This window comes from Leptodactylus fuscus, chromosome 4 (genome assembly GCF_031893055.1).
Source record: "Leptodactylus fuscus isolate aLepFus1 chromosome 4, aLepFus1.hap2, whole genome shotgun sequence".
In the NCBI taxonomy this organism is placed as follows: Eukaryota; Metazoa; Chordata; class Amphibia; order Anura; family Leptodactylidae; genus Leptodactylus; species Leptodactylus fuscus.
Genome location: NC_134268.1, coordinates 15,860,552 through 15,921,499, shown reverse-complemented (window position 1 = coordinate 15,921,499; position 60,948 = coordinate 15,860,552). Strand labels below are relative to the sequence as shown.

General features: G+C 41.1%; 1 protein-coding gene across 1 annotated transcript; it reads right to left on the bottom strand.

Annotated features, from left to right (window-relative positions):
* Window positions 1-530: 530 nt before the first annotated feature.
* Window positions 531-32,102, bottom strand: OC90 (otoconin 90). The gene is made up of 18 exons (XM_075271947.1): window positions 31,886-32,102; window positions 29,619-29,693; window positions 27,601-27,657; window positions 27,153-27,327; window positions 26,762-26,874; window positions 23,941-24,069; window positions 23,039-23,089; window positions 21,956-22,003; window positions 20,822-20,902; window positions 20,253-20,324; window positions 17,083-17,127; window positions 14,788-14,826; window positions 13,277-13,312; window positions 12,973-13,005; window positions 12,605-12,694; window positions 6,381-6,555; window positions 2,017-2,123; window positions 531-847 (listed from the first exon to the last, which is right to left on the bottom strand). The coding sequence occupies exons 1-18, from the start codon at window positions 32,100-32,102 to the stop codon at window positions 531-533; spliced, it is 1,860 nt and encodes a 619-aa protein (XP_075128048.1).
* Window positions 32,103-60,948: the final 28,846 nt, after the last annotated feature.

Sequence of the window (60,948 nt, the reverse complement as noted above, 5' to 3'; positions counted from 1 at the left end):
GGTCACCTGAATCTAACTGCGTTTCCCCTCCAATCGTTGCCTAGGTATTGATGTTTTTGTCAAGGGTGTTGCTATTTCTCCAAATTTCCCCTTGTCAGGATATCACCATTTTTGGTGAAAAACACAGCTAAATTAGGTGACCCTACTCTATTTGCAGGTCTGGGGTGATATAGTGGGCGCTGGTAACAGACTCCCCCCAAAGGGGAATTCCAAATCCTATTGACCCATCATAAAATGGCACCCATGGGCATTTGTACAGTCATCTAAGACAATCAAGGGACCAAAGACTATGGGATTGTGGAATGGATTAGGCTAAGTTCTAGCCAAAGCCCAACACCGCGCTATCAAGCGTTGAACTATTTTTTCTTAATGTGATCGGCATCGGAGGGTTTGAGTGCTCTACCAAACCCAACATAAATGAGCCCATCTCACCATAGCATCTTCTGCCCTGCGTCTATGACATTAGATGATGCACCATGGTGAAATTCCTCTACAACATGCCTAAGGTGTGTATTTTTATATTCCCCGCACTAATTCCCAAAAAATATGGAGCGTGTCCGTCTTCCTCCTCTTGGCACTAGCGATCCAGACTCCTCCGCTCTTACTATGTCCTTCATAGGACTGCGCTCCTCACTGCTGTCTTCTGAGCTTGAGCTGTCTGATTTTTGCCCCATGGCCCGTTCTTGTGTTTCGTCATTGCCTGGATTCCTGCAAGGTTGTGCGCCCCCCTGGCATTGCCTCTTGTTCAGGGATCTCATGGTGCTGTTGAACGGTGCCGTCGCCATACATTCAGCAGCCGCTTGCTCGCAGACGCATATCAGCTTGTCACAAATGCTCCATCCCACACCTGGAGACATACAGAAGTCATAGTTACATTTCCTAAACCCATGGCCATAATACCGTCTTAGGAGATAAGGTTATTGTAGGAGAACCAATAGAAAGAGCTTCTACTGTTCTAGTGGTGGCCAAATCACCCAAACTCAAAGCCAGGTCAGGTTTGATTCAGACTGAATAAATTTGGTCCAAAGTGAACCTAGCATGATTGGACTTTTTGGATATATGGTTTTATAGGACACCTATGTAAACCAGCCCATAATGACTATAATCATGTGGTCCATGAGGTTACTTTTAGGTCAATGACCGGCTTTTAGTAGCCAAGAGCAAACTTTCTCCTTCAACTTATAGTTGGTTTAGATGTGGTCCTGAAGAAAACTCTTGGTCCTTGACCTAGTTTCATGGTCCAAGAGAGACCTCATGATCGAAAGCAACTCTAATCTGTTTACAACTGTTCTTCTTGGTCACTGACCTAGTTTAACAATTGCACCACCATTTTAAGGAAATCATCCAAAACAAATGACAAATTTTTATCAAAAAATGTTGTGAATTTTAAACCAAATTTGATTTGTGCTTACTCAATTTGCTTATCTCTAGCGACCACTGGAAGAAAAATGTGAAGCTACGTAAGGCTTCCCCAATAGAGGACGCTCACTAGCGTCTGCCAAGTCGAAACAAGAAAAGGCTGGTTATATATACATGCTGTCGCTACAGTGGGAAGTCGGATGGAGTCCCATACAGTTAAAAGGGATTATCCAGCATTTGTATGGAATCGGCGCCCCTTCAGTCCATGGGCTGCATCCCCACCGAAATTTTTATTTTATTTTTATTTATTTTTTTGCTTGACTCGAGTATAAGCCAAGGGGACTTTTTCAGCACAAAAAGGTGCTGAAAAACTAGGCTTATACTCGAGTATATACAGTAAGTTTTGATTAATTTTGTCTAGAAGAATTTTTGGGCACCCTTGGAAGCAGTAAAATCTGGATGTTCCCTATAGATCGGAGAAGATTGTGCACACCCAACTTTAAAGGGATCTTCGCCGTAAGGGAGTTTGAAACTGCACCCCCAATGTGCCCCCACTTCATGGACTGGGGATATCTCCGTGTATTCTTTTTATTTCCCCACAGTAACCCTTTCCACAAAAAAAAATCCACTCAATATTAAGAGAAAGTGTCTTCTTACATGTTGGCTTGTGTTCCACGCACACGATCTCTGACCTGACATTTCTGTCCGGGGCGCAGCCGATTTTCTTCAGATGCTCAATACAGCATTGGTGGGAGAAACAGCAGCTGAGGGCAGGAGCAGAAAAGGTGTAAGGTGGCGGAACGTACCGTATTGTATGCGTCTGGTATGGTACGTAGTCATTTGCCTTAAAAGGTTATAACAAGTTATTAAAGGAGTCTCCAGTATTATGTATATAAAGCTTAAAGGGGTTGTCTACGCTAGAAAAACTCTTGTCATAATTGACTTTTGTGTTAATAGAGGGGGGTCCTCTGCTCCTAATATTATGGCCAGGGTGCAGACTGGTTGCCAAAAGTCTCTCTGTCCTGTATTGTGTTGCACAGACAACCTATTGATATTGTGTAATGCTTAGTTTCCCCTGTGGTGGCGCTGCAGTTTACTGCACACTTCCTGCCAGGCTTTGCTACAGATTAACTGTACAGTCGTGACATTTGTGTCCTTCTCGGCACAGAGAATCTGTCTGTATTCTGTCCATATCTTACTCTCCAGTCATATCCAGAGCTGCATTTAGACTTCTGCTGGCAGGAGTTCATCACTTTGCTGCCTTAGCTGCAGGGTTGCTTATTGCCTCAGGCAGTTCAATTTTCTGTCTGCAGGGGGCAGACTCTTTGCAGTGATATGTATGGCACCTGGTGCATTAAAGGGGTAAAGAGCAGATAAATCTAATCTACTCCACTATGGCTCCTGATGCTGAGTCAATTTATGTTCCTGGCAGCCCAAAGACCCAAATCTCGTCCTGGTGCTGGAGTGCGCGGGTGTAATAGAGCTGTTTATTCCAATAGCTGACTATTAATATATTGCCTGGTGTGAACAGTATTGTATACAGACGCTGAACCAGATCAAACATTTAACCTCTAATGGCAGCAGGTTGCCGCCTTTCTCCACACAGTCTGTTCCCAGCTCCGCCACGCTGCCAGGCGCAGGCATTTCATGATGGTGTCGGTCTGACCATAGGGCACGTCCGCGCTTCCTTCCTGCTTCTACAAGTCAGCAAACTTGTCAGTAAATCTTGCCTAGCCTATCTTTGTCCCTCTGCAGGTATAAAACTCTGCTTCATCTGCCACACCTTGTCTGAGCAATGGTTACTGGTTTACTAGTGACCTGCCTAGGTGTTATTGCTTTCTCATTGTTTAGGTTCTGACCTCAGCCTCTTAGCTGACTTTGTCTCTGCCTACTATTTATGCGCCGCTGAATGTCCTGTCACTGCTGTACCTTTCTGTTACCACGACCTTCTGATCTTTTGGTACTAACCGTGGCCTGTTCCTGACAATTGAATTTGTGCTTCCAATCCTGACCCTCCTGCCTGTTTACTCTCTTCATGTTTTGTGCCAGACCTGACCTCTAGCCTGTTTCCCCTCTGTATATACAGTCCTATGAAAAAGTTTGTGCCCCCCTATTAATCTTAATCATTTTTAGTTGTAAATATTTTGGTGTTTGCAGCAGCCATTTCAGTTTGATCTATCTAATAACTGATGGACACAGTAATATTTCAGGATTGAAATGAGGTTTATTGTACTAACAGAAAATGTACAATATGCATTAAACCAAAATGTGACCGGTGCAAAAGTATGGGCACCTCAACAGAAAAGTGGCAGTAATATTTTTATTCGATCCTCCTTTTGCCTCTAGTCGCTTCCCGTAGCTGTTAATCAGTTCCTAGATCCTGGATGAAGGTATTTTGGACCATTTCTCTTTACAAAACAATTCAAGTTCAGTTAAGTTTGATGGTCGCCGAGCATGGACAGCCCGCTTCCAATCATCCCACAAATGTTCAATGATATTCAGGTCTGGGGACTGGGATGGCCATTCCAGAACATTGTAATTGTTCCTCTGCATGAATGCCTGAGTCGATTTGGAGCAGTGTTTTGGATCATTGTCTTGCTGAAATATCCATCCCCGGCGTAACTTCAACTTCGTCACTGATTCTTGAACATTATTCTCAAGAATCTGCTGATACTGAGTGGAATCCATGCGACCCTCAACTTTAACAAGATTCCCGGTGCCGGCATTGGCCACACAGCCCCAAAGCATGATGGAACCTCCACCGAATTTTACAGTAGGTAGCAAGTGCTTTTCTTGGAATGCTGTTTTTTTTGGACGCCATGCATAACGCCTTTTTGTATGACCAAACAACTCAATCTTTGTTTCATCAGTCCACAGGACCTTTTTCCAAAATGAAGCTGGCTTGTCCAAATGTGCTTTTGCATACCTCAGGCGACTCTGTTTGTGGCATGCTTGCAGAAACGGCTTCTTTCTCATCACTCTCCCATACAGCTTCTCCTTGTGCAAAGTGCGCTGTATTGTTGACCGATGCACAGTGACACCATCTGCAGCAAGATGATGCTGCAGCTCTTTGGAGGTGGTCTGTGGATTGTCCTTGACTGTTCTCACCATTCTTCTTCTCTGCTTTTCTGATATTTTTCTTGGCCTGCCACTTCTGGGCTTAACAAGAACTGTCCCTGTGGTCTTCCATTTCCTTACTATGTTCCTCACAGTGGAAACTGACAGGTTAAATCTCTGAGACAACTTTTTGTATCCTTCCCCTGAACAACTATGGTGAACAATCTTTGTTTTCAGATCATTTGAGAGTTGTTTTGAGTAGCCCATGATGCCACTCTTCAGAGGAGATTCAAATAGGAGAACAACTTGCAATTGGCCACCTTAAATACCTTTTCTCATGATTGGATACACCTGGCTATGAAGTTCAAAGCTCAGTGAGGTTACAAAACCAATTTTGTGCTTCAGTAAGTCAATAAAAAGAAGTTAGGAGTATTCAGATCAATAAAATAAGGGTACCAAAATTTTTGCACCGGTCAAATTTTGGTTTAATGCATATTGCACATTTTCTGTTAGTACAATAAACCTCATTTCAATCCTGAAATATTACTGTGTCCATCAGTTATTAGATATATCAAACTGAAATGGCTGCTGCAAACACCAAAATATTTAGAACTAAAAATGATTAATAGGGGGGCACAAACTTTTTCATAAGACTGTATACTCTGCCAGCCCTGACCTCCTGCCTGTTTACTCTCTGTATATATACTCTGCCAGCCCTGACCTCCTGCCTGTTTACTCTCTGTATATATACTCTGCCAGCCCTGACCTCTAGCCTGTTTCCCCTCTGTATATATACTCTGCCAGCCCTGAACTCCTTCCTGTTTACACTTTGTATATATACTCTGTCAGCCCTGACTTCTAGCATGTTTCCCCTCTGTATATATACTCTGCCAGCTCTGACCTCCTGCCTGTTTCCCCTCTGTATATGTACTCTTCTAGCCCTCATATCTAGCCTGTTTCCCCTCTGTATATATACTCTGCCAGCCCTGACCTCTTGATTGTTTTCTCTCTGTACATATACTCTGCCAGCCCTGACCTCCTGCTGGTTTACTCTCTGTATATATACTCTGCCAGCCCTGACCTCCTGCCTGTTTACTCTCTGTACATATTCTCTGCCAGCCCTGACCTCCTGCTGCTTTACTCTCTGTATATATACTCTGCCAGCCCTGACCTCCTGCCTGTTTACTCTCTGTACATATTCTCTGCCAGCCCTGACCTCCTGCTGCTTTACTCTCTGTATATATACTCTGCCAGCCCTGACCTCCTGCCTGTTTACTCTGTTCATGTACACTACCAACCCTGAACATGGCCTGTTTTCACGCTCTGCTTTTGCCTGATGTCTTGGTGCTCTGCACCACACTCCTTTCCCTGGCTGGTCAGCGGGTCTCCAACACCAGGATCGCAGGTAGTGAGTGACCTGGTGGTCTCCCTGCAGCAAAATCCCTGTATGGAGTGTTAAGGGTGAAGACAAGAGTAGGGGTGGACATGGACATTGCCCATAAGAGTGGCCCTAAGCCAAACTAGTTTTGTGACACAATGAGTGTACAACTCCGTGCCTGTTATGTAAGCAACAGAATTCTGAACACTGCGTAAAGGTGATGTAACCCCGGGTTCTCTGTGTGTAAAGCTGAATGGTAGATGGTGGGGATAAGGGGCCGATGCAGCTGCAGTTCTCTGTGTTTTAAATGGAAGGAGTTCTAATACCTTATTAGCTCAGACTAAGGACCTGTCCATATAATGTTTTTAAGCATCGGAGAGCTATCCGTTCTTCTCCTGACTGCTTTACTTGGCTTTCTACAGAGGTCACATGGTAGATCCATTATAGTCAATGCATGCCCATGTGATTGGGATTGGTAGGGATCACAGTGGTTGTATCCTTGACAATGAGACATTGGTAACCTATCCCAAGGCAACCCCTTTAAGATTCATACAAGAAAGATGCCATGTCTGCCTAAACATTGTACCTGTCCAGTATATCTTTGGGGTTCCCACTCCCCTGTTGTCCGCAGTAGCAGCCATATGACTCGAACTCCTCCGGGCAGCGGCCTGTCAGGCAGTACAGCATCTCGCCGAGCAGCGGTAAGTCGCTCATGACGTTCCCATTCTCCATAACACGTTGGAAGTGAAATCTGTCACAGACTTGGAGAAAAAGATACATTTCCTTTTATTTTAAGTAAACCTAGAATCCTGAAATCTTCCCGGGAACACAGGGATCCATTTCTGTGGCGTATCCAGCACCAGGCACCCATGGCCGATACTTGTGGATTATTAGCAGCCCCATTCAATTGTACCCATATCCTTAGGGCATCTACTCTATGACTGATCATTCACTAAGGCCTGAAGCCCAAGATGCCAGGGCCACGTGTAAGCCATCACTGGCCCAGTTTAGGGTCAGGGGATAATCATACACATTAGAGAGAGTGTGTGCCTACATAGGCATACGGAGACTTACAAGTCTTTCTGCTCCGCTAGGGATTCTGGGTAAAAAATATGCAAATCTATTCTCCAGGATGTAATTAGGAGAACAGTGCCTCTGTATGCCGCCCTCTAGGGACATTCCCCTTAACATCATGCATGATTCAGTTAAAAAGCTTACTGACATTATCAGAGTTTATTGGCAAATTAGTATTTCTATTCCAAAAGGAACAGATTCCCAGCTATGGACAGCGCTGTTTTGGTCTTTTAGACCTCCTCAGCATAGCGCAGGGATACTGATTTGGCAGAGTGAGAGACTATAGACCAGGGTCAGGGGATAATATGTATAATATGATAATATGTATGATTATCTCCTGACTCTGGTCTGTAGTCTCTCACTCTGCCAAATCAGTATCCCTGCGCTATGCTGAGGAGGTCCAAAAGACCAAAACAGCGTTGTCCATAGCTGGGAATCTGTTCCTTTTGGAATAGAAATACTAATTTGCCAATAAACCTCGCATCATGTCAGTAGGTTTTTTAACTGGCTCATACATGATGTTAAGGGGGCTGCCCCTAGAGGGCGGCATACAGAGGCACTGTTCTCCTAATTACATCCTGGAGAATAGATTTGCATATTTTTGCCCCAGTTTAGGCATCACAATGTGGCAACGTCAGTGCGATGCTTGGACCGAGTCTGCTACGAGGAACTTGAGCCACTCCACTAACTATGGAAACTGGGCTAGGCGGATCAAGTACTACTCTATTAGGGAGTATGTTATATAGAGGGACACAAAGCAGGAAAACTTGGGAGACAACAGGAGGTCATGGAAGAAATCATCATGGTGGTCTGGGCTCGGATGGAGAAGAAAAGGAAAAGTTGACAATTACATTGAGAGAAGACGTCACCAGTGGTCATTGAAGGTAAGTGCACTGTAATCACTTTTTACTGTCAGGTGTCAAAAGTTTAGGCTTATCGAGGTTCAGTAATAGTGTGGGAGGGAGTCTGATATCTGTGAATGATACTTGTGTATGCCTGAATAAATTGAAGGTCAAGAGAGATCCAACACACTGCGAGGTGGATGCCATGTAGGCAATTTTTGAAAAAGAGACAGCTCGTGCCCCATTTCTTCCTGACCCTTTTGACTTTCAGCTGGAAGATGGTTGTGCGTATAGAGCGGTTTTTAGTAAAAGGACCTTAAAGGGATTATCCAGGATGAGAAAACCTGACTCTTCTCTTCATCTCAGGAAGTGACATCACATCTGTTGACCACATGGTCATGCTAAAGGTAAATCTCATTCAAGCAAATGGGACTGAGGTGCGACATGGCCATGTGATCAATGGAATTTTTGGCTTGGAATTTTCCGCAACAATTTTTGCAGAGAAACTTCATTTTCTGCTAGGTGAAAAAAAAAAAAATCAGCTCTTGGGGGGGAAGAATCGTTCCAGCAAATTCCACTGCAACCTGCCATTGAAGTAAATGGGAGCAGAAAATATTTCTGGGGTAAATTTGCAACCAAAAAGGAGGCCCAGGAATGATCAAATGCAGTCACCACTAGGGGGAGCTCATAGCACAGTAATTCTACAGACCCTTGCTGCATTATACCATATGCATGTGGCCCCCTCTAGTGGTCAGGGCATACATCCAGATTGTAACCATTTAGCAAGTCAGAAAAGCCTTTGTCTCAGTTCTCGTGGGACATTCCGATTTCTTTGTAACCAGTAAATATCGTATATAGGTTAAACCCCTTTAAATTAACCTCTTGCTATCCTCCGGTTATCGTTGCCTTGTCTGGTTTTACCTTTCACAACATTTCCTCTCTATTCTAGCTAAATCTTCTCCTGTGGGAGGCGGCGCTGGTGCTGAGGGCGATGCTGTGACCTGATAACATCCTGGATTACCAGTCATTGTCACAGTGTGGATACAATGTATCCCAGGAGACGCTGTGATGTATCTCATCTGTCCTCCAGTATGGCCGCTCACACCACTGCCTGTCACTTCCAATAGACCCCTGAGACCTGCACAAGTTCCTGGAATGACTCTGAGCTCTAAGTCGTACATTCCTTCATCTGAATTAGAGCGTTTAGATCTTTACAGCAATTAGAAGCCCAATTACTGTAGTCAGCGAAGTCTCCGAGAGATTCCCGGGCACAGTCTAATCAGCGGCCTATAAGACACCATGTCCTGAGGGGAGACGCTCTGCCAGGGACTGGAATCTCCTTGTCCTCAGTCACCTTGACAGCGCTCTGACTATTCTTCCCTCTGGATAAACTTAGTCACCGAGGAACATGCAAAAGACTGTCCTGTGCTGGAGGAATCTTATGTAGTGATGCATATATCTGCCGATCCCTGAGGACACCATCAGTACAGTAGGTTAGTAACTCCACGAAGAGAAGTAGGACGTGTATTTATGTATAGACTATAGATACCGTATATACTCGAGTATAAGCCGAATTTTTCAGCCCAGTTTTTGTGCTGAAAAAGCCCCCCTCGGCTTATACTCGAGTCAAAAAAAAAATTATTTTTTTTTTAAGGAGGGGGGGGGGTCTATGACCAGCCGCAATATCAATGTATAGAATCTCCCATAAAACAGTGCAAAAAAAAAAGATTTAAAAAAAAAGAAATAAGAGTTCTAAATCACTCTCACTTTCCCTAGAATACATCAGTCCTCAAGCTCAGGGAAGGGGCAGACAGACAACCAAAAGACCCCCTCCCCTTTCCCAACATCTACTGCACCCAAAAACTCCGACCATTTTAATTTTTGAAATTTTCCAGTAGCTGCTGCATCCCCCCCCCTCGGCTTATACTCGAGTCGATAAGTTTTCCCAGTTTTCTGTGGTAAAATTAGGGGGGTCGGCTATAGTAGTTATATTCTTGTACATAGGAGTAGTATTATAGTAGTTATATTCTTGTACATAGGAGTAGTATTATAGTAGTTATATTCTTGTACATAGGAGCAGTATTATAGTAGTTATATTCTTGTACATAGGAGTAGTATTATAGTAGTTATATTCCTGTACATAGGAGAAGTATTATAGTAGTTATATTCTTGTACATCGGAGTAGTATTATAGTAGTTATATTCTTGTACATAGGAGTAGTATTATAGTAGTTATATTCTTGTACATAGGAGTAGTATTATAGTAGTTATATTCTTGTACATAGGAGTAGTATTATAGTAGTTATATTCTTGTACATAGGAGTAGTATTATAGTAGTTATATTCTTGTACATAGGAGCAGTATTATAGTAGTTATATTCTTGTACATAGGAGTAGTATTATAGTAGTTATATTCTTGTACATAGGAGCAGTATTATAGTAGTTATATTCTTGTACATAGGAGTAGTATTATAGTAGTTATATTCTTGTCAAGTTAAGCAGGGACACGCACACATATATTTATATATGTGACCTGATGAAGGTCCTAGAGAGACTGGTCCTGACACACCTACGCCCCCTAGTGAGCTCCGCTCTGGACCCCCTCCAGTTTGCCTACCGGCCAGGCATTGAGGTAGATGACGCCATCATCCACCTTCTTCATAGAGCTCTCTCTCACCTGGAGAAACCCGGGAACACTGTGAGAATAATGTTCTGTGATTTCTCCAGTGCGTTCAACACCATTCAGCCAGGGCTACTGAGGGAGAAGCTGAACCTTGGTGGAGGGACCATCACCTGTCCAACTGGACCCTAGACTACCTGACAAACCGCCCTCAGTATGTGAGAGCCCAGGACTGTGTGTCTGACACTGTGATCTGTAGTACGGGGGCACCTCCAGTTCTTGCCCCATTTCTCTTCACACTGTACACTGCTGACTTTAGGCACAACTCCTCCAGCTGTTACTTACAGAAGTCCTCCGATGACTCTGCTATAGTCGGCCTTATCACTGATGGCGACGATAGGGAATACAGATACTGGGATTTTGTTGAATGGTGCCAGCAGAACCAGCTCAGGATTAATGCTGGGAAGACCAAGGAGATGGTGGTGGACTTTAGTAAACGGAGAAGTGCTCCGACCCGGTGGAGATCCAAGGGACATGTATTGAGATAGTCAGGACCTATAAGTATCTGGGCGTGATCCTCAATAATAAACTAATGGAAGAACAAAAGGACGGCGCTCTCAGGTCCAAAGGAATTTATTCAAAAAGAAGATTGCACTAAAATAAAATACCATCTTGATTGTACTTCGTCATTTGTAATATATTTATTGGAATGCCCGTGTGGCCTCCAATATATAGGCAGAACATCTAGACAATTAAGCGAGCGTATCAACAAGCATCGCTCGAATGTCACAAACGGTTACATGAAACATAGTGTGTCGCGACATGCAGATGAACATCACAACAAAAGCTTCAGCGGATTTTTGGTAACACCAATTGACTGGGTTCCCCCGGGTAATAGTGATAGACTGAGTAAGCTAAATAAAAAAGAGATGTATTAAATTTAAACATCCAGAACATTACATCCAGCGGGCCTAAATATCGCAACTGAGGATGTAAACAGATGAGTTACCTTGTATAATCCTTTTGGTCATTCTTAATGTATACTGTTAACTAAAAGGTGTATTTTTAGGGAAGGGCCTATATAATTGGTTGAAATGCATGTTTTAAACTATTTAAATTATTCAATTTATTTTTCATTTTTAATTTGTATAATAGTCAGATAGAAATTTAATGTACCAATATCGAGTATATCATGAACATGGTGGGCTATATTTATATATATATATTTTTAGGAATGTAATCATATAGATTTTTATGTTTTCTAATTAGAATCATTTAAAAAAAAAAAAAAAAAAAGTGCAATCTTCTTTTTGAATAAATTACTTTGGACCTGAGAGCGCCGTCCTTTTGTTCTTCCATTGGTGCATCCTCCTGGTTTTTGACCAGTGTTATAGAGACGTGCTGCCACTCTCACTCTGACGAAGCCTAATATTGCTGAAAACGGAGTTGTGAACGGAGTCACAACCCGATCAGGTGAGAGGCCACCAGGTCCTGAGTTCTTTTCATAAACACCAGATAATTCATCTATATATTTATAATAGACCATCTACACTATAAGTGTGCTCGGTATCTCTCTATTCTCTATATCAATAATAAACTAGACTGGGCTGATCACCTGGAGGCGCTGCACAGAAAGGGCCACAGCAGACTCTACCTGCTCAGGAGGCTGAGGGCCTTCGGAGTCCAGGGGCCACTTCTTAGGGCCTTCTTAAACTCTGTGGTTGCTTCAGCCATCTTTTTCGGTGTGGCCTGCTGGGGGAGCAGTATATCAACCAGGGACAGAAATAGACTTGACAGGCTGATCAGAAGGGCCAGCTCTGTCCTGGGGAGCCCCCTGGACCCAGTACAGGTGGTGGGTGACAGAAGGATACTGTCTGTGGTGACCTCCATGCAGGAGAACAAATCCCACCCCATGTATGGGACCCTGATGGGACTTGGCAGCACTGTAAGTGACCGTCTGCTTCACCCCAAGTGTGAGAAGGAGCTATCGCAGGTCCTTCCTTCCAACCGCGACCAGGCTGTATAATCTACATCAGTCCAAGCGAAGATCACTCCGCACAGAGAACTAATGATTATGACGATGAAGTCTTCCTTCTTCCTTTTCTTCCTTAGCTGCTATGGACTCCTAGTATATCTTCTCTTCTCAGCATATGTGTGTCTACGTCTGTAATATATTACTGTGTATTCTCCTGTATCTGTATTACTAGGCTGCTGTAACATGCTGAAATCTCCCCACATTGGGACTATTAAAGGATTATCTTATCTTCTCTACTCACCTTGTTCCACTGATTCACTGTCCGTCACAGCAGAGATCGGTGACACGGCTGATCTTTGGGTACTTTCTTCTACAAACTTGAATCCTGACTCTGTAAGTTACACGTTATGTTATAACACAAAATTATGTTCAATCACAAACTGAAATAAAATCGTTCTCAATGTTTCTTGCCTTCAACATAAAATAGTGGGAAAATAAGTCTTCCTATTCTTCTTGCCCCTGCTTGTTCTCTGTACACAATACTAAGTCCTTTCTAACGTTCCTACTATTGTTACAGACGGTCTAATGTTACACACAATATTCATTCCACCAAATCTATCTACCGATCAACTTTTCTTGGCTTTAGACTAGTTATATGGGGACACTTACTTGTGGGGGTTACATTGGAGGGTCGAGAGGTGCCTGAAATACAGAGTTATGTTAGTTGGATCACGTACTATAATACGCTGGAATTGTTTAACAGTGTTGATATAAATAAAGCTTATTGACATGACCCCCGCCTGCGCGCTCACCTTGTGATACTTACCCGCTGGTGATTTCTCTCTCCGCCCTCTTTATTTACATACATCGAGATCAAAGATCTTACCAGAATTACGACAAAGTAGTGGTCACGTCAACAAGCTTTATTCATATCAACACATTTTATACTGTGAACAAAGGTTACAAGATTTACCTGCTGGCCTTAAGTTATTGAGGATATCACTGGGACCTGAAACGAGAACAAAGATCACGAAATCCCGAGTGTGTTACATGGTTACTGAGCATGGGAGATCAAGGAAATTCAGCAACTTGTTTTTCATTACCAAAAATGCAGCCTAAAAGTGGGTGGTATTTGCAGCCGCACCCCTATGGATCACTGGGGTCAGCCACTACGTTCAATAGAGCAAACCAGATTCGTCCCAAATTTTGGGTTTGACCTGAAGTTGGACCTTTTAGGATTTACCAATCACTATTATACTCTGAGGTTTCTTCAGACCCCACAATATAATAAGTGGAGGTGCGGATACACAATAACACGGTCAATAACCTTCTCTCCTGGGCTACCTAATGGTCCTCCTCAGTCGTCTGGCCTCCTGGATGATGTCATAAAAATATTACTTCTCATTTTGGCCAAACAATCTCAGCCTGAAACGAAACAAGTGGACGAACTTCTCAAAAAGTCACAAAACAAATCCAATTTTTTTGTGACTTTGTGCAGGTTGGGGAATTTTTATCTACACTCTTTTGGATTCTATACATATGTATCAAAAAAAATGGAACTTCCTGTAGAAACCCCCGTCATGAAGTCACATACGGTAGGTAGATAGGTACGTCCTTATTGCAAAAACAGCACCTTGGGTTATGCCTGGTGTTGCACCTCAGACTATCTCACTTCCATCCGCTCCAATACCAGACGCAAGTTGTTTTAGGGTGGTCTACCCAAGTACCAGCAGATCCACCAGTGGGACCAGGCAGAAGATCCCCCATTTTGAGGTCTTGTTCCTGGGGGCCTTGAAAATAATTTTATCTGGTGGCCCAAAGAGTCTCAGTCTGACCTTGAACACCAGCCGCAGATTCTAGAAGACACCAGTCATATTGTTGTAATCCTAAACAACCCTATAAGAAATGTTTGCGTGTTCCTACTTTCAGAGACAGATATTATTTATAGAACCGAACGTGCTCTGTACGGACCGGCCTTCTGTTGTCCAGCATGGCTATGGAGAATATAAGATCCCACCAATAAATCAATACAGACCATGGCTCAGTCCTCTACTCCAGTAGTGAAGGCCAATACTCAATGGCGATGTATCTAAAAAGCTGTCTCTCGTGAGAACAGAGAGTAATATCCCCTCCAACCTCAGTATATGGCGGCCCATGGAATGGTTTTACAATCATAAACAAAATCCAACAGTGTTACCTTTCGTGTAACCATCCCCGAAACCTAGTGGAGGCCCTTCCCTATATACTACTATGTGGAATAGCAGCACATGCAAGTTTGGGCTGCGCTCTTTCACGTGAAGACATTGTACATGATCTCTATTGCCATGCAGCCCATCCTAGTAGTAAATCATCCCTCATTTATGGTTTACCAGATCTAATGTCCCAACACACATCACACATTACAATATAAGGATCGATCCATCTATTACCAATAAAATATACAAACTGTATATACAGTATACTATCCAGGTACGAGAACTCTACCTTCCATTTTCGGTGATCCTCCCGGTGTCTCTGACCCAGCTGTAACATGACAGAAACATTGACTTAACCTTTATATACAACAAACTTAATAGAAGGCTTTCCTGTTGTACTAGATTAGAAATAAGGAATTAGGAGGAGAGGGAAAGACCAAGAGTCCGCAGGCGTTATTTGTAGTTTTGTTTTTTTGTTGTTGTTTTTTTTTTTTTGTTATGTCCATTATCAGAAGAATTTGTACAGTCTGAGCCGCAAAGAATTTTTGCTCATGTTTAGAATTCTTTGTCTCTCCCTTCCTTCCTCTTCTCTCTTCCCTTTTCTGCCCTGCTCTGCTTTCTTTCTCTTCTTCCTCTGTTTTTTTTTTTCTCCTCCTCTTTATCACTCTCCCTTCTTCCTTCTCACCCTTCTCCTTTGTCCCTCTCTTCCTGTTTCTCTCCCTTCATCTCATTTGTCCCTCTTTTCCTCCCCTTTTCCTTCTCCCTCCCTTCCTCCTTCTCACTTTTCTTCCTTCTCTCCCTTTTCCTCCTTTCTCTTCTCTTCTTTCTTCTCTCCCTTTTCCTCCTTTCCCCCTTCTTCTTCCTCCTCTCCCTTTTCCTCCTTTCTCTTCTCTTCTTCCTTCTCTCCCTTTTCCTTGTTTCTCCCCCCCCTCCTCTCCCTTTTCCTCCTTTCTCCCTCTCTTCTTCCTTCTCTCCCTTTTTCCTCCTTTCTCCCCCTCTTCTTCCTTCTCACCCTTCTCCTTTGTCCCTCTCTTCCTGCTTCTCTCCCTTCATCTCATTTGTCCCTCTTTTCCTCCCCTTTTCCTTCTCCCTCCCTTCTTCCTTCTCTCCCTTTTCCTCCCCCCCTCCTTCTTCTCTCCATTTTCCTCCTTTCTCTCTCTCTTCTTTCTTCTCTCCCTTTCCTCCTTCCTCCTTCTCCCTTTTCTTCCTTCTCTCCCTTTTCCTCCTCCCCCCCTCCTCCTTCTCTCCATTTTCCTCCTTTCTCTCTCTCTCTTCTTTCTTCTCTCCCTTTTCCTCCTTCCTCCTTCTCCCTTTTCTTCCTTCTCTCCCTTTTCCCCCTCCCCCCCTCTTCCTTCTCTCCATTTTCCTCCTTTCTCTCTCTCTTCTTTCTTCTTTTCCTCCTTCCTCCTTCTCCCTTTTCTTCCTTCTCTCCCTTTTCCTCCTTTCTCCCTCTCTTCTTCCTTCTCTCCCTTTTCCTTCTCTCGCTTCTTTCTTCTCTCCCTTTTCCTCCTTTCTCCCCCCTCTTCTTCCTTCTCTCCCTTTTCCTTCTCTCGCTTCTTTCTTCTCTCCCTTTTCCTCCTTTCTCCCCCCTCTTCTTCCTTCTCTCCGTTTTCCTTCTCTCGCTTCTTTCTCCTCTCCCCTTTCCTCCTTTCTCCCTCTCTTCTCCCTTTTCCTCCTTTCTTCTTTCCCTTTTCCTCCTTTCTCCCCCCTTCTTCCTTCTCTCCCTTTTCCTCCTCTCACTTCTTTCTCCTCTCGCTTTTCCTCCTTTTGTCTCTACCTCTCTGTATAATGATCGCTTTTCTCTTTACAATCTGACACAGTTCATGAATCTGCCTATTATTTGACGTAGTGAAGGATAAAAATACCACAAGCGTCTATGAATACCTCCGCCTCTAGTCACCTGCTCAGCGTGTTGTGTCGCCGTATTACTTTTCTTTCAAAGGCGTTTGCCTGATTTATGGCAATGAGTGAGAAGTCACAGCAGCCTCATAGCAGCCATTACATTGGATTTCATCAATTTTATGAACTTGGGCTTTATGAAGCATGGGGACAACTGTGCGGCTGCGATGTGACTGTAACAACAACACAGAAGTGAGCAATCACAAATCACTGCCAGGAGGAGAAGCTCTTATCACCTCCGTATAATCGTATAATCCCGGCCATGAGGCCTCCTGACATGTGGGGCCAAATCCCTCACACTTCAATAATGGCAAAATCTACAGTATCCCCCCTGAAGGGGCATTTATAATGTGGTGTGACCCTTATACATAGATCACTGACACGTCCTCATACACACGGCAGGGCGGCTGCTTCCAATTCCGGAATAAATGTAGCAAATGGGATTTTACTGAATCTATCCGTCTTCTATCTCATATCTATGTCTTATCTATCTATCCATCTTCTCCTATCTATCTATCTATCTATCTATCTATCTATCTATCTATCTATCCTATCTATCTTCCATCTATGTCATATCTATCTATCTCCTATCTATCTCTCTATCTATCTATCTATCTATCTATCTATCTATCTCCTGTCTATCTCTATTCTCTAACACAGCAGATAGAATATAGTCAGTACTTACCCATGGAAGGTTCTACGTCAGGTGTATCGGGAGGAAAAGTTGAACCTTAAACGAAAAACATACATTGCTATTAATGTTACAAGAGAGGACTGCAGGGAGTAACCTCATATGTGTAATAGCGGGTGTAGACTCATTGTGTTTCCAAACCAGATGTGCCCAGAGACCCCTCACCGAGGACACAGGAAGGAGAATAGACAAAGATACAGGCTGAGGTCAGGGCAGGCTGAGTATGTGCAGAGAAATAGGTCAGGACAGGCAGCACAAGTTCAGAGTCAGGTAACAGGCCAAGGTCAAGCACAGGTAGATAGTAAATCACAGAAACAGGGACATCTTTGGCGGGACTAGCAATCTGGGAACCAAAATTCATCAGATACTTTCAAATGGGGGAAGGAGCCTGATATAACCTGGTAACACTGAGGATTGGCTGCAGACAGATTTCCCTGTGGCTTGAGTGAAAGTGAAGGGGCTCAGAGGACAATAACTTAAAGAGGATCTTTCTCCACCTCCAGGGTCGGACTGGCCCGCCGGGGTACCGGGGAATCCCCCGGTAGGCCCCAGCCTGGACTGACAGTGCTCATTTCGTCAATGCAGAAGCACTGGTCAGGGGCCCGATCGGGATATCAGGGGCTGGTTCAGGCCCCTGTCCAATGCATTTGCATTGATAAACTGAGCACTGCTAGTGGCAGGGGCCCGATCGTAAGCTCGGGGCCCCAGGCTGCCGGCAGCGCTGTAATTACTAAAGATGCCCGGCTGCTGCAGTTTCCCAGGGCCCCGACACTTACAGAGAGGGGCCTCCTGCCGATGCTATACTTTCCCTATTAATATAAGGAAAGTATACATCGGACTCCGGAGCACACCAGGGGCTGCAGCTGTCCCTGCAATCTTTAGAAGTGATCTCTGCAGCCCGGACTTCCTTCCCCTCCCCCTCCCAGCAGTGAGTCATCGCTTACATCGGCCCGTGTGGGGACAGAGGAGTCTGCTGCTGCTGCTGCTGCAATGATCCACAAATGTGAGTATATTTTTTCCTTTTTTTTTTTTAGTAAAATGTAATGTTTAATATGTATATGTGTACATTTGTTTAACCATTAAGTCCTATCATGGTGTCTATCATACACCACTACCATACACATATCATTATGATAGACACCATGATAGTACTTAAGGGTTAAAGTATGTGTCTTGTATACTGTCTGAGGACTGTATGTTTGTATACAGGTATGTGTGTGTATATACCGTATGCTATAATAATGTGTGTGTATGTATATATGTGAGTATATATAGTATATATGGTATATGAATGTATATAAATGTGTATATGCTATGCTAATTATATATATATATATATATATGTGTGTGTGTGAGTAAGTATATATGAATGTATATGTATGAGTGTGTAGTGTTGCAGTATAGGTATAATGGAAACAGAAAGTCCTCAGAGCAAACCTCTGTGGAGTTTCTGAAAAAAGCGCTGCAGGAAAAACTGATGTGTTGCCGCCGGGGGTTTTCCTGCAGCGCTTTTTGGCTGTGGGACGCTGTGCTAGGTCTTATCCTTGTAGTGTGATGTACAGTATATTGAGATGTTACAGAGGACCTTTCACCTCCTGGGGCACATGCGGTTTTATATACCGCTAGAAAGCCGACAGTGCGCTGAATTCAGTGCAGCTTTCCTGTTCTGTTCCCCCAGTAAAGAGCTATCGGTCCCGGTACCGTAGCTCTTCACTGTCAGATGGGCATTTCTGACAGTCAGTCAGGAACGTTCTTCTTCCCAGCAGCATCTATTGCACTGTACTGTGAGATCAGAAGCGTTCCTTACCGCTCAGCGTCATCACTAGGCGGTAAGCAAAGCCCCCTCACACAGTACAGCGCAATAGACACTACTGCGAGGAAGGGCGTTACTGATTGACTGACATAAACGCCTTTCTAACAGTGTATTAATCCGCATGTGCCCCAAATGGTGAAAGGTCCTCTTTAAAGATTAGGCACAGACGTGAGACGCAGTGGTTTTCATTGAGCTTTTGTCCCCATCCCCCGTTATCCTCCTGCCTGTGTCCGTTCGGTCTCATGGCCTCATTTCTGGAAATCCTGTATCTAATTGGTTTCAGTGGTCACATGAGGTGCAGGACTCCCAGCAAGGAGGTGCCGGCACGAGACTAAATGGACACTGGCGGCGGACAATGGAGCAATGGGGACAGGTGAAGGCGCTTTTTATTTATTATTTTTATTTTACACCTCCTGCCAGGCACATGGGTTGCTCCAATTCCTGGACAAATCTTTAAAGGATTTATCCATCTTTATAATGTTGATGGTCTGTCCTTAGGATAGGCCATCAGTATTACATCTGTGATGATACAACATCCAGGACCGCTGCAGATCAGCTCTTCCAGGACAGCCTGGCTACAGGTAATGGTAACATTTCTAGGAGCCATGCTGATCACTTTCCATACAGTGTGTAGCAGTAGGTTTAGGTAGTATGTTGTTGCACGTTGTATGGCGGGTGAGCAGCATGGCTCACAAGATGGTATTACCTTTAGCTGCCCTGTCTCGGTATCGCTGGTCTGCAGGTTCCTGGTGGTGGGCCCCTAGAAACAATTCCACTGGTGGGCCCTAGACACCCCAGTCCGACCCTTTCCACCTCCACCAACTCCAATTCTTTGCCTTCGTCACTAGTTGATGCTGCACTGATTTTGATCTAGTTGAATTTTTTTTCTCTAGCGCCCACCATTCCCGAGCAATAAATTCTGTTTCAGCACTTCATATACTATGTTGGTTTTCTCCTGTCATGTGGGCAGTCCCAGACTTCATGCTCCAGCTCAGACATAAGACACCTGAAAGTTCAGAGCTTAATCTAACAGCACTGATTGCTCGGGAATGGTGGGGGCTAGAGAAAAAAATCCAACTGTACTGGAATCAGTGCAGCAACATTTATTGAAGGGCATAAAGCAAAGTTGGGGATGGGGAAAGGTCCTGTGACTAACCCAACATCCATGATCTCTTGGAGGAGCAAGATGTAGGTGGGCTTGGACTGCAAACGTTACAATGTGTACAATATGTAATCATTGAATAGAGACTACTCATTATTTGTAATCCAACCTTGACCCTCAGTACCAGGAGCTATTCCCCACGCTGCCACCTACAGGTACCTTGAAAATTCAGTCCTGGACGTTACTCACTTTGGAAAGCAGTGGTGATCTCCTCCGCAGAAGGAAAGACCGTCAAGTCATTTTGCAGGGGCCTCAGTTCTCCTGTAGATGATCATACATGTGTTACCAAACATTGTATTACTTTGGTCAATCACAGGCCTCTATGGTGACCTCCGAACGCATCACATCACCCAGGAGGCCAGAAGAAGACACAGGAGTGCCAGGTGCAAGAAAATTGGGATCCAAACTGTCTCCAGATTCCTTTGTTCATCTCTAGACACAATCCTATGCATAAGAGTATAGCTGTGCCTGGTACCGGAGCGTATACTTTGTACTCGGATGGAGATGTCCTTTTATATACACTTAATAGCTAATAGTATGATCCACGTGATCAAGGTTCACTTTAGAACACGATGTCCTCTCCGAGGAGCCTTTTATTACTATAGCCCAGACTTAGCTTCTCCCAAGACATGAGACTAATAACTTCCTCTCTCTCTTCCCCAATGATAATCTGGACTATGGCGGAGCATACAATAGAGCTGGGGTGTATAGCAGGCGCACAATCCAATTTAAGATGAATTCTTATTTTTATTTCCTACCTCGGAGATTTAGATTTTGTTGTATAGACATTATTCTCAGTTTCGTAAAAGATCGAAATGATTGCGCTAAAGATTCTGCCACTGGAGACATAAGAGCAATGGAGATGGGTATACAGACAGAGGTCAGAAAATGAGCAGGCAAACTAACGTGTTACACATCTACAAAGGAACACCCGGAATCTTATTGCTCAGACAACTTCCAAATCAGGAGAAGAGTCTTAAGAGTTGAAGATCGGCTGGGGTCATAATACTGGTCCTATAAAGAAAGGGGAAGGCTGGAGGCAGGAGCGGGTACATGGAGGAATGGGGTGAAGGAAGTAGCAGTGTTGGTGCTGTCCGGGGGCTGGTCAGGGCTGGCAGGGGTTCATCTCTGTATGTCTGGATTCTCGGGATCTGGGTGGGGTTTTTCCTTATGATTCTGTGCTCTTTAAGTTGTGTTCTGGCACCACTCCAGTGCTGGCTATTCAGTTGTACCCAGTGTCCTGGTAGTAAGCGTTCTCCTGTTATCTGATAACCTGTGGATCTGACCCTTGGCCTTGACCTTTGACCTTGCCTTTGCCTCCTGACTTTGTTCTTTACCTGTTCCTGCTTACGACCCCGGCTTGCCTCTAGACCAGTGGTTCTTAACCTTGTTTGAGGTACCGACCCCACCAGTTTCATCTGCACATTCACCGAACCCTTCTTTAGTGATCAATCAAATATGATTTGTTTCCAAATTAAAGACATAGGTCTATGTTTTTTTACTGGTATACAATATGAACCGTGCATAGGGCCTAAGGTTCCATCGAACCCTGCTCTAGACCTTTCCTTTCCCACCCTGGATGGGTCACTTATGAACACGGCCCCATTTCTAACCAGCTCTCACTCCCTCTTTCCCCATCTTACTCAATCCTATGTAACTCTCTATTCTACTTTCCTCTTTGTCCTAAGATTGTAACAATGTCTTACTGATCTGGATACCATTACCCTAAGACTAATGATCCATTCTCCAACATTGGGGGCTGAAGCCCCTGCAGTAGCCATGGACCAACTAATTTTCCAGAATGTTTTTTATTCTTTGTTGCTTCTTCCTCAAGATCTCCTACATGGCAGAAGGTTAACAATTAAGTCTTAAGTCAAGTCATATTGACCTACCATCTTGGCTGGCCCCATACAAAGTCCCCGCACTTCTATTCTGCTGAGCTACAAAATAGACAAAGACGTTAAAGAGTCATTACAAGCCAAGACATCGAAAGATCTTACAGATGAAGATATTACACCTTGTTATGATGAAACGTATATTAAATATATCTCTTACTCCTCCCCCACACCGTGGGAAGGAAAACCTCACCATGTCATCTCCTTTACAGTCACATCTGCTGTTCTCCAAAGGCAATGATAATTATAGATGAGATACGCCATGTCTAAGTATATCCTCTGGTACATATCCCAATATCCCCCCACTGATCAGCATGAATCACTGCCTGGAAGGTAGAAGACGCAGCTGAATTGCATATTCAGTAGGAGAGACAGACAGCTGTGTTATACTCGGAGGAGACCCGAGAGCGATCCAGGTTGAATTTAGCACAAGCCCAACGGCCAAGTATTGTAAGTAGCAAAGGTAGAAGAAGTTCGGAGCTCGTGTGGGAGGAAAACGGAGCATCTGCTTATGTCATAATCCCATCCGGCTGGGAATTTAGATGTGGTCCTGGGAATTATAACACAGTGTGAATAAAGAACAGGAGTCGTCTGTATGTGGAGCCGCCATGTTGGATGAGGTCGTGTATTCTACAACCACCAAATATACTGTAAGTATTTATGTGATACGGCGTTATAACATAATATAGAAATTAATCTAATATAACATCGCTAAGGTTATCCATGAATGATAGATTCCTGATGATTAGGACCCGCGCAGATCAGCTGGTCCCTGGAGCACGCTTACAGGCCAGAAGACTCGCTCCTTGCTCAACGTATACTTGGTAACAGCAGTTGTAGGTGCTATAGCTGTCCCCGGGATACTGCTGCAGTACCCATAACCACTGCTAGCAAGGATATGGAGTGGGGGCCTTGGTCAAAGTTTATTCCAGGGCTCCCAGAAGTTTAGTTGCACCACTGTCTAGATGACAATATATTCCCATATCATCCCCGTTGTGGAGTGTCACCCATATGGCGCAGCCCTCTGCACATGGTACAGGCGGCCAATAAACTGGTGATGATCCGCAGTGTAGGACTTACGTTTGGAGTCCAGGACCCTGTCGCCATTCTGGGATGTGATCTCTGGGGTGACTAAAATAGATGAATAGAGAAAACAGTTAGGTCAATGGATAATTTCTCACTTCGATAAATATGACTCAAGTGCCACCATAACATCAATAGAGGGGCAAGAACAATAGCAACCATCTTTTACCGGGGCCCAGACGCTACCATTTTTGGTATCACCGTTGTCCCCCATCCAGGGACTGCAATCCATTGCCTAGAAAGCCAGAAGCCTATTGAGTTCAATGGATTTGGGAGCATTGCAATATATTGAACTAATCTTCAGACCCACTGGGGTTCAAGACCCAAAGGGGGTCTTAACGTAAAATTAAAAAAAAAAATTTAAATTGCTAAAATTTTAAATAATTTCTCTTTTCAACATCAGACATTCCCCAAAATGCACAGTGAATACTGTAAATATATATATATATATATATATATATATATATATATATATATATATAATTAAAAAAATAAAAATTAAAAAAATATAAGAAAGTTACAAACTCAGTTTTTCTCAGAGTTTCTTATCCAGCTTTTCAGCACATTGAATGGAATAATAAATGGAACCATTACAAAGTACAATTTATCCGACAAAAACATAGCTCTCTTACAGCTCTGTCAATGGAAGAATAAAAAAAAATAAAAATATGAAAAAAAAAATATAAAACTCCCCCAAATATGGCCGTAATGGGATAATACCGCTACCAAGTCATTTGCCAGAGAGTTAACGTTCCAATACACTTGCCCAAATTTTTTCTTGAATCTAGAGACTCCCATGAGAGGGCGCCAGTGGTCTCCCGGCCTTGTGTAGGGCCCGCGGCCACCTGTGTGTCTGGGAGGTTTAGTTGTCTCGGAGGTTGACATTGTGTAATTTGTACCTGTAACAGGAGCGGGGCAGAACGTGATATCCATTCCTTTCAGCGAAGAGTTAATCTGCGTGCTCACAAAACACTCAATGGCGGCTTTGTCGCAGTCACAGAGGAGTTTCTCACAATCGCTGCCAGACTCTGGGGGGTAAGACAAACACAAGACCCCATTTATAGATCTGCTTTCCACCATCTGTCCTGCTTTATAACTCCATGTACAATGCACACAGACCCCCGCCATTCACCCCGACGGTAACCCTCGCATCGGCTTATTAAAGGGGGATTGTGACAAAACATAAATACGGTTGAATTCGGGGATACTTGGATTTCAGCTCATTATTATGTCTTGCATGGACTTAGAGGCAATAATCTAATACCGCACAATGGCAAGTGACAAAGGTCAGCTCGGCTACATCTATAGGCCCTTACTTGGATAGAGAATGGATTCTTGTATCTAGTGGACTGGACCATAGAATATAGATACATAGTGTCCGCCATACTTGCCTGCTGTGTTCCTATAATTGGTTATAGTTAGAGATGAGCGAGTAGTTAAATACTCGATATTCGTTTCGAGTAGCCCCTCAATATTCAACTACTCGAATTGAATATCGAATCCTATTATAGTCTATGGGGGAAAAATGCTCGTTTCAGGGGTCGGCAACATTTGATCAAATTATACTTACCAAGTCCACGAGTGAGGGTCGGGCTGGATCCTCCGAGAAGTCTTCTCCGTGCAGCGTCCCCGCGGCGTCTTCCGGCTCTTCATTCACTCTGCCAGGCATCGGGCCTGGGCAGAGCCGACTGCGCATGCCCGCACTACAAGAAAATGGCCGCCTACAGTCAAAGCAACCATTTTCTTGTAGCACAGGCACACGCAGTCAGCTCTGCCCAGGCCCGATGCCTGTCAGAGTGAATTCAGAGCCGGAAGACGCCACCGGGACGCTGCACGGAGAAGACTTCTAAAGGTAGGAGAAGAACCAGCGTTGATTGGCCGACTGTATAGCATTCGGCCAATCAATGCTGGTTCTGCATCGAATTTTTCCATTCGAATAGCGAGTGGTACTCGATCGAATACTACTCGCTCATCTCTAGTTATAGTATAACTTGAGCAGAAATTTTTAGCTAAAAGAATACCCGTAAAAAATATCCTAAAACCCCTTCGTGGGTCATCAAATTTTTTGATCTACTCAAGTTCACGACAGTTATAAAACCCTCTATGGGTCTATTCACATGGTTCTATCTATATCCGTATTGATAGACAAAGATAGAACATGTCAGTTTTTTTTGACAAAAAATTGATGCAAATGGACCCATTGACCGCCACAGTTATTAAAATGGTTGTTTTTCGTGTGAATACAGCCTGAGAGTCTGTTCCCATTTTTGACACTAAAGATAGTCTAAATTCCACGTTAAAATGAAAACCTCCATTACATTCATGGAAACGAATGAAAACATTGAAATTCAAAAATTTAGATTTTCGGCCACGTTGGAGATGGGAGGGATCATCCTGCTCGAATGATCGATTTTCTCATAAGTAGGGTTGAGCCATCAGGATCAGAAAAGATCGTGATCGAGTAAATTTGACGATCGCGATTCCAATCCCAATCTTTTCCGGCGGGATCGAGGTCGGAGGTTATCTCAAGATCGGCTAAACCCTATTCATGTCTATATCATGAATAGGGTTGAGCGATCGGGATCGACTGGAAAATGATCAAAAATTGGATCTTAAAAACGATCCTGAAATTTCAAGATCGGCTCAACCCTACTCATATGGTTTGCTCCATGATATTAGGGACCAAAGTCACTGCTAACATGGATGATATTTGTTGTCTATCTACCATCTTATTGATTTCAGTGCTAAAGGTGGAAAAATTGATGAAAACTTTTGTCATCTGTGACATCAGTATTTCAGTATTTTCCATCCACTGGGAACGTGAGGACAATTATGGATAATCTTGGCCATACCAGCACCCGTATACGTATTAATTATAGGAATTACAATCTCAGAAGTCTGTAAAACATTTGCTCGATAACAAGCTAAATTATGGAGAACAGAAAAAAAGTAAGGAAGAAAATCAGATACACCAGATCGAATTTTTAGATTTTTTTTAGACTAACCCACCATTAAAAAACAGCAAAAAGTGATATAAAATAACAAAAGTTATACGACCCCCAACTAATCTACTGCCCCAAGCCTCATGACGTTGGCATGCCCCATGTGACCACTTAGGCCCAATATCAAGTCTCATTGAACCCTTGGGACCACTGAGACTGGTAGACATCGGCAGAGAAGACTCAACGCTGTGGTGGAGGCCCACATAGGTGAGTATATTTCCACACCTCCCCTGCTCTACAGAGGCCACAGAGTATAATATTGAATTGTGGTTGGCAAAATCCAAAAATCTCAAAATTTTTGGGACACTTATCGCTACTGCAGGTAGATCGTCACTGGAGCATTAGATAGCCGAGGACCAGGGAAATGTCAATGCCGGAGGCGTTTATTGTCTGACATCAAGACAACCATTAGGGCGACTCCCCAAGACAATCCATCAAGACAACCATTTGGGCGACTCCCCAAGACAGTCCATCAAGACAACCATTTGGGCAACTCCCCAAGACAATCCATCAGGACAACCATTAGGGCGACTCCCCCCTAATTCCTTATTTTTGTCTACATAGTATCATGCCAGGACTCCTTGTAGACATGCACCAGGTAACATTTACTGGGTTTGTGACCATGTCGGGTCCAGATCTAAGAATTTCAAACTACTTCCACCCATTTTTCCACCCCTTATACAAAAAGAACATCTTGAAGATGTCTGTACCATCTTACCACATGTCAGGTTCTTTGTGAGACAGCTAACATCGGCAATGATTTTAGAGGGGTCCCAAGTACAATCCATCTCCATTGCTTCTTCATAACACTTCCGATGCTGAAAACAACAACTGCAATAAAAAACACAATAAATTTAGGGCCTGAAAGGGATTGCACATGGTGGGAAAAACATGGGGGATCTCAACCCAAAACAGTGCCACAGCTAGCCACAGTTTGTGCATGGTATTGCAAATCAGTCCTTTTCAGTTGAATGGAGCATTGCTGCTATACCATACACAACCTATGGACAGGGGTGGCGCTGTTTCTAGAAGAAGGAGGCCATGTTTATCTAATCCTGTACGACCTCTTGACCAGTCTTCATAGCTGTTCTCCGACTACTGTATCTTACCTATCAGCTGCGTCTATGGGTAGTCCTTCCAGCTCGTATCTACAGGTGCAGCCATAGTCCTCCAGGTCTTTGGGACACAGACCAGTTACACATTTTAATTTGCTTACAAAATTGAGTAACGCTGGGAAGTTGGTGAATATGACTTGTAGCCAAGTAAAATGGGAGCCCAGGCAATCTGTGGAAGACAAAGGAGAACAATGACCAAAGGGGCAACCACATTGTAGGATCGAATAGCAGGTACGTGACCCCAGAATATGGACAACAAAGATTCATCTATGCAAAACTGTCCCCCTAGCGCCACCCTGTAAGTCAGTGTCCGATTGTTTATACGACCAGGGATATCGGAATCCAAACTAGACACATTGTACATAATTCACAGACACAATGGACATGAAACAATCAACGTAAAAAAGTCGCCACTTTGATCTTAATCTTGGTTTGAACTTACCAAGGAACGACGTCACACTTTCTATATTTTTAAAAACCCCATCGAAAGTAAAGTTGTCTGAAAGAATACGAATAAAACACGTAAGGACGATATTCTTATAAGAAGAAACAAGGAACATTACACAAAGCTGCCGTGACACAAGAGTGGGGATGTATCAGACTCCCGGGATCCAGATTAGCAGTGATTTTTGGAGAAGACCCTGGTGGCCGAGTGTCCACATCACTGTCATCTACACTGTAATAACAGTGACCCTATGGAACGCGCTGAATGTTGTAACAGTTGATCATTTGTAAAAATTCAAGATGGGCCTGGAGGCGTTTCTAGTAGGGTTGAGCGATCAGGATTGGGAAAGATCGAGCAAATTTCACCATCGCAATCGGAATTCTGATCCCGATCTTTTTAGGCGGGATCGAGGTCTCACGTTAGTTCCCACAATTCTTGGTTACTGGCCAATCATTGTGGGAAAAGTTGAATGAGCAGGATTGTGAAAATTTGGATCCCGATCGGTGATTGAGCAAATTTCACGATCGGGATCGGCTGCAAAATGATCGAAAATCGGATTTTAAAATCTATCCTGAAATCTCAAGATCGGCTCAACCCTAATTTCTAGAAAAAAAAAATATCAAAAGTTATGGGAACCGGTATATTCACATGGGACCCTTGCAGACCACCTGTAGTGGTTTCCGAAGGTACAATCGACCCATCGACCTTGCAATTACTGTAAAATGTCCTGTTTTTTACGTAGTGTTTGCACCACAGCCGAAACGCGTCGTTTACGCTACATGGAGCCTAAAATAGTTTGCCCTCTCCGTAAGGATAGTTTATATGCAGCTGACACATAGTGTTGTGTCGCCGGGTCTACAGGTAGAATTGCTGCGATTTACAAAAATTATTCAGTAATTAACAAAAACAAATTAGTCGTTCCACACTCTTTGCAAACTTGAGGATAATTTCACACTAGCTGAAAAAATCTGCCCAAACCTTCCATTGACGTGAATGTAAGAAATCTGGTGATGGCAGGAATATTTCCATGGTGGATTTTGCATAGTGGGTTCCGATGCAAAATCCGCAATGAGAACTTATGTGGCAACTGTTATATGGCCATGATGACCCCTATTGTACATCCAAAGGTCACCTTATTATGATGCTTATATTGTAATGAATGTGGTGATATTTCCTGAAGTTCCAAGTGGCTGGCAACCTGCAGCTTGCAATGTGACCACATTCACCTTCATTGGTTGCAATGAAGGCAGCAAGTGATCTCTGGATCTGCAACGTGAGTCGTAACAAAGTCACGTTATATGTTATTTTTACATAACCATTTTCATACCCAATAGGGTTGAGATCTTGAGATTTCAGGATAGATTTTAAAATCCGATTTCCAATCCTTTTCCAGCCGATCCTGATCGTGAAATTTGCTCGATCGCCGATCGGAATCTAATCTTTTCCGATCCCGATCGCTCAACCCTAGTCAATGCTCCTCTATGGGAAAAGTCACTTTTAGGGTTGAGCCTATCTTGAGATTTTAAAATCCAATTTCCGATCATTTTCCAGCCGATTGCGATCGTGAAATTTGCTTGATCACCGATCGGAGTGCGAACTTTTCTGATCCCGATCGCTCAACCCTAATACCCAACCTTCACCTAGCATTGACTCTATGGTACAACTTCAGTAAGGATACTATGAGGACAGCAGGAACAAGATGGCACCTTTTACAATGGACCTTAAAGAAAAACAAGACTGCTTTGTCACACCACACATGTCCACAGGTTAGGTGTGGTACTGCAGTTTTTGTTTCACTAAAGTGAATGGAGATGAGCTGCAATACCACGTACAACCAGAGGACAGCTGTGGTGCTGTTTTTAGAAGATCTATCATATATACTTTGGACAGTTTTATAAATCTTCTGGCTTCTATTACTTTCACCAGAGTGGTCCTTTTCGCTCATAGATGGATCCCTTTAATATGTACAGTGCGGTATATGGTGACTGATATGTAGTATCCACCTTTTTACTTACTAATGTTTCTTAAGGGCAGGTCAGTAAGTTCCGGTAACACAGGAGAACCTCCAGATTCTTGAGCATATGTAGTCTCTGAAAGAGAAGTAACATTGATGGGATCTAATATCAAGAACATGGTGCAGATCTACAGCTAAGACGCCTTTTTTTCTTCCAGGAAAGTTATGGACACCATGACAGAACCCTGACAGATCCTATTATAAGTCAGTAGAGTCTGTTGGGCCCCATTGGTGTCCATCACATGGAGGTTGTGGAATATGGAATGTTACGATGGAACAGAATATTGGAAATCTTGACGGAGCCTAAATGGACTTTTGTGACATTTATAGTCAAGTTTAGGCTTCTTTTCCACCAAGAATGGATTTCATCTCATAAGACACAAGTAGGAAGCATCACCGAGAACCAACAGCTGGTCAACCTATAAACGGTTGATGGATGGGATAAGACGCCGACCAACCTGGAACGTAGGATTTTTTTGTGACTAGTCTTTCATGTCTCCCCATCTCATCAATGACTAGCCATGTTCATGGTCATGATGACTATACGTTCCCATTGGGTCAACCTGGATCCTAATACTATGTGACTTTTCCCCATAATAGCACGTTGTACTTATTACCGCCATATCGTGTGCTTCTCATAGTACTGATTTCTTACATTTGCCCGTCTGGTGGTTCAGTGGTTAAGACTATTGTCCTCCATCATTGGAGTTATAGGTTCCAATCCAACCAATTTCAATATCTACATAGAGTTGTCTGTGTTTGTGGGTTTCCTTTCATACACCAATATCATACTGATACGTTATATGACCCCGTTGTCCCGTTTATATTTGATTTTGGTCCCATTGTTGATAGGGATTATGTTGGTTCTATATACTTTGGGTAGTCCACCCCACTAGAAGACCAGGTCATTGTAATATGTTCTGAAAATTAGGATTGTAGCACAGTTCTACCGAGTGTAGACAAAGTCCCTACATTGTAGAAGACTATTTGTAGAAGACGTTTTTGGATCATTGTATCCATTGATAAAATAAAATGAAAGTGAACAACATGTCTTCTTCTTCAGAAGATCTTAGGACTCATCTTAAAACCTGAGCTTCATGTGCCGATCATAATCCATGCCTTCAGTGTTATCCGGCTTCTTACTAATTCTGGCGCACCTTAGGAGGTCCTGTGCGCCAGAAGCGAACTCTACACAAGTCAGGAGCCAAAGCAAATGGTGTGCACCAAAAATTGTGGATTTTGTCCTGCCTTGTACTCCAAAACACTGGTGTACAATACATGATGTATCCGCCCAGTTGTCCGACCACCTTGATCCCTCAAAGAACTATCAAGATCTTCGGAAGGACGCTAGTGCAGAATGATAAATGGTTGTAGGAATTTTCCATGGGTAAGCACATTCACTCCATGGTGCACCACATGATGGACCTGTAAATGATGATGTAATCTCTTATCTCAGCCACTTAATCCCCAACTTGCCTTTAGTTGGTATCGGCTGCAGCATCTAAGGTGTGCGCCGGAGTAAAGAGACTCCCTCTGTCCCACCCACCGCCCGAGGCGAACACAGGGTGATGATTGATCCCCATGCAGCAGGAGGTCTGAGAATGGCCTCCATATCTATGGCCTAATACATTGACCAGCATTATGTAAGCAACTGAGCGATCGCCGCTTCAGATCCTCTAACAGTACAAAAGCAAAAATTTTATAATTTAAGGAAAAATCTACACCAGGATTTATGTTTTATAAATTTTGTACAAACTACTCCTCTCTTTTTAGACAGCTCCTTGAAATTTGGACACGTCGACTATTGCACTTACATAGATATTCTTACAAAAATATATCCGACTAGCTATAACCCGTGACTTCGTCTGCTGTCCCCTCACCCTTGCACGAACCACCCTTGCGCGGCCTGTGCCCCTCCACGGCCCTTTCCTTGCGGCCGGCGCGGGCCCCTCACACAGCATCGTGGGACGGGACCCCACGGCCCCAATGCTGCACCTCCGGCGCTCCCCTTTCCCCCCACCTGCACCCCCAGCCCCCTTCCCCCCTTTAGAAATTTCAGTCACCTCCTACATCTACCCCTTCCCCCCCCCACCCGCTACCTGTGACCCCGGTTACCCTCCCCCCATTTGCCCCCCTCCCCCCTACTTACCTTCAGCCCTCTGGTGCCAACCCCTCCCTCCGCCTCCCTAACCTCCAACCCCTCCCCATCACCTGTTGTCCCCCCCTTCCCTTAAGCAACCTGCCGATCCCTGTTCCTGCAGTACTCACCATGTAGATGCTGGGGAGCTGTGTGTCTCGTGGCCGCAGCTTCAGCGAACATGTGCGGTCCTTCCTGTGCTGTGTGTGTTCCCAACCGCACAGTTCGCGGGTACATGCAGCTGGGCTTGTTTGGGCCGGGTGCGCTGCTGCATGCTACGCCGGCCTGAGGCAATGTGTGGCCGGCCAGTTTGTCAGCGGTGCTTGGAACCATGCGGCCAGCCGCCATGTTGAGCAAAAGGTCCCCACGCGCTGGCCATGCCCACAATTCGGCGCCAACCTATGGGCTGCTATGCTGGCTCCCTATCCCGCCCACACACCGCCATGCACCAATAGGAGTGGCGTGTAACTACCTGCGCTGACGTCATGCCCGGGCCGACAGCGGAGCAGGAGACGACTTTTGAGGGTCGCGGTGGCGTTTTGAGGTGAGTGAGACACTTTTAAAGTAACCTATTACCCCTTCCTGGCCAATATGTAGGTGTGCGTGAGATTTCTATGAAATCCATTCAGCCGTTCAGGTGTGATTGAGGAACAAACATCCAAACACACAAACTTTCACATTTATAATATTAATAGGATACTCTTTTTGACATTATCCTGAAAAAGTAATAATTTTACATAAGAAGTAGCAAAATATGTATAAAAGTGAATTTACACTGATCTGTACTGAAAGAAGTATCAAGAAAAAAATGACAACCAGTCCTGCAAAATACAAGCCCTCATCCATCTACAATAAAATAAAAAAGTTCTGGTTCGGGGAATGTGGAGACGTGCGTGACTTTTTTGTTTTCCATACAGTGTTTATTTTGTAAAAACAAAAAGTAGTAAATTGTAAAAGAGACAGAAAATCTGGATGAAATTGTTGTTTTTGTTGCCTAAAAAAAAATATCAAAGTTAAGGCGGGTTCATCCTCCGCTTTACAGGTTTCCGTCTTTTGTCCGAGAAACTGGACAGGAGACGGAAACCGGCGGTCAGTTTCCAAACCCTTTTATTTGAATGGGTTTGCAAAGTGTCTGCCCGTGAGCGAACCCTGACTGCCGGTTTCCGTCTCCTGTCCAGTTCCTTGGGCTGAAGACGGAAACCCACAAAGCAGAGACCGGGTGCAGGTGTGAACCCGCCCTGTTTCAATAAATTACTTGTACCCAAAAATGGCCACTTTCAAAAATAGAATTTTATCCACAATCCTTCCCTTCAACCACGCCTGCCCAGACTCCATGCTAGTCTCCTTCCTTATCTTCGACAGTAGTGCGCGTATTACGGTGCACAAAGATACAAAAATAAGCAGCGCTTCCGATAGATACAAATATTATACAGGATAAGACATGTATAACTTCTGTTACTAGAAACAGCACCACACCTGTCCAAAGGTAGTGAGTGGTATTGCTGCTCCAAGACAATTGAACTGAACTACAATACCAGACACATCGCTACTTAGGAGAACGGTTTGTGTATTCCTTGGCAGCCAATAATAGCAACAGAATCCTTGGCACTAGTCACATGTTGTACTGTGATTCGGTAAGTCGGGTGTCTTGTAACAAGGCTAATAGATTGCAGCTACGTGTCCACTACATGAACAGGAACCAATGGAAGAAAACAATGAATGACAGAAAGCAAAGATCTCGAAATCCACGAAGAATTGATATAGAATTTTCAGCCCCTAAAAGTAACCAATGACCATTCTCATCCTGTGACTACAAGCAGTGACCTTGAAAAACTGATCAATAATGGGGGGACTTTACTAAGCACCTCCGTTTTCTGTTGCAAAATGGTGCATTTTTGGAGAATGGCGGTTTGTATTAAAAATGTGCCACTTTGTTCACTTTCTGACCCGCTCGCCACTTTTGGGGATCAAGATGCCTCAGCCTGACAGAGCTACTAAAACTAAGTAGAGACCCGGCATGAGTTATACAGTACCTGACATCGGCCTCAATGTCTTATAGGAAATTGTGATGCAAAATATAATGGGGAAACCAGCCACGCGCTCCCTCGGTGTAGACAAATATCGATACATGGATATGTAGACAAGAGAAGATTTATTTAGGAAATTGTGTAAGTTTTCATTGTCCACTTTAATGTTCTATCAGAAGGGAAAAAAGGGGGAAAAAATGCCAGATCGGTCATATGATGGACACCATTGGCTCCCAATAAACCCCAATGATTTATTACGGGTTGGTCAAGTTTCTGTCCTGGTGTCCATCACTTCAACAAGAAATACAGAACAGAATGACCTGCTATTTGTCCTGTCCAATATGATAGAACGTCCAACAGGCCCTCCGATGGAAATGTCACAAGAGCCTTGTCTGACTCCACTGAGGAAAACACTGAAGATGATGATGAGGGAAAAATGGACAATTAGAGATTGTCAGATCTACTGTACAATACTGTACCAAACACTTCCATCAGCCTCGTAGTTCTGGCTAAGCGAGGAGATCTTAGTTCTCCTTTCATTTTTTATGTCTTAAAGAGAGTCTGTTAGCAGAACCAGCATATCACCCCAGCCCTGCAGATAGATAGGTTACTGTCACCAGAACCAGCGTATCACCCCAGCCCTGCAGATAGATAGGTTAGTGTCACCAGAACCAGCATATCACCCCAGCCCTGCAGATAGATAGGTTAGTGTCACCAGAACCAGCATATCACACCAGTCCTGCAGATAGATAGGTTACTGTCACCAGTACCAGCATATCACCCCAGCCCTGCAGATAGATAGGTTACTGTCACCAGAACCAGCATATCACCCCAGTCCTGCAGATAGATAGGTTAGTGTCACCAGAACCAGCATATCACCCCAGCCCTGCAGATAGATAGGTTACTGTCACCAGAACCAGGATATCACCCCAGCCCTGCAGATAGATAGGTTAGTGTCACCAGAACCAGCATATCACCCCAGCCCTGCAGATAGATAGGTTACTGTCACCAGTACCAGCATATCACCCCAGCCCTGCAGATAGATAGGTTACTGTCACCAGTACCAGCATATCACCCCAACCCTGCAGATAGGTTACTGTCACCAGAACCAGCATATCACCCCAGTCCTGCAGATAGATAGGTTAGTGTCATCAGACCCAGCATATCACCCCAGTCCTGCAGATAGATAGGTTAGTGTCACCAGAACCAGTATATCACCCCAGCCCTGCAGATAGATAGGTTACTGTCACCAGAACCAGCATATCACCCCAGCCCTGCAGATAGATAGGTTAGTGTCACCAGAACCAGAATATCACTCCAGTCCTGCAGATAGATAGGTTAGTGTCACCAATATCAGTATATCACCCCAGCCCTGCAGATAGATAGGTTAGTGTCACCAGAACAGCATATCACCCCAGCCCTGCAGATAGATAGGTTACTGTCACCAGAACAGCATATCACCCCAGCCCTGCAGATAGATAGGTTACTGTCACCAGGACCAGCATATCACCCCAGCCCTGCAGATAGATAGGTTACTGTCACCAGAACCAGCATATCACCCCAGTCCTGCAGATAGATAGGTTAGTGTCACCAGAACCAGCATATCACCCCAGTCCTGCAGATAGATAGGTTAGTGTCATCAGACCCAGCATATCACCCCAGCCCTGCAGATAGATAGGTTACTGTCACCAGTACCAGCATATCACCCCAACCCTGCAGATAGATAGGTTACTGTCACCAGAACCAGCATATCACCCCAGTCCTGCAGATAGATAGGTTAGCGTCATCAGACCCAGCATATCACCCCAGTCCTGCAGATAGATAGGTTAGTGTCACCAGAACCAGTATATCACCCCAGCCCTGCAGATAGATAGGTTAGTGTCACCAGAACCAGAATATCACTCCAGTCCTGCAGATAGATAGGTTAGTGTCACCAATATCAGTATATCACCCCAGCCCTGCAGATAGATAGGTTAGTGTCACCAGAACAGCATATCACCCCAGTCCTGCAGATAGATAGGTTAGTGTCACCAGAACAGCATATCACCCCAGTCCTGCAGATAGATAGGTTAGTGTCACCAGAACAGCATATCACCCCAGTTCTGCAGATAGATAGGTTAGTGTCACCAGAACAGCATATCACCCCAGCCTTGCAGATAGATAGGTTAGTGTCACCAGAACCAGCATATCACCCCAGCCCTGCAGATAGATAGGTTAGTGTCACCAGACCCAGAATATCACCCCAGCCCTACAAATAGATAGGTTACTGTCACCAGACCCAGAATATCACCCCAGCCCTACAGATAGATAGGTTAGTGTCACCAGAACCAGCATATCACCCCAGCCCTGCAGATAGATAGGTTAGTGTCACCAGAACCAGCATATCACCCCAGCCCTGCAGATAGATAGGTTAGTGTCACCAGACCCAGAATATCACTCCAGCCCTGCAGATAGATAGGTTACTGTCACAAGACCCAGCATATCACCCCAGCCCTGCAGATAGATAGGTTAGTGTCACCACACCCAGCATATCACCCCAGCCCTGCAGATAGATAGGTTAGTGTCACCAGATTCAGCACATCACCTCAGCCCTGCAGATAGATAGGTTAGTGTCACCAGAACCAGCACATCACCCCAGCCCTGCAGATAGATAGGTTACTGTCACCAGAACCAAAATATCACCCCAGCCCTGCAGATAGATAGGTTACTGTCACCAGAACCAAAATATCACCCCAGCCTTGCAGATAGATAGGTTAGTGTCACCAGAACCAGCATATCACCCCAGCCCTGCAGATAGATAGGTTAGTGTCACCAGAACCAGAATATCACCCAAGCCCTGCAGATAGACAGGTTAGTGTCACCAGAACCAGAATATCACCCAAGCCCTGCAGATAGATAGGTTAGTGTTACCAGAACCAGAATATTATCCCAGTCATGCAGATAGATAGGTTAGTGTCACCAGAACCAATATATCACCCCAGTCCTGAAGATAAATAGGTTAATATCACCAAAACCAGCATAACACTCCAGTTCTACAGATAGATAGGTTAATGGTACCATACCCAGCATATCACCCCAGCCCTGCAGATAGACAGGTTAGTGTCACCAGAACCAGCATATCACCCCAGCCCTGCAGATAGATAGGTTACTGTCACCAGAACCAGCATATCACCCCAGCCCTGCAGATAGATAGGTTAGTGTCACCAGACCCAGTATATCACCCGAGCACTGCAGATAGATAGGTTACTGTCACCAGAACCAGCATATCACCCCATCCCTGCAGATAAATAGGTTACTGTCACCAGAACCAGCATATCACCCCAGCCCTGCAGATAGATAGGTTAATGTCACCAAAACCAGCATATCACCCCAGTCCTGAAGATAAATAGGTTAATATCACCAAAACCAGCATAACACTCCAGTTCTACAGATAGATAGGTTAATGGTACCATACCCAGCATATCACCCCAGCCCTGCAGATAGACAGGTTAGTGTCACCAGAACCAGCATATTACCCCAGCCCTGCAGATAGATAGGTTACTGTCACCAGAACCAGCATATCACCCCATCCCTGCAGATAGATAGGTTAGTGAGACCAGAATATTACCACAGCCCTACAGATAGATAGGTTACTGTCACCAGAACCAGCATATCACCCCAGCACTGCAGATAGATAGGTTACTGTCACCAGAACCAGCATATCACCCCAGCCCTGCAGATAGATAGGTTAGTGTCACCAGAACCAGCATATCACCCCAGCCCTGCAGATAGATAGGTTAGTGTCAACAGAACCAGCATATTTCCCCAGTCCTGAAGATAGATAGGTTACTGTCACCAGTACCAGCATATCACCTCAGCGCTGCAGATGGATAGGTTATAGTCACCAGAACCAGCATATCACCCCAGCCCTGCAGATAGATAGGTTAGTGTCACCAGAACCAGCATATCAAACCCAGCCCTGCAGATAGATAGGTTAGTGTCACCAGAACCAGCATATTTCCCCAGTCCTGAAGATAGATAGGTTAATATCACCAAAACCAGCATAACACTCCAGTTCTACAGTTACATAGGTTAGTGTCACCAGAACCAGCATATCACCCGAGCCCTGCAGATAGATAGGTTAGTGTCACCAGAACCAGCATATCACCATAGCCCTGCAGATAGATAGGTTACTGTCACCAGAACCAGCATATCACCCCAGCACTGCAGATAGATAGGTTAATGTCACAAAAACCAGCATAACACTCCAGTTCTACAGATAGATAGGTTAGTGGTACCATACCCAACATATCACCCCAGCCTTGCAGATATATAGGTTAGTTTCACCAGAACCAGCATGTCACCCCTGCCCTACAGATAGATAGGTTAGTGTCACCAGAACCAGCATATCACCCCAGCCCTGCAGATAGATAGGTTAGTGTCACCAGAACCAGCATATCAACCCAGCCTTGCAGATATATAGGTTTGTGTCACCAGAACCAGTATATCACCCAGCCCTGCAGATATATAGGTTAGTTTCACCAGAACCAGCATATCACCCAGCCTTGCAGATATATAGGTTAGTTTCACCAGTACCAGTATGTCACCCCAGTCCTGCAGATAGATAGGTTACTGTCACCAGACCCAGCATATCACCCCAGCCCTGCAGATAGATAGGTTAGTGTCACCACAACCAGCATATCACCCCAGCCCTGCAGATAGATAGGTTACTGTCACCAGACCCAGCATATCACCCCAGCCCTGCAGATAGATAGGTTACTGTCACCAGAAGCAGTATATCACCCCAGCCCTCCAGATAGATAGGTTACTGTCACCAGAAGCAGTATATCACCCCAGCCCTGCAGATAGATAGGTTAGTGTCACCAGAACCAGCATATCACCCTAGCCCTGCAGATAGATAGGTTACTGTCACCAGAACCAGCATATCACCCCAGCACTGCAGATAGATAGGTTAATGTCACAAAAACCAGCATAACACTCCAGTTCTACAGATAGATAGGTTAGTGGTACCATACCCAACATATCACCCCAGCCTTGCAGATATATAGGTTAGTTTCACCAGAACCAGCATGTCACCCCTGCCCTACAGATAGATAGGTTAGTGTCACCAGAACCAGCATATCACCCCAGCCCTGCAGATAGATAGGTTAGTGTCACCAGAACCAGCATATCAACCCAGCCTTGCAGATATATAGGTTAGTGTCACCAGAACCAGTATATCACCCAGCCCTGCAGATATATAGGTTAGTTTCACCAGAACCAGCATATCACCCAGCCTTGCAGATATATAGGTTAGTTTCACCAGTACCAGTATGTCACCCCAGTCCTGCAGATAGATAGGTTACTGTCACCAGACCCAGCATATCACCCCAGCCCTGCAGATAGATAGGTTAGTGTCACCACAACCAGCATATCACCCCAGCCCTGCAGATAGATAGGTTACTGTCACCAGACCCAGCATATCACCCCAGCCCTGCAGATAGATAGGTTACTGTCACCAGAAGCAGTATATCACCCCAGCCCTCCAGATAGATAGGTTACTGTCACCAGAAGCAGTATATCACCCCAGCCCTGCAGATAGATAGGTTAGTGTCACCAGAACCAGCATATCACCCTAGCCCTGCAGATAGATAGGTTACTGTCACCAGAACCAGCATATCACCCCCAGCCCTGCAGATAGATAGGTTACTGTCACCTGAATAAAACAGTGTTTCTCCTTGTGAATCCTGGTTGACCCTGAGCTATCTATCTGCAGGGTTATATGCTGGGATATGGTGACAGACTCCCTTCGATGATGAGACACCCTCACAGTCAATGAAACTACCACAGCCTATAACAATAGAGTATCCAACAATTCCCTATACAATATTGAACTCTCACATTATGAGGGACCCCGATGTACAGCAGAAGAAATCCCCTTTCACTCTCCAGTACGGTCTATTCTTCATGACACACTAATAATCAATTAGATCTTATTCATCTCATTCATGACATATCCTGTGTTACCAACAATACAGGACGTCTATAGAAGGGGGATTCACAAACATCTTCTTAGTCTGTCTCAAAGAACTCTAAGCCAACAATGACAATAACATCTGAGTAACCCATGACATCGACTTGCGGAACAAAATATGTTATTTCCTCTGAGCGGCTACTAAGACGTAAAATGAGACAAATCTACATTTACCCTTTAGGTTTTGTTACAAGAATAATCCATGAATGGCCCATTATGTGCATGAATTTTTAATAACTCTGTCTTAATCCTTCTTAAGCAATAAAATAAGTAAATTATACAAATTCTAGATACAATTCGCTACATACAAGAAATCCGTCATCTCGAGTTCTACATTTATAAATATAACAATGGACTCTTTTCATTCGAATGAGTTGGTGAGAACCAGGACAGGTAGGAAGAAATAATAGATAAAGGTAGAAAATCTCCTTAAGATTCTCTCTACATTCCAGCGTCTACTGAGCTCCTTGGAAGTCTTTTATGTCAAATAACATGTAGGCAATATTTTCAAAAATTTTTATATATTTTGTAAAAATTTTATATCAAAAAATATTTTAAGTAAAATGCCCTTTCCAACTAACAAGCAAGATTTACTGAATCAAATGAAAGATGATAAACTACAGAGAAAAGTAAATACATTTTACAAAATTCGAAATTTTATAACATGCAAAATAAAAATACAAAAAGTTGCTAGAAAAAAAAATCGATATTATTCAAAAAATAAAAAATTTAAATTTGAACTTACCATGTAAAACCATCAACACACTCATCAGATGTATAATAACCATTGTTTAATGCCTGACAAATAAAACATCACAATGTGTAACTTAGACAGTGGATACGAAATAATATACAGTTTATACCTAGACTATTTAAATTTTAGCAAATTTTAATTTTTATAAATATATTTTAATGTACTGATAATAATATAATAGTCAAAACTGCAAAATAGGGAGTCTAAAAGTAAAAATTTAAAAACCAACAGATGGAAATTTTAAGAATCTATAATCTGCTGTTTAAATATTTTGTCTAAATTTTTAATAAAATGACTGCAAAATTTATTTTTTTTATATTTTGAAAAAAACTTAATTATTATTATTGATTATTAAATACATTTTTTTTCTATACATTCTGGTCATATTCCAGAAATATTTCTCTACAAAAATTTTATATAATATATCTGTTCCATGTCTTAAGAAAAAATAATAATTTTAATTGTTCCTAGTAAAATAATTGCAAAAAAATGAACGGACACAAAAAATAAATAACTAAAGGAAAAAAGAAATGTGGCTGTAAAATGCAACCAAAAAAATTTTTGCTAAATTTTTTAAAAAAATTTCTGATTCTTCTATAAGTGTAAATATTTTTTCTAGGCCTGTATTAAAGCTTTTGAAAGAAAATTCTCAAAAAAATTTCATGCAAGAAATAAATAAGCAAAGTAAATCTTACCTTCTAAATATTACTTGAGAGCCTTAAGGTAGTGGGCAAATGTCCTTTAAAAGTAAGGGACGTAGTGACTTATATCAACTTTGATGTGTTTCAGACCCATGTGATCAGCTCTTTTAAGTCAGTTCAAGATTCATAACGTAATCCTTCCACCGACTACCCAAAAGGTCAATATGCTCTTAATAATATATCTGAAGAATCTATATTAAAGGACGTTATTGTGAACCCCCCCCCCCCCCAATGCTTGGCTGCCTGACTTGCTACTTAGCTACTAATTAAGTAACAATTGTACTATTGTTCCTTCACTGCTGCTCAGGGTCTAGGTAAATGTTGTATTACAAGAACAGAAAGGTTAATGACATGATGAAGTAACGTCTCATGATGACAGAGCTGCCTGACCCCGGCAATATAACTGAACCACCAAAGAGCATTACATTTCTAAAGTTCTTTACAAAGCACCTTTGGTTATTGTTGTTGCAAATCCATAGAAGATACTAATAACTGTTGTGCATTAATAATATTATAGGAAATGCCCTTATGACTAAATATTTATACTAAATAAAAAATATGGATTCCTATCTACAACAATATAACTACTATAATACTGCTCCTATGTACAAGAATATAACTACTATAATACTACTCCTATGTACAAGAATATAACTACTATAATACTGCTCCTATGTACAAGAATATAACTACTATAATACTGCACCTATCTACAACAATATAACTACTATAATACTGCTCCTATGTACAAGAATATAACTATTATAATACTACTCCTATGTACAAGAATATAACTACTATAATACTGCTCCTATGTACAAGAATATAACTACTATAATACTGCTCCTATGTAAAAGAATATAACTACTATAATACTGCTCTTATGTACAAGAATATAACTACTATAATACTACCTCCTATGTACAAGAATATAACTGCTATAATACTGCTCCTATGTACAAGAATATAACTACTATAATACTGCTCCTATGTACAAGAATATAACTACTATAATACTGCTCCTATGTACAAGAATATAACTACTATAATACTGCTCCTATGTACAAGAATATAACTACTATAATACTACCTCCTATGTACAAGAATATAACTACTATAATACTACCTCCTATGTACAGGAATATAACTACTATAATACTACTCCTATGTACAAGAATATAACTACTATAATACTACTCCTATGTACAAGAATATAACTACTATAATACTACTCCTATGTACAAGAATATAACTACTATAATACTACTCCTATGTACAAGAATATAACTACTATAATACTGCTCCTATGTACAGGAATATAACTACTATAATACTACTCCTATGTACAAGAATATAACTACTATAATACTACCTCCTATGTACAAGAATATAACTACTATAATACTACCTCCTATGTACAAGAATATAACTACTATAATACTACTCCTATGTACAAGAATATAACTACTATAATACTACTCCTATGTACAAGAATATAACTACTATAATACTGCTCCTATGTACAGGAATATAACTACTATAATACTACTCCTATGTACAAGAATATAACTACTATAATACTGCTCCTATGTACAAGAATATAACTACTATAATACTGCACCTATCTACAACAATATAACTACTATAATACTGCTCCTATGTACAAGAATATAACTACTATAATACTACTCCTATGTACAAGAATATAACTACTATAATACTGCTCCTATGTACAAGAATATAACTACTATAATACTGCTCCTATGTAAAAGAATATAACTACTATAATACTGCTCTTATGTACAAGAATATAACTACTATAATACTACCTCCTATGTACAAGAATATAACTGCTATAATACTGCTCCTATGTACAAGAATATAACTACTATAATACTGCTCCTATGTACAAGAATATAACTACTATAATACTGCTCCTATGTACAAGAATATAACTACTATAATACTGCTCCTATGTACAAGAATATAACTACTATAATACTACCTCCTATGTACAAGAATATAACTACTATAATACTACCTCCTATGTACAGGAATATAACTACTATAATACTACTCCTATGTACAAGAATATAACTACTATAATACTACTCCTATGTACAAGAATATAACTACTATAATACTACTCCTATGTACAAGAATATAACTACTATAATACTACTCCTATGTACAAGAATATAACTACTATAATACTGCTCCTATGTACAGGAATATAACTACTATAATACTACTCCTATGTACAAGAATATAACTACTATAATACTACCTCCTATGTACAAGAATATAACTACTATAATACTACCTCCTATGTACAAGAATATAACTACTATAATACTACCTCCTATGCACAAGAATATAACTACTATAATACTACTCCTATGTACAAGAATATAACTACTATAATACTACTCCTATGTACAAGAATATAACTACTATAATACTACCTCCTATGTACAAGAATATAACTACTATAATACTACTCCTATGTAAAAGAATATAACTACTATAATACTGCTCTTATGTACAAGAATATAACTACTATAATACTACCTCCTATGTACAAGAATATAACTACTATAATACTACTCCTATGTACAAGAATATAACTACTATAATACTGCTCCTATGTACAAGAATATAACTACTATAATACTACCTCCTATGTACAAGATTATAACTACTATAATACTACCTCCTATGTACAAGAATATAACTACTATAATACTACCTCCTATGTACAAGAATATAACTACTATAATACTGCTCCTATGTACAAGAATATAACTACTATAATACTGCTCCTATCTACAAGAATATATAACTACTATAATACTACTCCTATGTAAAAGAATATAACTACTATAATACTACTCCTATGTACAAGAATATAACTACTATAATACTACTCCTATGTACAAGAATATAACTACTATAATACTACTCCTATGTACAAGAATATAACTACTATAATACTGCTCCTATGTACAAGAATATAACTACTATAATACTGCTCCTATGTACAAGAATATAACTACTATAATACTACTCCTATGTACAAGAATATAACTACTATAATACTGCTCCTATGTACAAGAATATATAACTACTATAATACTACTCCTATGTAAAAGAATATAACTACTATAATACTGCTCCTATGTACAAGAATATAACTACTATAATACTGCTCCTATGTACAAGAATATAACTACTATAATACTACTCCTATGTACAAGAATATAACTACTATAATACTACTCCTATGTACAAGAATATAACTACTATAATACTACCTCCTATGTACAAGATTATAACTACTATAATACTACCTCCTATGTACAAGAATATAACTACTATAATACTACCTCCTATGTACAAGAATATAACTACTATAATACTGCTCCTATGTACAAGAATATAACTACTATAATACTGCTCCTATGTACAAGAATATATAACTACTATAATACTACTCCTATGTAAAAGAATATAACTACTATAATACTACTCCTATGTAAAAGAATATAACTACTATAATACTACTCCTATGTACAAGAATATAACTACTATAATACTACTCCTATGTACAAGAATATAACTACTATAATACTGCTCCTATGTACAAGAATATATAACTACTATAATACTACTCCTATGTAAAAGAATATAACTACTATAATACTACTCCTATGTACAAGAATATAACTACTATAATACTGCCCCTATGTACAAGAATATAACTACTATAATACTGCTCCTATGTACAAGAATATAACTACTATAATACTACTCCTATGTACAAGAATATATCTACTATAATACTACTCCTATGTACAAGAATATAACTACTATAATACTGCTCCTATGTACAAGAATATAACTACTATAATACCACTCCTATGTATAAGAATATAACTACTATAATACTACCTCCTATGTATAAGAATATAACTACTATAATACTACTCCTATGTACAAGAATATAACTACTATAATACTGCCCCTATGTACAAGAATATAACTACTATAATACTACTCCTATGTACAAGAATATAACTACTATAATACTACTCCTATGTACAAGAATATATCTACTATAATACTACTATGTACAAGAATATATCTACTATAATACTACTCCTATGTACAAGAATATAACTACTATAATACTGCTCCTATGTACAAGAATATAACTACTATAATACTGCTCCTATATACAAGAATATAACTACTATAATACTACTCCTATGTACAAGAATATAACTACTATAATACTACTCCTATGTACAAGAATATATCTACTATAATACTACTATGTACAAGAATATATCTACTATAATACTACTCCTATGTACAAGAATATAACTACTATAATACTGCTCCTATGTACAAGAATATAACTACTATAATACTGCTCCTATATACAAGAATATAACTACTATAATACTACTCCTATGTACAAGAATATAACTACTATAATACTGCTCCTATGTACAAGAATATAACTACTATAATACTGCTCCTATATACAAGAATATAACTACTATAATACTGCTCCTATATACAAGAATATAACTACTATAATACTGCTCCTATATACAAGAATATAACTACTATAATACTACTCCTATGTACAAGAATATAACTACTATAATACTGCTCCTATGTACAAGAATATATCTACTATAATACTACTATGTACAAGAATATATCTACTATAATACTACTCCTATGTACAAGAATATAACTACTATAATACTGCTCCTATATACAAGAATATAACTACTATAATACTACTCCTATGTACAAGAATATAACTACTATAATACTACTCCTATGTACAAGAATATATCTACTATAATACTACTATGTACAAGAATATATCTACTATAATACTACTCCTATGTACAAGAATATAACTACTATAATACTGCTCCTATGTACAAGAATATAACTACTATAATACTGCTCCTATATACAAGAATATAACTACTATAATACTACTCCTATGTACAAGAATATAACTACTATAATACTGCTCCTATGTACAAGAATATAACTACTATAATACTGCTCCTATATACAAGAATATAACTACTATAATACTGCTCCTATGTACAAGAATATAACTACTATAATACTGCTCCTATGTACAAGAATATAACTACTATAATACTGCTCCTATGTACAAGAATATAACTACTATAATACTGCTCCTATATACAAGAATATAACTACTATAATACTGTTCCTATGTACAAGAATATAACTACTATAATACTGCTCCTATATACAAGAATATAACTACTATAATACTGCTCCTATATACAAGAATATAACTACTATAATACTGCTCCTATATACAAGAATATAAAATTCTCCTCTCATGTATAAAGTATAACTCTAATAATATAATATATATTTGAACAGATTTGTAAGGAATTGTATGAGTTCCAGCTCTCGGGCTCCTTAGTCAGGGGAACAGCAGATGAGTGTTCGGACTGATCAGAGTCAATTTTCCATTAAGACCAGTAATGACCCCATTAGTTTGGAGAGGTTCTCTGTAGTATAGCGATATCCTATACATTGTAATTTCAGGTCAATTGCTCTTAATAATGGGTCACGGCTCACTAACAATTCCAAGTGAATTCTGATTAACCTTACAAGCACCTGGTGTCACATGACCAGGAAGGATTTTCATCCTCAGGAATTTAAAGATTCCCTTTGAATGACAAAATCTGAAGCAAAAAGTACATTGGAGAAGTGAATAAGAAAGATCTGCGTAATCGGAACGAGAACTTTATAGAATTCATTCATAACATGGGGTTCCCGGGCATCCAAGGGAATATTTTTAGACTGGCCAGCCTTCAGTCTTACATTATTACTTTACAACAATCTGTAATTAGTTATATCATCAATATAGAGGATTTGTATGGAAAGACCAAAAACATGGGAACCAAGGCTACTAGAAGATGCTCAGGTGCACCAGTCCAACACTGACCTCAAATTATAGTGACTATCTACCAAATGGCCCTTAAATGGTACCTGAGTTTTCAGAAAAAGTTGAAATGTCTGCAGGGGTGTACATTACAATACAGAGCAGTCTTCCACCCTCCATCCATTATTACTACTATTGGTTTCCTGACTTCTTTACCCATTAATCTGCCAGAAGCCATTGTAAAATAGCAAACAGATAAGAAATGTCCAAGTGACCCCAGGAATACTGGACTCTAAATCCAGGTTATGATGTAACTAAAAATATCCCTGATACAGGAAAAGAGAATTCTGAGCACAATTAGGAAATTGGAGAGCCGTGCAGGCTCAGACTGGCCCCCAGGTGAATCCCCCGGTGAGCTCGTCCGGACATGGACACTGTGCTCACTGTACATGCTGGGAGGTTGAGATGGTATCTAGGTGCAGGGTGGCCAACTAGTGTCCTTCCTCCCGGAACCCCATCTTCTCAGTCACACTGCATGGGCCCCAATCACAAATCATCTTCTGCTTCCTGAGATCGGTTGCTGTGTGAGCTGATATTCTCGGCTCACAGGCCCTAGTTCAAGGCAAGAGTCAGGCAGCAGACTACGGACAGGACCCCAGGACAGAAACAATCAGAGGAAGCAGCTACTTCTTGGTGCTATTTTAGGAATTTGTGTCAGGTAACATTTGTATGTAGCTATATGGTGGCCTCAGAGTGAATGTAACTGATGGGCTCTTTGCACTCCAATCCAAAACTGTAGCTGTCTTTGACTATGATCAATAACACAAGCAGCTAGTCAGAAGTAGATAGACTCTCTTTATTCTCACTGTGACCTGTGAGAAGTTGCAGACAGACTCCTCTCTGAGCAGTGTATAGACAGGGACCAGAGCAAAGCAGATCTGTCTGTTAATATGCAGTTGCTCCTCCTCCCTATACTTTCGGTGTTTCATCTTGAGTCTGTTGATCTCTAAAGACGACACTTCCCTAGTAACAGGGAGTGAACAGTGCATTAGGAAGGGGCGAGACACCTTTTGGCAGTAGCAGAAAACATTTAGAATAAAGAATATAGCATAAAGAACATGAGGAATATTAAATGGTACCGTATCAAAGTGCAATTTGTCCCACAAAAAAATAAACCCTCCTATGGCTCTATGAATAGAGAAATAAATAAAAAAAAAGTTATGGCTTTTGGAACACTGGGAATAAAAAGCAAAAATTGACAAATGGTTGTGGAAGGAAGGGGCTAAATGAAGTGAATTGCATATTAGTCCAGAATCACATGCTGACACTAAGTTGTCTAAAAAAATAGTGACCATGTAAGACCATTTATTGTTAATCTGCAACTTTTTGATCTGCAACTTTTTGACTCAAGCAATATACTCTGGAACTGAGGCCCATTGCCCTAAACCAAGATGTGGCTGCTTATACCAAAAGTAGTGGTTAGACGATATCTTCATGAACCCTAAAAGTCCTGTATAAAGATGGGCAACCTTCTCAAAATCATTTCGTGTTCGGGTCCTCGGTTCACTTCGAGACAAACAAATTTGGTACACTTTAAATTGGCTTAAAAAATACTGTAGAATACTGTTGAGGATCCAATGACCCTACCTATAAAACATAGCGTATGACACTGTCAGGGCTCCTAGGAACCTATCTATAATACATAGTGCATAACACTGTCAGGACTCCTAGGAACTTAGCTACTGTATAAAACATAGTGTAGAATACTGTCAGGAATCCTAGGAGGAACCTATGTATAAAACATAGTGTGTAACACTGTCAGGGCTTCTAGGAACCTATCTATAAAACATAGTGTATGACACAGTCAGGGCTCCTAGGAACCTATCTATAAAACATAGTGTATAACACTATCAGGGCTCCTAGGAATCTATCTATAAAACATAGTGTATAACACTGTCAGGGCTCCTAGGAACCTATCTATAAAACATAGTGTATGACACTGTCAGGGCTCCTAGGAACCTATCTATAATACATAGTGCATAACACTGTCAGGACTCCTAGGAACTTAGCTACTGTATAAAACATAGTGTAGAATACTGTCAGGAATCCTAGAAGGAACCTATGTATAAAACATAGTGTGTAACACTGTCAGGGCTCCTAGGAACCTATCTATAATACATAGTGTATAACACTGTCAGGGCTCCTAGAAACCTATCTATAAAACATAGTGTATAACACTGTCAGGGCTCCTAGGAACCTATCTATAAAATATAGTGTATAACACTGTCAGGGCTCCTAGGAACCTATCTATAATACATAGTGTATGACACTGTCAGGGCTCCTAGGAACCTATCTATAAAACATAGTGTATAACACTATCAGGGCTCCTAGGAACCTATCTATAATACATAGTGTATAACACTGTCAGGGCTTCTAGGAACCTATCTATAAAACATAGTGTATGACACTTTCAGGGCTCCTAGGAACCTATCTATAATACATAGTGCATAACACTGCCAGGACTCCTAGGAACTTAGCTACTGTATAAAACATAGTGTAGAATACTGTCAGGAATCCTAGGAGGAACCTATGTATAAAACATAGTGTGTAAAACTGTCAGGGCTCCTAGGAACCTATCTATAATACAGAGTGTATGAAACTGTCAGGGCTCCTAGGAACCTATCTATAAAACATAGTGTATAACACTATCAGGGCTCCTAGGAACCTATCTATAATACATAGTGTATGACACTGTCAGGGCTCCTAGGAATCTATCTATAAAACATAGTGTATAACACTGTCAGGGCTCCTAGGAACCTATCTATAAAACATAGTGTATAACACTGTCAGGGCTCCTAGGAACCTATGTATAAAACATAGTGTAGAATACTGTCAGGGCTTCTAGGAACCTATCTATAAAACATAGTGTATGACACTGTCAGGGCTCCTAGGAACCTATCTATAAAACATAGTGTATGACACTGTCAGGGCTCCTAGAAACCTATCTATAAAACATAGTGTATGACACTGTCAGGGCTTCTAGGAACCTATCTATAATACATAGTGTATGACACTGTCAGGGCTCCTAGGAACCTATCTATAAAACATAGTGTATGACACTGTCAGGGCTCCTAGGAACCTATCTATAAAACATAGTTATGACACTGTCAGGGCTCCTAAGAACCTATCTATAAAACATAGTGTATGACACTTTCAGGGCTCCTAGGAATCTATCTATAAAACATAGTGTATAACACTGTCAGGGCTCCTAGGAACCTATCTATAAAACATAGTGTAGAACACTGTCAGGGCTCCTAGGAACCTATCTATAAAACATAGTGTAGAATACTGTCAGGGCTCCTAGGAACCTATCTATAAAACATAGTGTATAACACTGTCAGGGCTCCTTTGAACCTATCTATAAAACATAGTGTACAACACTGTCAGGGCTCCTAGGAACCTATCTATAAAACATAGTGTATGACACTGTCAGGGCTCCTAGAAACCTATCTATAAAACATAGTTTATGACACTGTCAGGGCTCCTAGGAACCTATCTATAAAACATAGTGTATAACACTGTCAGGGCTCCTTTGAACCTATCTATAAAACATAGTGTACAACACTGTCAGGGCTCCTAGGAACCTATCTATAAAACATAGTGTATGACACTGTCAGGGCTCCTAGAAACCTATCTATAAAACATAGTTTATGACACTGTCAGGGCTCCTAGGAACCTATCTATAAAACATAGTGTATAACACTGTCAGGGCTCCTAGGAACCTATCTATAATACATAGTGTATAACACTGTCAGGGCTCCTAGGCACCTATCTATTGTATATATTATATTATATAATATTATATATTGTGTTCAGATTTATAACAATGCTAGAAAGAATCTACTGTCAGACAATAGAGATTATTACCTGCCAATAAAAGGGTTAACTTTCTATCCTATAGACTCAGTGACTGAACCTGTCCTATATGTCTATTCTATTCTATTCTATTCTATTCTATTCTACACTACTGATCTGCCTGTGTATTATTGGTTGATTCTCTCCAAGTCCTCCAATAAGTATTGTTCAGTCTTCTGATTTGTGTTGCCTATAGTCTGGCTAATATGATAGCCACGAGGATACAGTGAGTAGATGTGTCTGTATTTCCACTAACTAAAGGCTGGTTGTGTGTACAAGCTTATATAGTGTATATGTATATGTAGTGTATATGACATCAGCACTACCTACCACTGTCTATTAGCCAAGGCTGTCAGATGTTTGTATCACGTGATGTGTGAGTCACTGTACACATGACATTGTCTGCCCTGTATTTTCTGATCTAAGACGCGGCAGCCATTTTCTTGTATCGTGGCCATTTTTATTCATCCAAAGTTTTGTTACAAACCAGACAATTTGAATATTTGGGACGGACCCAGCTCACTGCAAGACAATTCACCCATTTCTAGCCCTGTGTATTTATAGGCACTGATTGTGCATCTTTTTAACCTGGGCTAGTCTGTTATAGGCTGACAACCTCAATAGGGATTGATAGTAGACTTTGCCAGATCTTTAGCCGGGACAGTGATACAATGTCTCACCAGGAATGACCACAATGACTCTGTGTGTACTGGATCACCTTAGATACCTTGTAGATCAGCAATGAAGATAAATAGCAGATCTTGTAGGAATGAGAATTAGTTCACTAGATATGACCACTGGATTAGGGTGAGACAGTATCCGGCCCCAGGAGGTCTTCAGTCATTGTACAGTAGTAGTGAATGGCTCGCCATTCCAAACAGCCGCCATAGTAGCGTAGTGAATCCATTACAATGAGGTTAAACCACTAGGCCACCATGGATGGTGGACAAAGAGCCCTGCCCCCAATAAGATGTTTGAGTACATGGATCATATGATGTATTGTTTCTAGGTGATGGATTTTTTTGTTGCCAGATGGTATCATTTTTATTTTTTTTTTGCTTAACCACTTCCGAACCGCTCATAGAGTATATACGCCGGGAAGTGTTTGCCTTGTTCTGACAGGACGTGCCGGTACGTCCAATCAGAACACAGCAGCTGCACAAAATTGTGCAGCTGCTGAAGCTGGGAGCCAGCTGTAACTTCAGCCGGAGCTCCCAGAGAGATGGCAGGGAAGGTTTTTTCCCTTCCCTGCCTTCTCGATCGCTATGTATACTACTTATTGCTCTGGGGTAGGGTTGAGCAATTGGGATCGGAAAAGATTGGATCCCGATCGGTGATCAAGCAAATTTCACAATCGCAATCGGCTGGAAAATGATCGGAAATCGGATTTTGAAATCACAAGATCATCTCAACCCTGAAAGTGATTTTTCCCATAGAGAAGCATTGACTAGGGTTGAGCGATCGGAATCGGAAAGGATTGGATTCTGATCGGCGATCAAGCAAATTTCATGATTGCGATCAGGATCGGCTGGAGAATGATCGGAAATCGGCTTTTAAAATCGATCCTGAAATCTCAAGATCGGCTCAACCCTACTCTGGGGGTTAGAGATAAAATTCCAACTGTGCTGGAACAGGTTAAGAAATGGATTGGGGGATTTGGTGGAAGGTCATTTTAATCAGTAGTCCATCTTAAATCATCAATAACTTTTCGACAAACTGCAAAACTTAGTAGCAAGATCAAATATAAAAAAACTTAGACATACAATGCCTCTTACTGGAGACCTTTCTTTTATTTCATATGTAGCATGAAGCCAGCCTTACTAAGTCACAATATGACGGTAATATTTATTGTACTGATTGGTCAATGAACTCAAGAAAACAAAAATACTATCTAGCAGACAAAAATGTTAATATGCAAAGTGCAGGAGCTGGAACGGTGGGGGGTTTGTTTTTGTTCTGAATGCCCATCCTGTGAGTCTAATACTCTAGACATGACTCTGCTTGAAATGAGTAGAAGAGAAGGGTCTACCCCAGTGTTCTCCAACCTTTTTAGATTCTTGAAATAAAAATTCCTCAGGCCACCCCTATCAAATAATTATTACCAAAAGACAAAACATCCTTAGGATGCAGATGTTGCATGAAGGCATGTGGACATTTTCCCAGAGGTTGGGTTTCCAAGGAACACACCCCTGTTAGGAATCACTAACTTACCCTAACTTCTTATATTTTGACCCTTGAATTCAGGGCCGCACCTCTAATGAGGCGAGGTGAGGGGACAGCCTTAGGTGGCACTCCAGAGGGGGCGGTAGCTGGGGCAATTTAATTATTCTTTTAACTTTTTCTTCTAAACTAGCGCAGGAGAGGGCCACTCTGAAAACAACCCAAGGGGCCCTCTCCTGCGCTGGTTTAGACTTCTGCATCTCAGCATAGAGGCGTCATCATGCTGACTGAGCTGAGACAAAGATGTCTTATTGCAGGATAAAAAGAGGAAGCAGCGGGAGCAACAGCGAGGTAGGTAAGTAAAATACTTAATAGGCCATTGCGTGTTGGAGTATCCCCAGCAGGTAGTGGCCTAATTACCTATCTCCCCGGGCCACTTATTGCCGCCCCTTGCTTCCCCTTCTACTATAGGATGCAGAGGGCGGCAGTGACCAGGCCCTGACCCAGGCCGCAAACCCGCTACTGCTATTATTATACTCAAGGGTCTTTTAAGACCTCAGAGTATACTAATCGGAGACCCCGGGGAAGTGAGGGAACATACTAAAGAGTGTTACTCACCTCTCTGGGATCCAATGTTAATCCTAGCAGGCTTTGGGCCTCTATGGTAATTTTCCCAGATGTCACATAGTCTGGGATATTACCATATAGGCCCAAAGCCTGTGCTAGCAGTACCATACAGGCCAGTGCTAGTAACAGGCTGTTACTGCTAGCACAGGTTTCGGGCGTGTATGGTACTGCTAGTACAAGCTTCAGGACTGTATGGTAATGTCCCAGACCCCTGAGTATAATAATAGTTTATGGGTATGCAACTGTGGGGCATAATAGAGCTTTCAGGGTCCACTGTGGCCCCTGCAACCTCTATTATGCCCCACAGTGGCACCTCTGCAACCTCTATTATTCTATTGTAATATTTATTGTGTGTACACAGAACACATTATGATAATCTCATAAGAAACCGAACATCAGGGGGCCACATGGTGGCTCAGTGGTTAGCACTGCAGTCTTGCAGCGCTGGAGTCCTGGTGTTCAAATCCCGCCAAGGGCAAAAAACCATCTGCAAGGAGTTTGTATGTTCTCCCCGTTTTTGAGTGGATTTCCATCCCATATTCCAAAGATATACTGATAGGGAAAAATGTACATTGTGAGCGCTATGTGGGGCTCACAATTTACATTAAAAAAAAAATCAGAACCTCGAGAAAGTGATTGGTCCAAAGTCAACTCCAGATGGGGTTGTCTCCTGCTGAACCTTAGGAGGTCTTGTGGCTGTAAGGTTACCATGTCACTTTTGCCTTGGGTTCCTGGGTTCAGATCTTACTAAGGGTACTATCTGCCTGGAGTTTCCATATACTTCCCGATCTTTCCACTACTCTGGCTTCCTCCTACGCTTCAAAAACATAATAATAGACTGATTTGTAATTTTGAGTGTGAGCCGCAATGGAAACTGGGGCTAATGTTAGTGATGACAATCTCTGTACAGCTCTGTGGAGTACATTGGTGCTATAAAAATAAAATAACTACATATGCTGGGGCAAATAGGCCTTATTGAAGCAGTGGTTAGATTTTTTTTGCCCCAAATATAGACACAGGGCAGTTACAGACAACAGAAGGCCCCTGTGCAAAATATAATATTTCAGTATATAGAGCACACCCTTATATATCTCTATTAAAAGAGTTGTCCAGTAGGGGGAAATTTTGGTTGAAAAAGAATGGGGTAAAAAGAAAAATAACCAAAAAATTTCCCTCATGGATTTTCTGCTCCATCCATTCTGATACCTCACCAGTACCACTTAACAAATTTCTCTCTCTACTCACATGAATGAACCACTAAAGGTCCATTCACACAGAGTTTTTTGGCACTGATTTTTTGGAACTGCACCGGCATTCAGTCGTGGCTACCCATTTCTTGGACCATAACTGAGGCAGCCTCCGTGTCAAATTCCTGTCAAAAATACCACGTGTGAACCCGGCCTAAGTCATCCTTTGGTTGCAGCAGTGACCTGCCTCAGAGCAATATTCGAGTGGGATCAGGAAGTAGAGACTGGTGAGCATAGCGGAGGATTCAGTGAGGGTCAGGGAGTAGGGTTGAGCTGATTATGAGATTTCAGTATCGATTTAAAAATCTCGATTTCTGATCATTTTCCAGCCGATCGCGATTGTGAAATTTGCTCGATGGCTGATCGGGATCCGATCTTTCCCGATCGCTCAACCCTAGTCAATGATTCTCTATGGGAAAAGTCACTTTTAGGGTTGAGCCGATCTTGATATTTCAAAATCCGATTTCCAATCATTTTCCAGCCGATCCCGATCGCGATTGTGAATTTTGCTCGATCGCCGATCGGGATCTTTCCCAATGTCGATCACTCAACCCTATCAGGGAGTATTGCTCCAGACTTTTGTCCAAAAAATTTCCACAACAAACAATCCCTTTAATTTTATTCTGTGAAATTCATACATACATTTACCCCAATAAAGAATAGGATGCCTAAATGGGTCCCCATACCTAGTGGGCAAAGATCACAGATATTTGCACCCCTCCTACTAGAGTTGAGTAAATCCTGCTGCCTCTGATATAACAGAGCTGTACAAGTCCCGAACTCATAACATATCGACATATACTGTATATTGCAATAATAAAATCTTGAGGACAATTTTTTATTTTTATGATTATTTTATTTCGGGTTTTAAAAACAAATTTAGACATTTAGAATTACAATTATAAAAAAGTTTAGAATTTTTTTTTAATTTTTTTAATGCTATAATGACATTCTGATTTAATTAACAGTCTCATTTATCATATTGATAACAGTCGTATAAAATTATAGAAATCCTTCAATCCTGGACTTCAGACTGATGGAAATAAATAATCTATTTTCAAGTAATGTGACATCCAGAAAACTATTTCCCGGGGTTTAGATTGATTTGCAGATGTTTGCAAGACATTTTTGCTTTAAGGCTGTAAAAAAGAGAGAGAGAGAGAAAAACAACACATCTTAAGGGTGAAACGTACGGTGAAGATGTCACAATTGGTTTAGAATTCTCTTACATTTTTATTAAAAATTTTAAATTTTTTTAGAAAATTTTTGAAAATTAGAAATACAAAAAAATGACACATTGCTTTATTCACATCAGGAATCTATCGATGGATTTATTAGTTTATGTTCTCATGTCTTTCGAAATTATTTTTTAAGAATATTTTACATTATTTTAATAATTTCTTGTAACATTTTGAAAATCGGAATCTTTAGATTTTCCCCAAAAAATTGTGTAGCCACAGAATAATATGTGTCATCTATATTTATTCATCCCATATCACATTGTGTATTTTTTATGCTCTTCCCAAACCCAGCATTGAACACGGAGCCTTTAATTGGTTTTTCCCGTTTTAAGTCAATGAATCTTTTTAATCACAATATAAATGGAAAGTTCCACAATTTCGAAATTTACTTTGCGTTTCAATTTCTTACTTTTTTCAGGATATCTGCTTGCCGTCAGAAATTTAGAAATGTTTTGCTTTAATTCCATTTAATTTTAAGATTAGACATGAAAATTGACATAAATAATATCTGAAATTTTGTTTTTAATTTATATTATATCAAATTTTTTTAAAAAATTATTCTTTACTTTTCCAATTTTAAATCCAGATACCTTTTAACATTGTACCTATTTTATGGCTTCAAAAATGTCTATGCTTATTCCCAAATACAGATTTGGATATACAAAAAGTAAGGCCCTACATTACAAAAATGCAATAAAAAAAATACTGTGGATGAAATGCAATTTTAAGGTTTTTTGCACAATTTTTCAACAGATGGAAAAATTTGTCCAAGGTACCAAACTCCTTCTTTGGGTTGGGTAAATAATTTGACAATTGGCTTTGGTGGGATTGTGGCTAGAGCCGTTACAATTTGTAGACTAGAGACTGTTGCTGGTTTTAACATATTGTACAAGTGGGCGTGTCACCTCCTTTTCTAGATATGCTCATTGGTGAATTGTATAGAGTTTTCACCACCAGTGATCAGGGATAATACTGATCAGAGTCACAGGGGGGAAGCCATGATCAGGACCAGAGGACTCAGCAGTATACAATATGGGCCCACGGTCACTCCTCAAAGATTTGGTGCGCCTTGTGGTTATGTGGTGTGCTTTTCTGTGGATCACGGCCACAAGTGTGTACAGGACCTTTGTATTACAAAAGGACCTGGATAAATTTGGCCACAGGATTGTGTGGGCAGGGGTTGTTACTATAAAAGGACTTGCATAGATAAGGACCTACATAGATAAGGACCATTTGTGTGCAGGTCCTAATGCCAGAAGGTAAACCTGAAAGGCTCCGGAGTATATGTAGCAATATGTGTCTGGGTGTGTAATAGGTTAGGGCTGTGTTTATATTTCGGAGGTCTGTAGTCACTTGGAGGTCCAGGTCTGTATTTAGGGAGTCTGGTTTTGGGTCTGTATTTAAGGGTACGGGTCTGCATTCTTAGTAGTTTGGGTCTGTGGTTAGGTGGTCTGGGGTATGTATTTACTTAAAGGGGTTTGTTCTGAAGTCTGTATTAATTCAGGGGCACCTGGTCTGAGGATATTAATAGTATAGGGGATTTGGGGTCTGTATTTGTTTACAGGGTTTGGTCGGGGGTCTATATTTATTTTGGGGGCTACTTCAATTTATGGGTCGAGTCTGAGTGGTGATGGCAGCAGAAATGAGGTATCGATGATGTCTGAACATTTGTCAGGAGAAGTCATGATGGCGGTCTGGGCTGGAAAAGGAGATGTCTACAGAGTAGGCCTCATCTGGAAGTCACTGGATTTATGGAGGATCTGCCATCTCTCTTGGCACATCTCCAAAGATCTCTCTGCTCCCCAAAGGAGTTTAGTTTTACCCCTAACAATGGTATATGCTGGTGGGGGCCCACACATCTGAGAACTTATATACATTCTAGTACAGGTAAGGGCAGCATGGCCATGTATGAAGAAAGTATGGCTGGGGAGCAAGTACAGAAACTAAGGGATGTCAGCCATGCAAAATATGGACATGTTCATCTGAACTCCCGATACAACATCCAACCAAACAGAAAATTAGATTGCATCACGAAGAAGCATCAGCACATCTAGTGTGAACTTATACGTAATGCAAAACACATTGGTCAATCTCCCTACACACTGGTAGACTGAAATCTATGGGCCACCATTAAAATAAATGCCCCATGGTAGATGGAGGCCCTGATTCAGATTTTGTAGCGGAGCCCAGGAGCTTCAGGATAGATCGCGTGTATACACGGCCCTGACTTCATGGCATCCCCTGAGCTGGTTTCCTGCAGTAGGATCTGCCAGTGAACTCTATAGAAGGAACACTTGTGAGACATAATGGAACCAACCAAGCATGGAGAGGAAATGGAGCGAGTTCATTAGTGGAGTTACTGTAGCATGCTGGAGGGGGCCGAGGGGTCTCACATCTCCAGAACTCCTGACACTGTACGAGCCGGGTAGCACTGAACTAGAAGCGATGTTATAGAAAACCTCTATCATATAGATTGTAGGTACCAGATGATGATATATCAGAGGAATATTCTCAGGGCAAGACCCAGCTGTGGTGTAAAGCTCAGAATTCTATACTGGAATATTACATTCTCCTATCTATCTATCTATCTATCTATCTATCTATCATCTATCTATCTATCAATCATCTATCTATCTCCTATCTATCTATCTATCTATCTATCTATCTATCTATCTATCTATCTCCTATCTATCTATCTATCTATCTATCTATCTATCTAGCTATCTATCCATTATCTATCTATCTATCTATCTATCTATCTCCTATCTATCTATCTATCTATCTATCTATCTATCATCTATCTATCTATCTATCTATCTATCTCCTATCTATCTATCTATCTATCTATCTATCTATCTATCTATCCATCATCTATCTATCTATCTATCTATCATCTATCTATCTATCTATCTATCTATCTATCTATCTATCTATCTATCGCCTATCTATCTATCTATCTATCTATCTATCATCTATCTATCTATCTATCTATCTATCAATCATCTATCTATCTATCGCCTATCTATCTATCTATCTCCTATCTATCTATCTATCTATCTATCTATCTATCTCCTATCTATCTATCTATCTATCCATCTCCTATCTATCTATCTATCTATCTATCTATCTATCTATCTATCTATCTCCTATCTATCTATCTATCTATCTATCTATCTATCTCCTATCTATCTCCCATCTATCTATCTATCTATCTATCTATCTCCTATCTATCTATCTATCTATCTATCTATCTATCTATCTATCTATCTCCTATCTATCTATCTATCTATCTATCTATCTCCTATCTATCTCCTATCTATCTATCTATCTATCTATCTCCTATCTATCTATCTATCTATCTATCTATCTATCTATCTATCTATCTCCTATCTATCTATCTATCTATCTATCTCCTATCTATCTATCTATCTATCTATCTATCTATCTCCTATCTATCTATCTATCTATCTATCTATCTATCTATCCATCTCCTATCTATCTATATATCTATCTCCTATCTATCTATCTATCTATCTATCTATCTATCTCCTATCTATCTATCTATCTATCTATCTATCTATCTATCTATCTTCTATCTATCTATCTATCTATCTATCTTCTATCTATCTATCTATCTAACTATCTATCTATCTATCTATCTATCTATCTATCTATCTTCTATCTATCTATCTATCTATCTATCTATCTATCTATCTCCTATCTATCTCCTATATATCTATCTCCTATCTATCTATCTATCTATCTATCTATCTATCTATCTATCTATCTCCTATCTATCTATCTATCTATCTATCTATCTATATATATATCTATCTCCTATCTATCTATCTCCTATCTATCTCCCATCTATCTATCTATCTATCTATCTATCTATCTATCTATCTCCTATCTATCTATCTATCTATCTCCTATCTATCTATCTATCTATCTATCTGTCTATCTATCCATCTCCTATCTATCTATCTATCTATCTATCTCCTATCTATCTATCTATCTATCTATCTATCTATCTATCTATCATCTATCTATCTATCAATCATCTATCTATCTCCTATCTATCTATCTATCTATCTATCTATCTATCTCCTATCTATCTATCTATCTATCTATCTATCTATCTAGCTATCTATCCATTATCTATCTATCTATCTATCTATCTATCTATCTATCTATCTCCTATCTATCTATCTATCTATCTATCTATCATCTATCTATCTATCTATCTATCTATCTATCTCCTATCTATCTATCTATCTATCTATCTATCTATCTATCTATCTATCCATCATCTATCTATCTATCTATCTATCTATCATCTATCTATCTATCTATCTATCTATCTATCGCCTATCTATCTATCTATCTATCTATCATCTATCTATCTATCTATCTATCAATCATCTATCTATCTATCGCCTATCTATCTATCTATCTCCTATCTATCTATCTATCTATCTATCTATCTATCTATCTATCTCCTATCTATCTATCTATCTATCCATCTCCTATCTATCTATCTATCTATCTAT

Coding starts and splice junctions, on each gene's coding strand:
- OC90 (XM_075271947.1), bottom strand. CDS start 32,102: ATGGCGGCTGGCCGCATGGTTCCAAGCACCGCTGACAAACTGGCCGGC. Junction 2,124..6,380: donor CCCAAAGATATACTGGACAG/GTACAATGTTTA, acceptor TCCTGCCCTCAG/CTGCTGTTTCTCCCACCAAT. Junction 848..2,016: donor CGTGGAACACAAGCCAACAT/GTAAGAAGACAC, acceptor GTATGTCTCCAG/GTGTGGGATGGAGCATTTGT.